This window comes from Rhinolophus ferrumequinum, chromosome 15 (assembly GCF_004115265.2).
Source record: "Rhinolophus ferrumequinum isolate MPI-CBG mRhiFer1 chromosome 15, mRhiFer1_v1.p, whole genome shotgun sequence".
In the NCBI taxonomy this organism is placed as follows: Eukaryota; Metazoa; Chordata; class Mammalia; order Chiroptera; family Rhinolophidae; genus Rhinolophus; species Rhinolophus ferrumequinum.
Window position 1 is genome coordinate 46,845,445 of NC_046298.1, and position 72,089 is coordinate 46,917,533.

General features: G+C 42.1%; 3 protein-coding genes and 1 pseudogene across 5 annotated transcripts; all 4 read right to left on the reverse strand.

Moving 5' to 3' along the window:
- Positions 1-2,357: 2,357 nt before the first annotated feature.
- Positions 2,358-5,195, reverse strand: LOC117035421 (putative protein ZNF720; annotated as a pseudogene).
- A 10,971-nt stretch (positions 5,196-16,166) lies between these two features.
- On the reverse strand, positions 16,167-29,926 carry LOC117034675 (zinc finger protein 98-like). The gene is made up of 5 exons (XM_033127915.1): positions 29,793-29,926; positions 26,706-26,949; positions 24,342-24,468; positions 23,885-23,980; positions 16,167-17,391 (listed from the first exon to the last, which is right to left on the reverse strand). The coding sequence occupies exons 2-5, from the start codon at positions 26,718-26,720 to the stop codon at positions 16,196-16,198; spliced, it is 1,434 nt and encodes a 477-aa protein (XP_032983806.1). The 5' UTR covers positions 26,721-26,949; positions 29,793-29,926; the 3' UTR covers positions 16,167-16,195.
- A 2,340-nt stretch (positions 29,927-32,266) lies between these two features.
- On the reverse strand, positions 32,267-48,882 carry LOC117034669 (zinc finger protein 726-like). Its single transcript, XM_033127891.1, is given in 7 exon segments — positions 32,267-32,301; positions 32,304-32,406; positions 37,815-39,267; positions 40,199-40,319; positions 45,741-45,836; positions 46,194-46,320; positions 48,557-48,882. Coding segments are annotated over 7 exon segments (1,950 nt in total). The 5' UTR covers positions 48,572-48,882.
- Positions 48,883-57,670: 8,788 nt separating this feature from the next.
- On the reverse strand, positions 57,671-69,798 carry LOC117034676 (zinc finger protein 675-like). Of its 3 annotated transcripts, none has more exons than XM_033127917.1 (5): positions 69,695-69,798; positions 68,125-68,254; positions 67,680-67,775; positions 60,257-60,330; positions 57,671-59,139 (listed from the first exon to the last, which is right to left on the reverse strand). In XM_033127917.1, exons 1-5 carry the CDS (start codon positions 69,785-69,787, stop codon positions 58,924-58,926), a joined length of 609 nt encoding a protein of 202 aa, XP_032983808.1. In that variant the 5' UTR covers positions 69,788-69,798; the 3' UTR covers positions 57,671-58,923. The 3 variants fall into 3 exon arrangements, with proteins under 3 accessions (XP_032983808.1, XP_032983807.1, XP_032983809.1); XM_033127916.1 differs by having other exon boundaries at positions 57,676-59,868; XM_033127918.1 differs by lacking the exons at positions 57,671-59,139; positions 60,257-60,330 and having other exon boundaries at positions 66,556-67,775.
- Between the last annotated feature and the right edge of the window lie 2,291 nt (positions 69,799-72,089).

The window sequence follows — 72,089 nt, forward strand, 5'->3', positions numbered from 1 at the left end:
ATAATGTATGATTCCAGCTATGACATTCTAGAAAAAGCAAAATGATGGAAACAGTAAATAAATCACTACCTGCCACGTTTTAGGGGAGGGAAGGTTAAACAGGCAGAGCACAGAGACTATTCAGGGCCATGACACTACACTGTACGACACATGTCATCATAAATGTGTCCACACACACAGAACAGACAGCCCCACAGTAAACCCAGGGTGGACTATGACTCGAGGACTATGAGACGTCAATGTAGCTTCATCTATGTAAAAATGTATCCCTCAGCAGACATGGGGAAGGGATGGCTGTGTATATGGGAGAGGCATGTGGGAATTCTCCGCAAACTTCTACTCAATTTAGCTGTGAAACTAAAACTGGGTTTAACATAACAGTCATCCTCAGACTTCTGCTTCTCCGAAATAACTGATTTCAGTTCCATGTCTTTCCAGAAGTTCGCTATGCTTATACGAGAACATGAATATTTGTATCCGCTATTTAAAATAAACACAACATCACCGCACATGAATTATGCTAACCACTATCAAAGAAACAGAAAATACAAGTGATGGCAAAAATGTGGAGGAACTGGACCCCTTTGGACGGATGGATGAAATAGCAATTGATGAAAATAGTATGAAAAACAATATGGAGGCTTCCCACAAAATAGAAACATACTATGATGCAGCCATCCCAGTTCTGGACATATTTCCAAGAGACTTCAAAGGAGGCTCTGCAAGAGCCGTGTGCACACACATGCACACTGTAGCATTGTTCACAAAAGCCTGTAATACATGCACGTAACCCATATGGCCATCGATAGATGAACGGGTGAAGAAAATGTAGGATATACATACAATGGAATATTATTCATCCTTCAAAAAGAAACAGATGCTCTCACCTGACACAACGCAGACAAACTTGAGGACATTTACATAAAGCTCATGAATCACAAAGACACAGATACTGTAAGAGTCCACTTTTGTGAGTCACCTAATACAGTCCTCTTCATAGAACAAAAAGAAGGGTAGTAGCCAGGGGTTTGGGGTGAAGGGAAATGACGAAGTGGTTGTATATAGGTACTCGGTCACTTTTGCAAGATGGAAATTTCCAGAGATCACTTGCACAACAATGTGAATATACTTAATATGACTGGACTATAGTTAAGAGGGTAGATTTTTAGTCACACATTTTCACCAAAATTGAAAATGAAAAATATCTATGAAACATACAGTTATAGAACATTTCAAATATTACCTTGAATTCAAAAAACCGGTTCTCTCACAAAGAGAATAAAATCAACAGTAAATACATGTGAAATTGAGACTATTATCACAACTACTTAATTATTCGGATAAAAAAAGCAATGACCAGGGCCGGCCCTGGTGGCTCAGGCGGTTACAGCTCCGTGCTCCTAACTGCGAAGGCTGCCAGTTCGATTACCACATGGGCCCGTGGGCTCTCAACCACAAGGTTGCCGGTTCAACTCCTCGAGTCCCGCAAGGGATGGTGGGTTCTGCCCCCTGCAAATAACATTGAACATGGCACCTTGAGGCTGAGATGCTGCTGAGCTCCTGGATGGCTCAGTTGGTTGGAGTGCGTGCTCTCAACCACTAAGGTTGCCAGTTCGATTCCTCGACTCCCGCAAGGGATGGTGGGCAGCGCCAAGCGCCCAGCGCCTCCTGCAACTAAAGATTGAATATGGCACCTTGAACTGAGCTGCCGCTGAGCTCCCAAATGGCTCAGTTGGTTGGAGCATGTCCTCTCAACCACAAGGTTGCAGGTTCGACTCCCACAAGGAATAGGTGGGCTGCGACCCCTGCAAACTAGAAACGGCAACTGGACCTGGGGCTGAGATGCACTCTCCACAACTAAGACTGAAAGGACAACAACTTGAAGCTGAACGGCACCCTCCACAACTAAGATACAAAGACAACAACGTGACTTAGAAAAAAAATCCTGGAAGTACACACTGTTCCCCAATAAAGTCCTGTTGCCCCTTCCCCAGTAAAATCTTTTAAAAAATAAATAAATAAATAAATGGCTTCAGGGAGAATTCCTCAGCAGAGAGCATAGATTTTCCCCGGCCCCTGAGGCAATGGAACAATAGCCACACCAGGGCGGCCCCACGGTCCAGGGGGAGGACCTCGGCCTTCACTGCAATGGGACCCAGATCACTGAAGCAGGAGGACAGTCCCTAGAGGATGTGGAACATGGGACGTGTTGGACAGGACTGTCCCTCTGTGACAGCAACAGAACGAAACCTGGGCTCCTCACATCCTTTCCACTGAAGTGGAGCTTTCCCAAACCACATCTTAAGGTCTGGCTCCTCCGGGACCTTGGGCCCTCTCACCTGTGTCATCTGCCTCCTTCATTCCCACCTACCTGGGTGGATGGACACTGCCTTTTTTCGCTGCACATCCCAGGCGTCCTTCATTCTCTCCAAAAAGATAACAAGGTCTGGTTTAGAGACAGCAAGACCTGTTTATTAGAAAAAGGAACATGAGTTTTGATGGAGATTCTCCAATTTACTATCCAGCACGTGCTCAGCTGAGAAGAAGGACATTGCAGAAAGGTAGAATATTCTAGAAAATGATTCCCCAAAACACTCTTTTGTGACAGCACCTTTACCAGACAACTTGGAATGTTTTCACATCTGTTTTCCACTCCAAGGGCATCATGAAGACTTCTTTTCTACACCACCAAACCCCTCGTTTATTCCTCAGAGCCGGGATCTGAACTCTACCACACAAAGCAGAAGCTCCCAGGAGACGCTGTACTGATGAAGGAAACACAACCCTGCGGTGGGGTAGGAGTTCTGGAAGGAAGTCACCCTCACCCAGGGAGCACAGGTTCCTGTAGTTCTCCAGCATCACGTCCGTGTACAGTTTCCGCTCAGCTGGGTGCAGACATTCCACTCCTCCTGAGAGAAATCTATGGCCACATCCCTGAATGTCAACCGTCCCTGAAACAAGACACATTTATCACGAGGCCGTGGGCAAGGTCATAACGTGACTCAAAATGAAAACAGAGTTAAGAGAACTGCTTTTGACATAGGAGAGTGTCCGGAATTAAACACTAAGGTAGGTCACTAACAGTAATATTCTGTAATATATTTTTTAACTCTGAGATAAGAGGATGACGTTATGATCCACAAACAACTGTACAGACTTTCCTTTTCTGGAACATAAATTTTCAGGCATCAACACAAGCATATGGATTTTTGAGTGTTGTATCATACAGGATACATTGGGTACATTTCTCGGCTGGAAATGTCATGGTGAGTTAGAAATGGAATGTACTTCTCAAATTTTCACGTGAACAACAAGGAACTAAGGAGTTCCGGGGTAGGGAGGCTGAGTTTTCACGTTTAACGAAATCACTTTTGACTAGTGACGCCAATGCTTCTGGTCCATGTGTCACACTGTTGAATAGCACAGAGGAAGGAAACAGAAAAATTCATATATGACTTTGCCCTGACAGAGTTTTATGGAATTTATACTTTTCACAGAAGTATAAGAACACAGTCTTTTTTGAAAGCTGTCTTAATAGAGAACATTTTTTTTACAGATTAATTCATAATGCACATAAGTAATCTGAGAACAATATTATTCTTTCTCTTCTATGAGAATATTTTGTGAAGCATCCAGTAAATGGGAGAGCTTGGGTTTTACTCCAAACTGTCTCTAAAATTTTTTAAAAACACAGAAACCAATATGAATAGACAACCATAATGAACATTCATAGTAGTTTCTATAACTCAGAAAAAGAGAAACATTTTAAGTAAGAAACAACGGCTCAAATAGTGTTAAGATTTTATGCACCCAGACGGACGGACAGACATACGGGAACTGTGTCCACATGAAAAGTGAGATAGAAGGAAATTGTCATGTCACTGAAGTCACAATTATTTTAATTCTGTAAAACTCAAAAATGTCTGTGGGTGATACTCTGCTTTTACAGACACAATAGAGAGAGGAACACACAATAACAGGTAAGTTTGAGCTGCTGTTTTTTGAAAAAAGTTTGCGTATCATTTGTGCTGAGCTATACATTACAAACTTCCCACACTTCAACACTTTAATAATATGATTCTTGCAAACTTTCTTGAGAACACAAAAAGGGATGAAGTAGAGAATGTCTGTGACATGAGTGTGGGATACAATGAAAATTTATAGGAACAAGGCCTGACTGAGGAAAGCCTCCACTCCAAAGGCAATTATCTCTAGTAAAGAAAGCTGAAGGCCTGCAATTTCCAAAGCAGAGAAACTAAGAAAAAAGGGAGTTCCAGATTGAAATGTGATGATTTGCACATCTCTCTATAAATCCTTCCAGACCCTTGTTAATGATAAAGAAAAAAATGTTAACTTTATAGTAAAGATAGGACCTCAACCAAGTGAAAATCAGGTGCACAAAATAGCCTGGAGAGTTGGAAAGAAGGAACAAATGGGTATCCTGGAAAGAAAGCCTGGAAAGAAGGAACAAATGGGTATCAGCTGACCGAGGCACAGGGAAGGACACACCATCACTGCTGTGATGTTACTGGCAAAAACAAACAATAAGGAAATCATAATGTGATACTGATCATAAAACTTTCGTTGTATGGAAATTTCAATGCACATATAGCTCCCCAGTTCTGTAACTCTAACAGTGCATTTAAACAGTAAGTCAATATTACGATCTAGCGAGCAAGTCTTTTACAATTACTCTTTGTATTTCAGAACTTTCCAGGCTCTTCTGTGCACTGAGGCATCCTGGGTGCTCATGCACATTCTTACCCCTGTTCTACAGCCCTGACGCTGCAGTCACAGGACATACACCTACACCTCCCTTCTTCAAGACACTGGGCATCTGACACCCGTCCAACAGGGACCTTGGACACAACACCTTCCCAGGTGGCTCTGTCATAAAGGGATGTTTTCAGTAGTTGAGGGTCAGTAATTCACGGTGAGAATTTCTTATGTCCTCAGGGAGCCTGGATGGACAGAAGGCAGACAAGGCTCTGGGAGAAACTCCATGTGTTCTACAGAGCTGACTTTGACTCTCATGAGAAGAAAAGTAAAAAGTCAGTAGTTGTAAAGAACATCGTTAGGTAGGAATATCAGAAGTAGAGAATTAACTGTGGCAGGTTCTAAACCCATGGATTTTAGCAGGAAAAGCGGACATAGCCTGTGACCCAGGACGGAACGCTTACCCGAGAAGCAGCCATTTCGTCCTCGTCCTCCTCCTGCTCTGGGTTGTTCCCTCAGGTGACGTTCTGGGAGGAATGACTCCTGCAGCTTGAGATTGTGCCTTCAAGGGTGTGGGCACAGGCCCTTCATCTGCTTCCTCCCAACTGACAGGCAGAAGGACCTTGAAATACTGAGATGGTCACCCTCTCCTGTCCTATGTCCCAGGACACAGTCAGGGACAAGGAGCTCCTGCGTGAAGACAGAACTGTGAGTTTTTGCTTTCCTGTCTTTCGGTGCCCTCTCCTCACACAGCCGTCTACAAATTCCAACAGCCGTGAGAACAGTGTGCACTCCTGTGCCCACAACCTCAACACATTACCCCGCTACCTCCCCGTGCTGTCAACTGTCAGAACTGTGTCCAGGAGCCCCCAGCTCATCCCTGGCCTTGCCTGAGAGTCACCTGGAACACCTCATCAAAGCAACCATGATGCTCCACCCAGACCTCTTATCCAATTCCCAAGGGGTGGGCACTGGTGATATCACTCCAAAATCCTCATGCAACCCAGGAGGAACCCAGATGGGAACTTTTAGCTTCAATGACCATGCAGGTCTGGGGAATCAGGGCCCATTCTAAGGAGTTATGGGGGGGACCTAGGAAACAGCATCTCTAAGTATCCCTGGGGGAGCTGACTTGCTACCCAGACCTCTTTGCAGTCACACTGGCCTACAGATTTCCGACTCCATAGGCCTGAGAGCTCTGGAAGTGTGAGGGCTTGGGGCGGGAACTTCTAGAACGGCTAGCTCCCGGGGCGGTTTTCCTTCCTCTTTTCCAGGAAATCACAGAGAATTAGTTAAAATCTATAATATAATGAACACACATTTTGGTGCTGAAAACTTGTAAAAAAAAAAAAAGGGTTACCAATGGAAATACGCTGATCAAATTACTTCACAGTGAATAGATGGGCTCCATGGAAACCAAGTTTCAGGTCTGTCCTGTTCATCACTCCACAATCAGAGAATGGACATGAGGGACTTAGGGGGACAGCTACTTAGTAGCTCCCAGCTCACTAATTTAACAAATCCCGTTAAGGGAAAACAAAAGCTGCTGAATATCAGACTAACTCACCAAACTAGGTTCTCACCGCAGACATCCTCACCAAATGCACACTGAAGCAGCCCAATATTATTAATAAGTACCAATGCATGTTTCAACATGATGAGAGTAGAAAGAATGCAGGGCTTCTCATCTAAACCAAGTGACAATGTTATTAGAAGGGAAATTGTTTTTGACTGTACTGACTTCCAGGGTCAAAGTTTAAAAAAAAACTGAGACTACCTCATATTTAGAAAAGAATGAGAGCTGGTAATAAGATGTCACCAAAACTCATTTCAGCATTCGTGACTATTTAGAAAAAACAGAAATTCAGTACATTAAGATTTAACTCAATATGCTTTTTATAAAGAACAATAAATTAAATGTAAGAGAAGTAAAAAAAAGAAAAAGTAAATTCCATGTAAAAGAGAAAAAGACACAATGCTTTTACTATTCCTTGAAAAAAATTACAGGGCAACAAACTCAGTCATTTCTAGTCCCAGGTCACGTCCCTCATGCCATCCCAGGAAATGAGAAGGGACCCATGACTGAGTGACATAGGTTTCCCTTCTCTGGCTGCATAAGAATTCCACGTGAAAGCACCCAATGATGAAATTAATTATAAAATTCACAAGCCTTAAAAACTGGAGATGTGTAATTCTTGTTTTCATCTGTGTGACTGAAAATGCAGCGCGTGTAAAATTGAATCGATTATAAAGCCACATGTCATATATCACGACTTGATCGCCCACATCCCACCTGCTCACGACTCAACCAGCTGGGGGCTCCCCTTCTTCCTCTGCTACTAGGTATCCTGCCTATGGTCTGTGTGTCCCTCTCGACCTGGATCTCTCCACTGCGGTCCTCTCCTGCCTCCTCTCTCCTCTCCTGATTTCTCCATTCTCTCTATTCCCTTCCCTGTACTTTTTCCGTGAAACTCTTGAAACCTATTTAACCTTCAGTTGCTCTTCTCCCCAATCTGTCTGATTGTTCCCCATCTCCGCGTATTTCTGCCTCTTTCTCTCCGACCATGTGCCCCTCCTCTTCCCCTGTGACACTGTCTGTCCTGTTACACCCCTGTGCGGGGACTCACTGACACCCCCAGCTTAGCTCTCAGTGAGGCTACTTGCTGTGCTGTCAACCCCCAACCCCTTTCTGTTCCTGCACTCGGCTCCCCTAACTCTTCTCCTAACCCCTCTCTCCTCTAAAGCGCCTTGTCCCTTGTTGCCCCCACTGCTGCTAACCGGGGGCCCCTCTCCCTTTAGGTTCCCCTTCATCTCTCTGCAGCTCCCCCTTCCCTCTGTATTGCTCCCTTTTCCTTGTCCTCTGGCTACTTCCCCGAGTCACTGGTTCTGTCTCACCGTCGCTTTACAACTCCCTCCCACGTGCTCTGTTCTGCCTCCTCTTTACCGACCCCGCACTGATCGTTCAGATCGTTCAGCCCTCTCGCCTGTGGACTCATCTCATTCTGCCTCCTTCTCGGGACCCCCTCACACCCTCGTTCTGCCGCTTTCCTGGCCGGCCTTCACAGTCACCGCTCACACAAAGCCCCTCCCGCGTGAGGGGGTGACCTGGTGACACCCCGCGGTGTTCCCTCCTAAATCCCATCCCCCTGAAGTGTCGTTTTCCTGGGATTCGGGCCTCTTATTAAACTGGGGTGAGGGGGGTTGTAGGCGGCGGAGAGGGTCTGCCGAACCCCAGCCCAGGGAGGAGGCGGGGCTCCAGGGGCCGCGTGGCGGGGCTGGGGGAGGGGCGCCAACGGCTGGACTCCATCTCCCGAGTCCATCTCGGGAGTTCACACCGCGCGTGGAGGGCCGCCCGGTGGAGGGTTTTAAGGAGGAAAACAACGCGGCAGGCGGGGTCTAAGGGCCCGAAGGCGGAGAGACCACAGGGGAACGGCCTCAGTTTACCCGGAAACCCCCGCGGAGCCTCCACCGGGCAGCGAAAAGGTCTGGGATCGGGACGTCTCCCCAGGACGCCGGACTCACCGCTGTGTGGGGCGCTGGTGCGGGGACTTCAACGTCCGTAGTGACCGCCAGGCGTCACGTGTGCGGGACCGTGGCCTGAGACGCTCAGGTTTAAACTACGAAAACTGAAAGTCACGGCGCCAACCCGACGTTCTCTCTGCTTTAGCCGCTTCCGGTTGTGCAACAAACTCTGCGGGGACGCGACGTGAAAACCTCGGCCGCAGGCGGGACCTGCGCTGAGCGCTAAGGTTATGGGCGGGGAGGGTATTGTATCCAGGAGTGGGCGAGGCCCGCGGGAGGGAGGGACCGGACCCAGGGGAAGGGGTGGGGCCACAGTTGGGGGGGCGGGGCTTTTCTGCACCTCGCTCATTGGTTACAGACTATTGTGTTCATTACCTTTATTTTAGGTAAGATCTTTTGCACCCTCATTATATATATATATATATATATTGTTGTTGTTGTTAAAGATTTTATTGGGGAAGGAGAATAGGACTTTATTGGGGAACAGTGTGTACTTCCAGGACTTTTGAAAAAAAGTGACCATGATGTAACAAGAAAAAATGTAATCCACACTTAATGCCCTCTCGCTCAACAATACATAGAACAATTAGAAAGAAAATCAGTACGTAGAAGACTTTAACAATGAAATTAATAAATCAATGAAGTTGACCAGGTGAAATTGCACCGCTAATGTATTTTTATTATAGCCTCGTAAATGTCAAGGGCCAGAGTGTGGAGAGAATAACTCAAGTGCAATTTATGAGTACATGACCCCTAAATTGTATGTTCCTTGATCGCACGATGGAAAGAAATTGTTATCAATTCCTTCAAACTTGAGCGCCTAATGGTGCACTGCTGGTTTGTTATGGAGTACCCTACGGAGGTGGGATAAAACAATGTCGGTACAAGTAACATGATTCATTCAAGGTTATGAAAAATGATTAACTTTATTCATTAAAACATGAGCCCTAAGATCCATTCCCAATACTCGGGCAAAAGGTAATGCCAGCATTTCAGTGTGAATCACACACACTGTTCTGGTTCTTTTGATTAAACTCCCCTGTCAGATAACTGTTCTCTATCATTTCCGAGAATAAGACACATTTTTCATTACTCTTGATATAGAGCCGTTATTGCCATTCAGTGGACAAACTCACCATTTCTTCTGCATTATTTCTACCACATAATCGCCCCATTAAACTATCACTCTCCTCCAACGAAAGCCCATCCCCATAAAGTCCGGCCTGCTGTTTCATGCTCAGGGGGTAGAGCATTCTTTCCTGTGACCTACAGGAGCCTGTCCAGAGATGGGCACCCTGAACCTAGTGAGTATGAAGCCCAATAACGTAGTTTTACATTACTCTCTGTCTTCCCTCATGCAAATTCCTACAATCATGAATCTGATATTCAGTGTCCTTGTTTTTCCAGGGGTCATGGATATATGCCCAATCAAGGAGGCACTTGCACTGCATTGATTGCTTCCCAGGGATCATCATGAAAGGCCTGTAAGAAATGCTTAACTTCAACAGACTTTTAACTTCACGTTAAAATTCATAAATAGTAATGCAGTCTTTTCCAGAAAACTCAAATAACTAAGTATTACAAACCCTAAAAATAATGGACTGTTTGTACACGCTCTTGTTCCTGTAATATACAGAATGTCCTGAGTTTTAAAACAGTTTGATTTGTAATTTTTCAGCAGTATGGAATGTCCCAGGTTATCCTCAGAGAACTAGACACTTAGTTATTTCTAGTATGGATTTTTGAGTGTGTAGTCAATTGTGAGACTTGTTTTAGAATTTTACTACATTCATTCATTACGTTTGTAAGAAGTTTCCTCACTATGAATCCTGAATGAATCCTGAGGATATGGTTTCTTAGAAGTATTTCCACGTTCAGAATATTAGTGCGGTTTCTTTCCTGCATGAACTCTGTTGTTACTCCAAAGGCAGACACACCTAGTGAAGAGCCTATGACAGTCACTACATTTGTAAGGTCGCTCTCCAGCATGAATCCTCTGATGTCCCACACTTTTGATCTTTGGGTAAAAGCATTAACACACACATCACTTTTGTGTGGCTCTCTCAGAGACATGCATTCTGATGTCTAGTTAATTTGAGACCTGGAAATAGGCTCTGCCACATGCATTTCCATAATTTCTCTATGGGGTCTCTGCTGTGATTAATACTTGAACTCAAAGTAATGCCTTTGCCACACTCATTGCACCTCTGAAAACCTTGCCACACATTATTAAGTTGTGCGGTTTCTCTCCAGAATGTATGTTCTTGTATCTACTAAAGAGTGAGCTCTAATTGAAACTTTTGCCATGTTCACTGCATTTGCAAGTATGAACTACTAGGTGATTCCTGAGTTTAAGTCCTTCCACCTAAGAGCCTTCCACATCCGGTACATTTGTAAGGTCTCTCACCAGTATGGAATATCCCATAAAATGTTAGGCTTGAAGTCACGCTAAAGCCTTTGCCACACTCGTTATATTTTTAAGGTTTCTCTCCACTGTGGATGGACTGATAGCTATTAGAAAAGAACCCACACTAAAGTCTTTGCCACACTCGTTACATTTCTGTGGTTTGTCTCCTGTATGAATTCTCTGATGACTTCTAAGATAGGAGTCTGAGCTGATGGTAAGTTAGGCCCGAACACACACTAAACACTTTGCCACACTCATTACATTTGTAAGAATTTTTCCTGCGTGTTTTCTGGTCATTTGTCAGTACTGAAGGATCCCTAAGGTTATCCCTATATATATTAGAAATGTGGGCTTGGACACTAGGAGGAACTCCTTCAAGTGGAGAAATGGAGGAAGTATTGTTGGTAGACTTCTCAGGTACATTACCTTCATAAAGGGAAACTTCGATTTAAAATATCTGCAATTTAGGCTGATGTGACTACAAGCTTCGTCTAAGTCTGGTTTCAATAGGCATGTTTCCTGCAGGCTTTCTACCGTGTTGATCTCTTCTATCAGTAAGACGTTTTTTATGAGTTATAGGCATTTCTTTGTCATTTCTTTTTCCACTCTCTGCTGACAAGCAAAGTCATGCATATTTTTCTGGATTTCTGTGAGGGAAAAATCTTCATTTACACGGCTTTCATGTCTTCCAAACATCACTGTTTGAAATACACAATGAGCCATCACCTTACACCAGTTAGAATGGCTATCATCAACAAGAGAAATAAGTGTTGAAGCAGCTGTGGAGAAAAAAGAACCCTCAGAAAGTGTTGGTGGGAATGCAGATTGGATAAAGAAGTTGTGGTACATATACACAATGAAAAACTATTCTGCCATCACATGAAATAGTGACATTGTGACAACATTGATGGATCTTGAGATTATTATGCTGAGCTAAATAAGTCAGGCAGAAAAAGTCGAGAACCTTATGATTTCACTGATATGTAGGATATAAAACTGAAAACCACAAAGGAACAAGAAAAATGAAGAAAGAAACAGAAACTCATAGACACAGACAATAGTTTGGTGGTTACCAAAGGGTAATGGGGGTGGTAGCTGAGGGTAAAGGGGATCAAATATATGGTGATGGAAGGAGAACTGAGAATGTGATATACAGATAATGTATTATACAATTGTATACCTGAAACCTACCTATATGACTTTACTAACCATCGTCGCCCCAATAACCTTTAATTAAAAAAAAAAATTTGGACATGCCCAATGACATAAACTCATGAAAACTATTATTTATGAGTGTGTACTTCAGTGAAAATAAAATTTTTTTACTGGGGAATATTGGGGAACAGTGTGTTTTTCCAGGATCCATCACTCGAACTCTAGTTGTTGTCCTTCAGTCTAGTTGTGGAGGCCGCAGCTCAGCTCCCAGTCCAGTCGCCATTTTTCTTTTTCCAATCTAGTTGCAGGGGGCTCGGCCCACCATCTCTTGCGAGAATCAAACCAGCAACCTTCTTGTTAAGAGCACGCGCTGTATCCAACTGAGGTAACCGCCGCCCAAAAATTTTTAAATTATTATTGTGCTGAGTTATAGCTTAGAATTTTAAGACAGGTGAACATTGATTCTATTGTCTACTGATACTACAATGACATCATGGAGAAGAGTATGTCTGACAGGACTTTAGAACAAAATGAAAATGTAATGGACTGAGGCCTGATTTAGAACCTCCAGTTGTAAAAACAGTATCTGTAATAAACAGTGGTCAGAGCCTTCATTTTCCAAAGCAAACACAAGCTCAGAATAAAGAAGTTTCCAGAGTCATTCTTTATACACAACACTCAGTAAATCCCCCGAAACTTATTAGTGAAAATAGGAAAACTGTTACCATTATAGAGGAAGAATGGGGCATACAGGACCTGAATCAAGTGGATGAAGGTAACATCAGCTGTGAGGGGACAAGCTCGTGTGGGCGCCTGATGCACATGGGTGAACCCATCTTCTATCCTGTTATCACTGGGGAAAAGGGAATCAGGATATGGATCTAATCACAAGGAAACACCTACTCGATACACATTTCAATCCACAGGTAGCTCCCATCTGCTAACCTTTAGTTTATTTTGAATAGAAAGTCTTTCTTTAGCATTCCAGACAGCACGACTTTCTTTCCATCCTACTTGTGAGTTTTCTGAAACCGGGACTCCAGCAGAGCTGAGGGAGCATCCAGATGGGACCTAAAAATGCACTGTCCCCCTTCACTGATATCCCAGGACCCAAGCCCAACGCCAATGCGAATCTTGGCTATCAGTACATTCCTATGTCGTCCTGTCACAAGGGGAACACTTTCAATAGTTGCAGGTCACTAGTGGAAGATGTAGGAAGTCAGGATGGGGAAGTGGACAGAAGCTCTGTGATACAGGAAACACGTAATCTAACGACTGACTTTGACTATCAGGAAAACAAAAGGAGGGGAAAAAAACTAGTTGAAAACGTATTGGTTACCTAGGAGTATCAGAAATAAAGGTTTGCAACTTCTAAAGACATGACAGTAATGGGAAAACATAAGAGCCCCAGAATTGAGATATGACACCCAACAACCTGCCATTTGTATCTCTTCTTCCTCATCATATAGTGACGTGAGGGGTCATGACTGTACCTTGTGAATATGTGTTGAAAGCACCAGCAGAGACCATTCATCTGCTACCATTACAACCACAGGCAGGACCCTGAAATATAGAGGCGCCCTTCCCTGTCCTGTCACAGGAGAGTCACAATGACCTTCTACATGGAGACCAAACTGAGAGTTCTCCTTTCCTGTTGTTAGGGGCCCTACTTCCCAATAAACACCCACAAATCCTGGTACAGATGGGGAATGTGGGGTGCACGGACATGCCCGCCTTGCAAGCCCACGTAGAGCAGACTGTTACCTCCTCTTGGACCAAAGTATGGCTTCTAATTATATTTCTTGTGACTTTGATAAATTAGCATTGTTAAGTAGAGCCCCCTTTGGTTGGATGCTGAGCCCGCAGTTCAACAAAATGACAGGGAATCTGAAACAGACAAGTTTCTTATCTTCACAGTCCTGCAGGAAGGACAAAGCACGCCTGGAAGGGCCACATGGGGAGGCAGAGGCAGGATGCACCAGACAGGGGCAGGACCCAGGGAACATGCCTTTATTAGGGTTCATGGGAGAAGTGATTTGGGGTTCTCCAGCTAGGTCTAGATTGGTCAATTGAAACGAAAAATAACAAGGTTTTGGTAAGCTCTGCAGGGATCTATCCAGGGGTATACAAGGTGAAGTCCCTCACAGGCAGGGGACACTTGCTCACAAGGGCTGCTGGAGAAGTAGTAACGGGAACTTACATTCACTTCTGAGTCTATGACCTGTTGTCTGCACAGTAGTGTATGCACTAGTGGGAGGGGCCAGTGTCACTTCACAGCAACTTGGCAACTGTGGTCACACAACAGCCTAGCCGTTTGTCTCCCTGCACCTTTCCTTAAGGAAAGAAGAGTCTGTGGGACTGTGCTTCTCTGAGACTGAGTTTGTTACACCTTGTGTCTCTCTGTTTGGTCTCCAAAAGAAGGGTTTGCAGTCAAAGACGATTCCCCACGGGGGGAACAACTCAAGCCAGACGGAACCCCGTTGAGACCACTGATGAGCTGCCTTGGAACATCTGGGAAGGAGCCTTGCCTCTACTTCCCCCCTGCTTGAGAAAAGCTGCTGCTGACTCTTGCTGCTCCCTCGCACCTAATTGTGAGAGAAGTCTTGAGAGCGATAAGATCAAGCTCTTTCTGCTCAGCTCTTGGCATTGTTTTACCTCGAGAGACTCTCCCACGTAGGAAGGTGCATACCACACCTTAGTCATCATGGGACTATATGCTTCGGCTGTTTTGGGGACAAATAATTTCGGTTTGAAGTCATTTTCTGACGTAGTGGTTGAGTTTCACAGACTGTGTCTTAAACAATGTAACTTCCTTGTGTGTAATCAATAAATACTGTCAGTTGGCCCGATTAGGGGCTCCAGTCTCTCGAGGCTGCGAGACCCTTGGCCCTCTGAGATTTAACTGCATTGAGTCTCTGCTTCTTTCTTATACCTTAACCCAAAGCCGCCTCTTCTCGCCTACCCCCAGCCTGTGTTGTGCTGGACGCGACATCTGGCAACACAACATGGATTCGGAGGCAGCAATACGGTAGTGTAGCTAAACTCTCTATAGCACTACTGTATCTTTATTTTAACCATCATAATTCTCCAGTAGTAGCAATCAGGAAAAGAGGATACAATATATAAGTTATGGGGAAAATAGCCTCACATTATTTGCGAATGAAGGCCACAGGGAAAAGGGATTACTAGTGCTGTCATTCTACTGCATCACCAAATAGTGCATTGATGATTACAACCATGACTAAGGTGGGAGAGGTTAACATTCGTGGCAGGATAACAAGTCATTCATTACACATCGTGTTAGTATATTAAAAGCATCTGCCTTTATTATAACAATATCAGTTCACACATAGTCTAAATAAAGCATGGCACACCACCTGTACGGTCCATGGATAAAATAGATAAAAGCAGTTAAGGAGCATTCTGGTTCTTCTTATAGAATGATCTTAGAGCTCTGTTTTCCATGGGTTTGCAGACTGAGGTTCACTGCTTAGGAAACATGGATGTACAATAATTAGGCACTTAGGGGCGAGTTCTCTGTACTTTCTCAGTTATCTCTGAAGACGTCGTTATTTCAACCACATTAAGTAATACTCAACTAAAAGACACATCAGAGTTTTAATGAACTGCCACCTATTTTGCTTAAAGAACAACTGGAAAAACTAGTTAAAATTCAGAATATTCCTGTCTTACATTAATGCAGAGAACGATGTCCTGACCACCTACCTCACAGTGACTTACATCAATGTTCTAAGTCAACCAAACAGCATCTCCATTTAGATTTCTTCATACATTGTGCATTACAGTGCCCTCAGTCTTCCAGGGAAAAGGAGATCTGAGTGAATCCCACCCAACATACAAGGGCTCTCACATCTTTGAGGCAGCAACAATCAACCCATGATTCACAAACACACTAGGTGTAAACATATAGTGTCAAGTGACTTCATGCTGGAATCACATTAACATTTCCTTTTGAAAATCTACCTCATGTAATTCCAATAAACAAAAATACACTGACGGCAATTATACCTGTCCAACATCCATCCCCTTGATAAGTTGAAACAGATTAAAAAGGAAGATTTCTAAGTTTTTTAACATTTGTTTATTTATTATAAGTACTCTTATTTACAGTAATCTGTCAAAAGTGTTCTTCACTTACTACATTCTGATATCAATTCTCTGATATTTCAGAGCTGATTTTTGATTAAGCACTTCCCCATATTTTTTTAACATCTTTAAAGTCACTTTGTAGCATGAATTCGGTGGGGTATTCTGAAGCACATATTTTGGATGAAGGTCTTTTATCATGTATTAGAAACGAAGAATTTCTCTCCAGTACGTATTCTCAGTTACTGAGGGAGGCTGTGGGTCCAGCAATAAGGTTTTCCAAATTCTTCAGTTTTCAAGTTTCCGTCCATTATGAATCCGCATGTGTCGCATAAGCTGTGAACAATGAACAAAGGATTTTCCACATTCTCTACATTTGTAACGCTTCTCTCCACTATGGATTATCTCATGTCTAATAAGATGTGAACGCTGATTAAAGGCTTTGCCACATTGCTCACATTTGTAAGGTTTCTCTCCAGTATGAATTCTCACGTGTCTGTTAAGTTCTGAACAGTGAATAAAGGCTTTTCCACATTCCTCACATTTGTAAGGCATCTGTCCCGTATGAATTTTCTGATGCTGAGTAAGACTTGAACTCTGAAAGAAGGTTTTACCACATTCTCTACATTTGTAAGGCTTCACTCCACTATGGATTATCTCATGTCCAGTAAGATGTGAACGCTGATTAAAGGCTTTACCACACTGTTTGCATTTGTAAGGCTTCTCTCCAGTATGTTTTCTCTCATGTACAGTAAGATGTGAATATTGAATAAAGGCTTTGCCACACTGTTCACATTTGTAAGGTTTCTCTCCAGTATGAATTCTCACGTGTCTAGTAAGTTCTGAACAGTGAATAAAGGCTTTTCCACATTCCTCACATTTGTAAGGCTTCTCTCCAGTATGATTTCTCTCATGTAGAGTAAGATGTGAACGGCGGTAAAAGGCTTTGCCACATTGTTCACATTTGTAAGGTTTCTCTCCGGTATGAATTCTCACGTGTCTAATAAGTTCTGAACACTTAATAAAGGCTTTTCCACATTCCTCACATTTGTAAGGCTTCTCACCCGTATGAATTCTCTGATGCTGAGTAAGACATGAACTCCGAAAGAAGGCTTTACCACATTCTCTACATTTGTAAGGCTTCTCTCCACTATGGATTATCTCATGTCTAGTAACATCTGAACGCCGATTAAAGGCTTTACCACACTGTTTGCATTTGTAAGGCTTCTCTTCTGTATGAATTCTCTCATGTACAGCAACACGTGAACGCCGACTAAAGGCTTTGCCATATTGCTCACATTTGTAAGGTTTCTCTGCAGTATGAGTTCTCTCATGCCTGGTAAGATTTGAACGCCAAATAAAGGCTTTGTCACATTCTCTACATTTGTAAGGCTTCTCTCCAGTATGATTTCTCTCATGTCGAGTAAGATTGGAACGGCGGTAAAAGGCTTTACCACACTGTTTGCATTTGTAAGGCTTCTCTCCTGTATGAATTCTCTCATGTTCAGTAAGATATGAACGCCAAATAAAGGCTTTGTCACATTCTCTACATCTGTAAGACTTCTCTTCAGGATGGATTTTCTTACGTCTCTTTAGACTGGGTAATGGAGTAAAGACTCTCCAACAAGGATTACATTCGTCAGGTTTCTCCAAAGTGTGAATATTCTCAAGTTCAGTGAGATTTAAAGATTGGTTCAAAGATTTGTCCCATTCACTACATTTGATTGTCTTCTCTACAATAGGACGACTCTGATGTGTAAGATTTGAGCTTTGATCTAAGACACTCCGACATTTACAATGGTACGCTGGAAAGTGAGTTCTCTGATGCTTATTAGGGTTTGACCCTTGTTTAAAGTTTTTCCAAGATTCATTGAATTGATTGCTTCTCTCTCCACGACATGTGCTCTGGTAATCATTGAAGACAGAAAGACCTTAGTGAGGGCTCCAATTTCATTAAACATGTAAAGGTGTTCCCAATTACTTCATGATACCTATGGAACCATGATGCTTGTACACAAACCCTCCCACATTCATGAAAATAATACAATTTGGAATAAGAAGGAATTTGTGTCTTGGTGAAAGAATAATGAATCCCTGGTTAAGGGACTGTCAGACGAAGGAGATTCAGAATTTCTATCTTCATTTTCAAATCTCTGGTTTTTAGAAATTTTGACTCACTGTTTAATCCAATCCTACATTTTAAATGACTCAAATGATTGTTCACACCAGGTGTTATGGGACTTGCCAGATATTCCACATTTTCTTACAGAGAATATATACCTTTACAAAACTCTTTTCTATCTTTCCATTTAGAAACACGATGTTCTGCAAATGTGACTGCCTTAAAGTGACGGTTTTCCCAAGATGTCTTATATATTTGATCGCTTTTAGCCACAGGGATTTTATTATGATGAACGGTGCCAGTTTCGTTATGTCCATCATAATATCCCTTCGGCCCCTGACACTCCTCTCACATTCCCACTTTTTCATTAAAGGTAGATACTCAAGGTCACACCTTCGATAACTTACCAGAAGCATTTTGTGAAATGAATCTTCTATGTCCAGTTTTGGCAACAAGCCCTGCGTGTCCGCAGAAGACATGGCTGAAAGGCACCAAACAAATGATCACTCTTTTGACAGGCAGGTAAATTCTACCATACGAATTTAATACTTATTATAGGACTTAGTAAGATGGCATAAGAGCCAGCACCAAAACTTCACTCCTCCATGGTTCAGTACTGATAATTTCACAAGGGAGTTCAGAGTTCAGAGATGCCCAGGAGAGTGTCACATCAAAAAGGAAAGAAAACTTGCTTACATTTGCTGATAATAACAGTTAATCCTCCCTGGCCCACCATGGCAATATTGTGAGAAACGCCAATTCCCAGTTTCTTCTTAGGAGGGAAACAGCTGAGTATACCGTGTGTCCAAAGGTGTCCTTTCATTGTAGCTGCCTGAGGGACTCATTTACCTTCTGCATGACACCAAGTGCTCAGGGAATGGCAGTGCAATGTGAATGCATTGTGGTGGCCACTAAGAAAAATGGTGAGTAATTGTACAAACACCACAAAGACAACAGTATTGAAGACAAACATCAAGGATAGGAAGGTACCACTGCCTCTAAAGAAGAAACGGAAAACATTTTACAGTGGAAAACTACACATAAAAAACACAGAGAACACACATCCCTAGAACAGGATTGATAGGCCTCACAATTTCAAGCATAGCTGCCTGTTATTTGTGTTCTCCTGTACAAAGCCAGTACAAAGCCTGGGATGGTGGCTGTTTCTGCTCCCAAAGCTCAACAGAAGATCACAAGACATATAAAGGAAAAGAAAAACACGGCCCAGTCACAGAAACAAATTGAATCTCCAGACACTGGCCCTAAATTAACAGAGCTATTAATTACCTGAACGGAACTCAAAATACATTCTCATCACTTTAAAATGTTTTAAGTTACGCCCAGGTAACCAAATAATAGGTATACCAGACCCACAAAGAGAAAAACATCAGAGACATATCACTGCCACAAAACAAAATAAAAAAGAAACAAAATGGAACAAAGTTATGAGGGGAACAGTGGGACAAGAAGCTCCAAAACGTGTAGAAAACAATTCTAAAATGGTTATAGTAGTATCTCCCTCTCAATAATTAGTTGAAGTAAAAACAGATAAAAGTTCCCCAATAAAAAGACATAAGTTGGCTGAATGGATTATAAAATAAAATCCAACACGTTTTGTCTACAAGAATTCATTTTAGATGTGAGGACAGAGGACATAAGTAAAAGTATGGGAAAAAATATGTCATAGAAACGGTTACCAATAAAACGTACGGGTGACCATACTAAATCAGAGAAATATACAGTACGTGTCAAAAACTGTTACAACACAAGAAAGGACACAACACAATGATAAAAGGGTGAATTCAACATGAAGCTACAACATTGCATTAACATAAAAAATGGTGCAGCCAAAACAGTAGAGAGCTTCCTCAAAAAATGACAAACACAGCTTTCACATGGCCCAGTAATTCTACTTCCAGGCATTAATATCACAAGGAATACCAAAACACAAATTTGAAAAGGTATATGCACCCCTATATACCTTTAGGGGTATACTGCAACATTATTTACAATAAACAAGATATGAAACCAATTTACTTGGGCATTGACAGATCAATGGATGAAGAAGATGTGATAAATGTCCACAACGGAATGTTTCTCGGCCAGGAGGAAGAGGAAATCCTGCCAGTGGCAACATCATAGATGGACCTAGAGGGTACTATGCTAAGTGAGATTAGTCAGACACAGAAAGACTACTACCACACAATTTTGCTCTTATATAGAATGTAAAAACTAAAAGAGAAAAGCAACAAAAATAATCAGAAAAAAATTCACAGATACAGACAATTTACTGATGCTTGCCAGCGACGACAGGGACAGGGAAATAAGGCAAAAATGTGAAGAAGATTGTGATATAAATGTCTTGTTATGAAATGAGTAAGGCACGGGATGTAATATACCATACGAAATACAGTCAACAAGATCGTGATACATTTCTTAGGTGAGAGATGGATCCTTGACTCAGCGTGATCACTTTGTAAGACATGTGAATGAAGAATCACCATGTCATACAACTGAAACTAATGTAATATTGTTATATCAACTATAATAACAGAAGTAAACAAATAAAATAGTTGATATTTGGGACCACAATGAAAACTCAAAATATCTTTATACTGTTTCAATTTTGATAGCAAGCATGTATTATTTTTATAATTCAATAAACACTGAAAGAGTGAAAAAAAAAGGAAAAAAATGGGTCATCTTTGATGGTGCTGTATAATTAGGAATGAATTAAAGATTTCATTAGAGGGGACACAATACTGCCAGAAAACTTATATGTAAATTCTTCTCCATCACCTGTAAAGGTCTACTATGCAAAACATACAAAGAAGACTTCAAACTGATCGATGAGAAAACTATTACTATCAATCCGATTGAATATTGGGCCAAAGCCCTAAAGAAACACCACACTAGACAAGATACACGAGGCAAACTGATATATAAAAAGATGCTCCACATCGTATGTCACCAGGGAAATGCACATTAAAACAACAATGAGAATTAAACACAGAGCAAACTAAACACCACTACACACCTATTAAGAGGGGCCAGAACCCAGAACACGGACAACACCAAGTGCTGGTGAGGACATGGAGCAGCAGGAACTCTCACTCACTGCGGGTGGGAACGCAAAATGCTGCAGTGTCTGGGGTACAGTTTGGTGGTTCGTACAAAGTTACACATCCTCTCACCATAAGATCAAGAAATTGTGCTCCTCAGTAGTTACCCAGAGTTGTAAACATTTATCCACCCAATAGCCCTCACGTGTGTGTGGCCACAGCATCTTTGTTCATAATTTCCAAAACTAGGAAGCAACCAAGATGTCTGTCAAGAGGTGAGTGGATTAAGTGGACTGTGGTGCATACAGACAATGGAATATTATTCATCACTATAAAGAAATAAGCTACCAAGCTATGACAGGACGTGGAAGAAATCTAGATACATGTTAAGTGAAAGAAGCCAACATGAAAAAGCCACATAATGTATGATTCCAGCTATGACATTCTAGAAAAGGCAAAATGATGGAAACAGTAAATAAATCACTACCTGCCACGTTTTAGGGGAGGGAAGGTTGAACAGGCAGAGCACAGAGACTATTCAGGGCCATGACACTACACTGTACGACACATGTCATCATAAATGTGTCCACACACACAGAACAGACAGCCCCACAGTAAACCTCAGGGTGGACTATGAACTCGAGGGGACAATGAGACGTCAATGTAGCTTCATCTATGTAACAAATGTATCCCTCAGCAGACATGGGGAAGGGATGGCTGTGTATATGGGAGAGGCATGTGGGAATTCTCCGCAAACTTCTACTCAATTTAGCTGTGAAACTAAAACTGGGTTTAACATAACAGTCATCCTCAGACTTCTGCTTCTCCGAAATAACTGATTTCAGTTCCATGTCTTTCCAGAAGTTCGCTATGCTTATACGAGAACATGAATATTTGTATCCGCTATTTAAAATAAACACAACATCACCGCACATGAATTATGCTAACCACTATCAAAGAAACAGAAAATACAAGTGATGGCAAAAATGTGGAGGAACTGGACCCCTTTGGACGGATGGATGAAATAGCAATTGATGAAAATAGTATGAAAAACAATATGGAGGCTTCCCACAAAATTAGAAACATACTATGATGCAGCCATCCCAGTTCTGGACATATTTCCAAGAGACTTCAAAGGAGGCTCTGCAAGAGCCGTGTGCACACACATGCACACTGTAGCATTGTTCACAAAAGCCTGTAATACATGCACGTAACCCATATGGCCATCGATAGATGAACGGGTGAAGAAAATGTAGGATATACATACAATGGAATATTATTCATCCTTCAAAAAGAAACAGATGCTCTCACCTGACACAACGCAGACAAACCTTGAGGACATTTACATAAAGCTCATGAATCACAAAGACACAGATACTGTAAGAGTCCACTTTTGTGAGTCACCTAATACAGTCCTCTTCATAGAACAAAAAGAAGGGTAGTAGCCAGGGGTTTGGGGTGAAGGGAAATGACGAAGTGGTTGTATTATAGGTACTCGGTCACTTTTGCAAGATGGAAATTTCCAGAGATCACTTGCACAACAATGTGAATATACTTAATATGACTGGACTATAGTTAAGAGGGTAGATTTTTAGTCACACATTTTCACCAAAATTGAAAATGAAAAATATCTATGAAACATACAGTTATAGAACATTTCAAATATTACCTTGAATTCAAAAAACCGGTTCTCTCACAAAGAGAATATAAAATCAACAGTAAATACATGTGAAATTGAGACTATTATCACAACTACTTAATTATTCAGGATAAAAAAAGCAATGACCAGGGCCGGCCCGGTGGCTCAGGCGGTTACAGCTCCGTGCTCCTAACTGCGAAGGCTGCCAGTTCGATTACCACATGGGCCCGTGGGCTCTCAACCACAAGGTTGCCGGTTCAACTCCTCGAGTCCCGCAAGGGATAGTGGGTTCTGCCCCCTGCAAATAACATTGAACATGGCACCTTGAGCTGAGATGCTGCTGAGCTCCTGGATGGCTCAGTTGGTTGGAGTGCGTGCTCTCAACCATAAGGTTGCCAGTTCGATTCCTCGACACCCGCAAGGGATGGTGGGCAGCGCCAAGCGCCCAGCGCCCCCTGCAACTAAAGATTGAATATGGCACCTTGAACTGAGCTGCCGCTGAGCTCCCAAATGGCTCAGTTGGTTGGAGCATGTCCTCTCAACCACAAGGTTGCCGGTTCGACTCCCACAAGGAATGGTGGGCTGCGACCCCTGCAACTAGAAACGGCAACTGGACCTGGGGCTGAGATGCACTCTCCACAACTAAGACTGAAAGGACAACAACTTGAAGCTGAACGGCACCCTCCACAACTAAGATACAAAGGACAACAACGTGACTTAGAAAAAAATCCTGGAAGTACACACTGTTCCCCAATAAAGTCCTGTTGCCCTTCCCCAGTAAAATCTTTTTAAAAATAAATAAATAAATAAATGGCTTCAGGGAGAATTCCTCAGCAGAGAGCATAGATTTTCCCCGGCCCCTGAGGCAATGGAACAATAGCCACACCAGGGCGGCCCCCACGGTCCAGGGGGAGGACCTCGGCCTTCACTGCAATGGGACCCAGATCACTGAACAGGAGCACAGTCCCTAGAGGATGTGGAACATGGGACGTGTTGGACAGGACTGTCCCTCTGTGACAGCAACAGAACGAAACCTGGGCTCCTCACATCCTTTCCACTGAAGTGGAGCTTCCCAAACCACATCTTAAGGTCTGGCTCCTCCGGGACCTTGGGCCCTCTCACCTGTGTCATCTGCCTCCTTCATTCCCACCTACCTGGGTGGATGGACACTGCCTTTTTTCGCTGCACATCCCAGGCGTCCTTCATTCTCTCCAAAAAGATAACAAGGTCTGGTTTAGAGACAGCAAGACCTGTTTATTAGAAAAAGGAACATGAGTTTTGATGGAGATTCTCCAATTTCCTATCCAGCACGTGCTCAGCTGAGAAGAAAGGACATTGCAGAAAGTTAGAATATTCTAGAAAATGATTCCCCAAAACACTCTTTTGTGACAGCACCTTTACCAGACAACTTGGAATGTTTTCACATCCTGTTTTCCACTCCAAGGGCATCATGAAGACTTCTTTTCTACACCACCAAACCCCTCGTTTGTTCCTCAGAGCCGGGATCTGAAACTCTACCACACAAAGCAGAAGCTCCCAGGAGACGCTGTACTGATGAAGGAAACACAACCCTGCGGTGGGGTAGGAGTTCTGGAAGGAAGTCACCCTCACCCAGGGAGCACAGGTTCCTGTAGTTCTCCAGCATCACGTCCGTGTACAGTTTCCGCTCAGCTGGGTGCAGACATTCCCACTCCTCCTGAGAGAAATCTATGGCCACATCCCTGAATGTCAACCGTCCCTGAAACAAGACACATTTATCACGAGGCCGTGGGCAAGGTCATAACGTGACTCAAAATGAAAACAGAGTTAAGAGAACTGCTTTTGACATAGGAGAGTGTCCGGAATTAAACAGTAAGGTAGGTCACTAACAGTAATATTCTGTAATATATTTTTTAACTCTGAGATAAGAGGATGACGTTATGATCCACAAACAACTGTACAGACTTTCCTTTTCTGGAACATAAATTTTCAGGCATCAACACAAGCATATGGATTTTTGAGTGTTGTATCATACAGGATACATTGGGTACATTTCTCGGCTGGAAATGTCATGGTGAGTTAGAAATGGAATGTACTTCTCAAATTTTCACGTGAACAACAAGGAACTAAGGAGTTCCGGGGTAGGGAGGCTGAGTTTTCACGTTTAACGAAATCACTTTTGACTAGTGACGCCAATGCTTCTGGTCCATGTGTCACACTGTTGAATAGCACAGAGGAAGGAAACAAGAAAAATTCATATATGACTTTGCCCTGACAGAGTTTTATGGAATTTATACTTTTCACAGAAGTATAAGAACACAGTCTTTTTTGAAAGCTGTCTTAATAGAGAACATTGTTTTTTACAGATTAATTCATAATGCACATAAGTAATCTGAGAACAATATTATTCTTTCTCTTCTATGAGAATATTTTGTGAAGCATCCAGTAAATGGGAGAGCTTGGGTTTTACTCCAAACTGTCTCTAAAATTTTTTAAAAACACAGAAACCAATATGAATAGACAACCATAATGAACATTCATAGTAGTTTCTATAACTCAGAAAAAGAGAAACATTTTAAGTAAGAAACAACGGCTCAAATAGTGTTAAGATTTTATGCACCCAGACGGACGGACAGACATACGGGAACTGTGTCCACATGAAAAGTGAGATAGAAGGAAATTGTCATGTCACTGAAGTCACAATTATTTTAATTCTGTAAAACTCAAAAATGTCTGTGGGTGATACTCTGCATTTTACAGACACAATAGAGAGAGGAACACACAATAACAGGTAAGTTTGAGCTGCTGTTTTTTGAAAAAAGTTTGCGTATCATTTGTGCTGAGCTATACATTACAAACTTCCCACACTTCAACACTTTAATAATATGATTCTTGCAAACTTTCTTGAGAACACAAAAAGGGATGAAGTAGAGAATGTCTGTGACATGAGTGTGGGATACAATGAAAATTTATAGGAACAAGGCCTGACTGAGGAAAGCCTCCACTCCAAAGGCAATTATCTCTAGTAAAGAAAGCTGAAGGCCTGCAATTTCCAAAGCAGAGAAACTAAGAAAAAAGGGAGTTTCCAGATGAAATGTGATGATTTGCACATCTCTCTATAAATCCTTCCAGACCCTTGTTAATGATAAAGAAAAAAATGTTAACTTTATAGTAAAGATAGGACCTCAACCAAGTGAAAATCAGGTGCACAAAATAGCCTGGAGAGTTGGAAAGAAGGAACAAATGGGTATCCTGGAAAGAAAGCCTGGAAAGAAGGAACAAATGGGTATCAGCTGACCGAGGCACAGGGAAGGACACACCATCACTGCTGTGATGTTACTGGCAAAAACGAACAAATAAGGAAATCATAATGTGATACTGATCATAAAAACTTTCGTTGTATGGAAATTTCAATGCACATATAACTCCCCAGTTCTGTAACTCTAATAGTGCATTTAAACAGTAAGTCAATATTACCGATCTAGCGAGCAAGTCTCTTACAAATACTCTTTGTATTTCAGAACTTTCCAGGCTCTTCTGTGCACTGAGGCATCCTGGGTGCTCATGCACATTCTTACCCCTGTTCTACAGCCCTGACGCTGCAGTCACAGGACATACACCTCCACCTCCCTTCTTCAAGACACTGGGCATCTGACACCCGTCCAACAGGGACCTTGGACACAACCACCTTCCCAGGTGGCTCTGTCATAAAGGGGATGTTTTCAGTAGTTGAGGGTCAGTAATTCACGGTGAGAATTTCTTATGTCCTCAGGGAGCCTGGATGGACAGAAGGCAGACAAGGCTCTGGGAGAAACTCCATGTGTTCTACAGAGCTGACTTTGACTCTCATGAGAAGAAAAGTAAAAAGTCAGTAGTTGTAAAGAACATCGTTAGGTAGGAATATCAGAAGTAGAGAATTAAATATGGCAGGTCCTAAACCCACGCATTTTAGCAGGAAAAGCTGACATAGCCTGTGACCCAGGACGGAACGCTTACCCGAGAAGCAGCCATTTCGTCCTCGTCCTCCTCCTGCTCTGGGTTGTTCCCTCAGGTGACGTTCTGGGGAGGAATGACTCCTGCAGCTTGAGATTGTGCCTTCAAGGGTGTGGGCACAGGCCCTTCATCTGCTTCCTCCCAACTGACAGGCAGAAGGACCTTGAAATACTGAGATCACCCTCTCCTGAGAGAGGTCACCCTCTCCTGTCCTATGTCCCAGGACACAGTCAGGGACAAGGAGCTCCTACGTGAAGACAGAACTGTGAGTTTTTGCTTTCCTGTCTTCCGGTGCCCTCTCCTCACACAGCCGTCTACAAATTCCAACAGCCGTGAGAACAGTGTGCACTCCTGTGCCCACAACCTCAACACATTACCCCGCTACCTCCCCGTGCTGTCAACTGTCAGAACTGTGTCCAGGAGCCCCCAGCTCATCCCTGGCCTTGCCTGAGAGTCACCTGGAACACCTCATCAAAGCAACCATGATGCTCCACCCAGACCTCTTATCCAACTCCCAAGGGGTGGGCACTGGTGATATCACTCCAAAATCCTCATGCAACCCAGGAGGAACCCAGATGGGAACTTTTAGCTTCAATGACCATGCAGGTCTGGGGAATCAGGGCCCATTCTAAGGAGTTATGGGGGGGACCTAGGAAACAGCATCTCTAAGTATCCCTGGGGGAGCTGACTTGCTACCCAGACCTCTTTGCAGTCACACTGGCCTACAGATTTCCGACTCCATAGGCCTGAGAGCTCTGGAAGTGTGAGGGCTTGGGGCGGGAACTTCTAGAACGGCTAGCTCCCGGGGCGGTTTTCCTTCCTCTTTTCCAGGAAATCACAGAGAATTAGTTAAAATCTATAATATAATGAACACACATTTTGGTGCTGAAAACTTGTAAAAAAAAAAAAAAAGGGTTACCAATGGAAATACGCTGATCAAATTACTTCACAGTGAATAGATGGGCTCCATGGAAACCAAGTTTCAGGTCTGTCCTGTTCATCACTCCACAATCAGAGAATGGACATGAGGGACTTAGGGGGACAGCTACTTAGTAGCTCCCAGCTCACTAATTTAACAAATCCCGTTAAGGGAAAACAAAAGCTGCTGAATATCAGACTAACTCACCAAACTAGGTTCTCACCGCAGACATCCTCACCAAATGCACACTGAAGCAGCCCAATATTATTAATAAGTACCAATGCATGTTTCAACATGATGAAGAGTAGAAAGAATGCAGGGCTTCTCATCTAAACCAGTGACAATGTTATTAGAAAGGAAATTGTTTTTGACTGTACTGACTTCCAGGGTCAAAGTTTAAAAAAAAAACTGAGACTACCTCATATTTAGAAAAGAATGAGAGCTGGTAATAAGATGTCACCAAAACTCATTTCAGCATTTCGTGACTATTTAGAAAAAAACAGAAATTCAGTACATTAAGATTTAACTCAATATGCTTTTTATAAAGAACAATAAATTAAATGTAAGAGAAGTAAAAAAAGAAAAAGTAAATTCCATGTAAAAGAGAAAAAGACACAATGCTTTTACTATTCCTTGAAAAATATTTACAGGGCAACAAACTCAGTCATTTCTAGTCCCAGGTCACGTCACTCATGCCATCCCAGGAAATGAGAAGGGACCCATGACTGACTGACACAGGTTTCCCTTCTCTGGCTGCATAAGGATTCCACGTGAAAGCCACCCAATGATGAAATTAATTATAAAATTCACAAGCCTTAAAAACTGGAGTTGTGTAATTCTTGTTTTCATCTGTGTGACTGAAAATGCAGCGCGTGTAAAATTGAATCGATTATAAAGCCACATGTCATATATCACGACTTGATCGCCCACATCCCACCTGCTCACGACTCAACCAGCTGGGGGCTCCCCTTCTTCCTCTGCTACTAGGTATTCCTGCCTATGGTCTGTGTGTCCCTCTCGACCTGGATCTCTCCACTGCTGTCCTCTCCTGCCTCCTCTCTCCTCTCCTGATTTCTCCATTCTCTCTATTCCCTTCCCTGTACTTTTTCCGTGAAACTCTTGAAACCTATTTAACCTTTAGTTGCTCTTTCTCCCCAATCTGTCTGATTGTTCCCCAATCTCCGCGTATTTCTGCCTTTCTCCCCGACCATGTGCCCCTCCTCTTCCCCTGTAACACTGTCTGTCCTGTTACACCCCTGTGCGGGGACTCACTGACACCCCCAGCTTAGCTCTCAGTGAGGCTACTTGCTGTGCTGTCAACCCCCAACCCCTTTCTGTTCCTGCACTCGGCTCCCCTAACTCTTCTCCTAACCCCTCTCTCCTCTAAAGCGCCTTGTCCCTTGTTGCCCCCACTGCTGCTAACCAGGGGCCCCTCTCCCTTTAGGTTCCCCTTCATCTCTCTGCAGCTCCCCCTTCCCTCTGTATTGCTCCCTTTTCCTTGTCCTCTGGCTACTTCCCCGAGTCACTCGTTCTGTCTCACCGTCGCTTTACAACTCCCTCCCACGTGCTCTGTTCTGCCTCCTTTACCGACCCCGCACTGATCCTTCAGATCGTTCAGCCCTCTCGCCTGTGGACTCATCTCATTCTGCCTCCTTCTCGGGACCCCCTCACACCCTCGTTCTGCCGCTTTCCTGGCCGGCCCTTCACAGTCACCGCTCACCCAAAGTCCCTCCCCGCGTGAGGGGGTGACCTGGTGACACCCCGCGGTGTTCCCTCCTAAATCCCACCCCCCTGAACAGTGTCCTTTTCCTGGGATTCGGGGCCTCTTATTAAACTGGGGTGAGGGGGGTTGTAGGCGGCGGAGAGGGTCTGCCGAACCCCAGCCCAGGGAGGAGGCGGGGCTCCAGGGGCCGCGTGGCGGGGCTGGGGGAGGGGCGCCAACGGCTGGACTCCATCTCCCGAGTCCATCTCGGGAGTTCACACCGCGCGTGGAGGGCCGCCCGGTGGAGGGTTTTAAGCAGGAAAACAACGCGGCAGGCGGGGTCTAAGGGCCCGAAGGCGGAGAGACCAGAGGGAGGACGGCCTCAGTTTACCCGGAAACCCCCGCGGAGCCTCCACCGGGCAGCGAAAAGGTCTGGGATCGGGACGTCTCCCCAGGACGCCGGACTCACCGCTGTGTGGGGCGCTGGTGCGGGGACTTCAACGTCCGTAGTGACCCCCAGGCGTCACGTGTGCGGGGCCGTGGACTGAGACGCTCAGGTTTAAACTACGAAAACTGAAAGTCACGGCGCCAACCCGACCTTCTCTCTGCTTTAGCCGCTTCCGGTTGTGCAACAAACTCTGCGGGGACGCGACGTGAAAACCTGGGCCGCAGGCGGGACCTGCGCTGAGCGCTAAGGTTATGGGCGGGGAGGGTATTGTATCCAGGAGTGGGCGAGGCCCGCGGGAGGGAGGGACCGGACCCAGGGGAAGGGGTGGGGCCACAGTTGGGTGGGGCGGGGCTTTTCTGCACCTCGCTCATTGGTTACAGACTATTGTGTTCATTACCTTTATTTTAGGTAAGATCTTTTGCACCCACATTATATATATATATTTTGTTGTTGTTGTTAAAGATTTTATTGGGGAAGGAGAATAGGACTTCATTGGGGAACAGTGTGTACTTCCAGGACTTTTGAAAAAAAGTGACCATGATGTAACAAGAAAAAATGTAATCCACACTTAATGCCCTCTCGCTCAACAATACATAGAACAATTAGAAAGAAAATGAGTACGTAGAAGACTTTAACAATGAAATTAATAAATCAATGAAGTTGACCAGCTGAAATTGCACCGCTAATGTATTTTTATTATAGCCTCGTAAATGTCAAGGGCCAGAGTGTGGAGAGAATAACTCAAGTGCAATTTATGAGTACATGACCCCTAAATTGTATGTTCCTTGATCGCACGATGGAAAGAAATTGTTATCAATTCCTTCAAACTTGAGCGCCTAATGGTGCACTGCTGGTTTGTTATGGAGTACCCTACGGAGGTGGGATAAAACAATGTCGGTACAAGTAACATGATTCATTCAAGGTTATGAAAAATGATTAACTTTATTCATTAAAACATGAGCCCTAAGATCCATTCCCAATACTCGGGCAAAAGGTAATGCCAGCATTTCAGTGTGAATCACACACACTGTTCTGGTTCTTTTGATTAAGTTCCCCTGTCAGATAACTGTTCTCTATCATTTCCGAGAATAAGACACATTTTTCATTACTCTTGATATAGAGCCGTTATTGCCATTCAATGGACAAACTCACCATTTCTTCTGCATTATTTCTACCACATAATCGCCCCCATTAAACTATCACTCTCCTCCAACGAAAGCCCATCCCCATAAAGTCCGGCCTGCTGTTTCATGCTCAGGGGGTAGAGCATTCTTTCCTGTGACCTACAGGAGCCTGTCCAGAGATGGGCACCCTGAACCTAGTGAGTATGAAGCCCAATAACGTAGTTTTACATTACTCTCTGCCTTCCCTCATGCAAATTCCTACAATCATGAATCTGATATTCAGTGTCCTTGTTTTTCCAGGGGTCATGGATATATGCCCAATCAAGGAGGCTCTTGCACTGTATTGATTGCTTCCCAGGGATCATCATGAAAGGCCTGTAAGAAATGCTTAACTTCAACAGACTTTTAACTTCACGTTAAAATTCATAAATAGTAATGCAGTCTTTTCCAGAAAACTCAAATAACTAAGTATTACAAACCCTAAAAATAATGGACTGTTTGTACACGCCCTTGTTCCTGTAATATACAGAATGTCCTGAGTTTTAAAACAGTTTGATTTGTAATTTTTCAGCAGTATGGAATGTCCCAGGTTATCCTCAGAGAACTAGACACTTAGTTATTTCTAGTATGGATTTTTGAGTGTGTAGTCAATTGTGAGACTTGTTTTAGAATTTTACTACATTCATTCATTACGTTTGTAAGAATTTTCCTCACTATGAAATCCTGAATGAATCCTGTAGATATGGTTTCTTAGAAGTATTTCCATGTTCAGAATATTAGTGCGGTTTCTTTCCTGCATGAACTCTGTTGTTACTCCAAAGGCAGACACACCTAGTGAAGAGCCTATGACATTCACTACATTTGTAAGGTCGCTCTCCAGCATGAATCCTCTGATGTCCCACACTTTTGATCTTTGGGTAAAAGCATTAACACACACATCACTTTTGTGTGGCTCTCTCAAAGACATGCATTCTGATGTCTAGTTAATTTGAGACCTGGAAATAGGCTCTGCCACATGCATTTCCATAATTTCTCTATGGGGTCTCTGCTGTGATTAATACTTGAACTCAAAGTAATGCCTTTGCCACACTCATTGCACCTCTGAAAACCTTGCCACACATTATTAAGTTGTGCGGTTTCTCTCCAGAATGTATGTTCTTCTATCTACTAAAGAGTGAGCTCTAATTGAAACTTTTGCCATATTCACTGCATTTGCAAGTATGAACTACTAGGTGAATCCTGAGTTTAAGTCCTTCCACCTAAGAGCCTTCCACATCCGGTACATTTGTAAGGTCTCTCACCAGTATGGAATATCCCATAAAATGTTAGGCTTGAAGTCACGCTAGAGCCTTTGCCACACTCGTTATATTTTTAAGGTTTCTCTCCACTGTGGATGGACTGATAGCTATTAGAAAAGAACCCACACTAAAGTCTTTGCCACACTCGTTACATTTCTGTGGTTTGTCTCCTGTATGAATTCTCTGATGACTTCTAAGATAGAGGAGTCTGAGCTGATGGTAAGTTAGGCCCGAACACACACTAAACACTTTGCCACACTCATTACATTTGTAAGAATTTTTCCTGCGTGTTTTCTGGTCATTTGTCAGTACTGAAGGATCCCTAAGGTTATCCCTACATATATATTAGAAATGTGGGCTTGGACACTAGGAGGAACTCCTTCAAGTGGAGAAATGGAGGAAGTATTGTTGGTAGACTTCTCAGGTACATTACCTTCATAAAGGGAAACTTCGATTTAAAATATCTGCAATTTAGGCTGATGTGACTACAAGCTTCGTCTAAGTCTGGTTTCAATAGGCATGTTTCCTGCAGGCTTTCTACCGTGTTGATCTCTTCTATCAGTAAGACGTTTTTTATGAGTTCTAGGCATTTCTTTGTCATTTCTTTTTCCTCTCTCTGCTGACAAGCAAAGTCATGCATATTTTTCTGGATTTCTGTGAGGGAAAAATCTTCATTTACACGGCTTTCATGTCTTCCAAACATCACTGTTTGAAATACACAATGAGACATCACCTTACACCAGTTAGAATGGCTATCATCAACAAGAGAAATAAGTGTTGAAGCAGCTGTGGAGAAAAAAGAACCCTCAGAAAGTGTTGGTGGGAATGCAGATTGGATAAAGAAGTTGTGGTACATATACACAATGAAAAACTATTCTGCCATCAGATGAAATAGTGACATTGTGACAACATTGATGGATCTTGAGATTATTATGCTGAGCTAAATAAGTCAGACAGAAAAAGTCGAGAACCATAAGATTTCACTGATATGTAGGATATAATACTGAAAACCACAAAGGAACAAGACAAATGAAGAAAGAAACAAAAACTCATAGACACAGACAATAGTTTAGTGGTTACCAAAGGGTAATGGGGGATGGAGGTGGTAGCTGAGGGTAAAGGGGATCAAATATATGGTGATGGAAGGAGAACTGAGAATGTGATATATAGATAATGTATTATACAATTGTATACCTGAAACCTACCTATATAACTTTACTAACCATCGTCGCCCCAATAACCTTTAATTAAAAAAAATACTATGGACATACCCAATGACATAAACTCATGAAAACTATTATTTATGAGTGTGTACTTCAGCGAAAATAAAATTTTTTCACTGGTGAATATTGGGGAACAGTGTGTTTTTCCAGGATCCATCAGCTCGAACTCCAATTTTTGTCCTTCAGTCTAGTTGTGGAGGCCACAGCTCAGCTCCGAGTCCAGTCACCGTTTTTCTTTTTCCAATCTAGTTGCAGGGGGCTCGGCCCACCATCTCTTGCGAGAATCAAACCAGCAACCTTCTTGTTAAGAGCACGCGCTGTATCCAACTGAGGTAACCGCCGCCCAAAAATTTTTAAATTATTGTGCTGAGTTATAGCTTAGAATTTTAAGACATGTGAACATTGATTCTATTGTCTACTGATACTACAAGGACATCATGGAGAAGAGTATGTCAGACAGGACTTTAGAACAAAATGAAAATGTAATGGACTGAGGCCTGATTTAGAACCTCCAGTTGTAAAAACAGTATCTGTAATAAACAGTGGTCAGAGCCTTCATTTTCCAAAGCAAACACAAACTCAGAATAAAGAAGTTTCCAGAGTCATTCTTTATACACAACACTCAGTAAATCCCCCGAAACTTATTAGTGAAAATAGGAAAACTGTTACCATTATAGAGGAAGAATGGGGCATACAGGACCTGCATCAAGTGGATGAAGGTAACACCAGCTGTGAGGGGACAAGCTCGTGTGGGCGCCTGATGCACATGGGTGAACCCTTCATCTATCCTGTTATCACTGGGGAAAAGGGAATCAGGATATGGATCTAATCACAAGGAAACACCTACTCGATACACATTTCAATAGGTAGCTCCCATCTGCTAACCTTTAGTTTATTTTGAATAGAAAGTCTTTCTTTAGCATTCCAGACAGCAAGACTTTCTTTCCATCCTACTTGTGAGTTTTCTGAAACCGGGTCTCCAGCAGAGCTGAGGGAGCATCCAGATGGGACCTAAAAATGCACTGTCCCCCTTCACTGATATCCCAGGACCCAAGCCCAACGCCAATGCGAATCTTGGCTATCAGTACATTCCTATGTCGTCCTGTCACAAGGGGAACACTTTCAATAGTTGCAGGTCACTAGTGGAAGATGTAGGAAGTCAGGATGGAGAAGTGGACCGAAGCTCTGTGATACAGGAAACACGTAATCTAACGACTGACTTTGACTATCAGGAAAACAAAAGGAGGGGAAAAAAACTAGTTGAAAACGTATTGGTTATCTAGGAGTATCAGAAAAAAAGGTTTGCAACTTCTAAAGACATGACAGTAATGGGAAAACATAAGAGCCCCTGAATTGAGATATGACACCCGACAACGTGCCATTTGTATCTCTTCTTCCTCATCATATAGTGACGTGAGGGGTCATGACTGTACCTTGTGAATATGTGTTGAAAGCACCAGCAGAGACCATTCATCTGCTACCATTACAACCACAGGCAGGACCCTGAAATATAGAGGCGCCCTTCCCTGTCCTGTCACAGGAGAGTCACAATGACCTCCTACATGGAGACCAAACTGAGAGTTCTCCTTTCCTGTTGTTAGGGGCCCTTCTTCCCAATAAACACCCACAAATCCTGGTACACATGGGGAATGTTGGGTGCATGGACATGCCCGCCTTGCAAGCCCATGTAGAGCAGACTGTTACCTCCTCCTGGACCAAAGTACGGCTTCTAATTATATTTCTTGTGACTTTGATAAATTAGCATTTGTTAAGTAGAGCCCCCTTTGGTTGGATGCTGAGCCCGCAGTTCAACAAAATGACAGGGAATCTGAAACAGACAAGTTTCTTATCTTCACAGTCCTGCAGGAAGGACAAAGCACGCCTGGAAGGGCCACATGGGGAGGCAGAGGCAGGATGCACCAGACAGGGGCAGGACCCAGGGCACATGCCTTTATTAGGGTTCATGGGAGAAGTGATTTGGGGTTCTCCAGCTAGGTCTAAATTGGTCAATTGAAACGAAAAATAACAAGGTTTTGGTAAGCTCTGCAGGGATCTATCCAGGGGTATACAAGGTGAAGTCCCTCACAGGCAGGGGACATGCTCACAAGGGCTGCTGGAGAAGTAGTAACGGGAACTTACATTCACTTCTGAGTCTGTGACCTGTTGTCTGCACAGTAGTGTATGCACTAGTGGGAGGGGCCAGTGTCACTTCACAGCAACTTGGCAACTGTGGTCACACAACAGCCTAGCCGTTTGTCTCCCTGCACCTTTCCTTAAGGAAAGAAGAGTCTGTGGGACTGTGCTTCTCTGAGACTGAGTTTGTTACACCTTGTGTCTCTCTGTTTGGTCTCCAAAAGAAGGGTTTGCAGTCAAAGACGATTCCCCACGGGGGGAACAACTCAAGCCAGACGGAACCCCGTTGAGACCCCTGATGAGCTGCCTTGGAACATCTGGGAAGGAGCCTTGCCTCTACTTCCCCCCTGCTTGAGAAAAGCTGCTGCTGACTCTTGCTGCTCCCTCGCACCTAATTGTGAGAGAAGTCTTTAGAGCGATAAGATCAAGCTCTTTCTGCTCAGCTCTTGGCATTGTTTTACCTCGAGAGACTCTCCCACGTAGGAAGGTGCATACCACACCTTAGTCATCATGGGACTATATGCTTCGGCTGTTTTGGGGACAAATAATTTCGGTTTGAAGTCATTTTCTGACGTAGTGGTTGAGTTTCACAGACTGTGTCTTAAACAATGTAACTTCCTTGTGTGTAATCAATAAATACTGTCAGTTGGCCCGATTAGGGGCTCCAGTCTCTCGAGGCTGCGAGACCCTTGGCCCTCTGAGATTTAACTGCATTGAGTCTCTGCTTCTTTCTTATACCTTAACCCAAAGCCGCCTCTTCTCGCCTACCCCCAGCCTGTGTTGTGCTGGACGCGACATCTGGCAACACAACATGGATTCGGAGGCAGCAATACGGTAGTGTAGCTAAACTCTCTATAGCACTACTGTATCTTTATTTTAACCATCATAATTCTCCAGTAGTAGCAATCAGGAAAAGAGGATACAATATATAAGTTATGGGGAAAATAGCCTCACATTATTTGCGAATGAAGGCCACAGGGAAAAGGGATTACTAGTGCTGTCATTCTACTGCATCACCAAATAGTGCATTGATGATTACAACCATGACTAAGGTGGGAGAGGTTAACATTCGTGGCAGGATAACAAGTCATTCATTACACATCGTGTTAGTATATTAAAAAGCATCTGCCTTTATTATAACAATATCAGTTCACACATAGTCTAAATAAAGCATGGCACACCACCTGTACGGTCCATGGATAAAATAGATAAAAGCAGTTAAGGAGCATTCTGGTTCTTCTTATAGAATGATCTTAGAGCTCTGTTTTCCATGGGTTTGCAGACTGAGGTTCACTGCTTAGGAAACATGGATGTACAATAATTAGGCACTTAGGGGCGAGTTGTCTGTACTTTCTCAGTTATCTCTGAAGACGTCGTTATTTCAACCACATTAAGTAATACTCAACTAAAAGACACATCAGAGTTTTAATGAACTGCCACCTATTTTGCTTAAAGAACAACTGGAAAAACTAGTTAAAATTCAGAATATTCCTGTCTTACATTAATGCAGAGAACGATGTCCTGACCACCTACCTCACAGTGACTTACATCAATGTTCTAAGTCAACCAAACAGCATCTCCATTTAGATTTCTTCATACATTGTGTATTACAGTGCCCTCAGTCTTCCAGGGAAAAGGAGATCTGAGTGAATCCCACCCAACATACAAGGGCTCTCACATCTTTGAGGCAGCAACAATCAACCCATGATTCACACACACACTAGGTGTAAAAATATAGTGTCAAGTGACTTCATGCTGGAATCACATTAACATTTCCTTTTGAAAATCTACCTCATGTAATTCCAATAAACAAAAATACACTGACGGCAATTATACCTGTCCAACATCCATCCCCTTGATAAGTTGAAACAGATTAAAAAGGAAGACTTCTAAGTTTTTTAACATTTGCTTATTTATTATAAGTACTCTTATTTACAGTAATCTGTCAAAAGTGTTCTTCACTTACTACATTCTGATATCAATTCTCTGATATTTCAGAGCTGAGTTTTGATTAAGCACTTCCCCATATTTTTTTAACATCTTTAAAGTCACTTTGTAGCATGAATTCGGTGGGGTATTCTGAAGCACATATTTTGGATGAAGGTCTTTTATCATGTATTAGAAACGGAGAATTTCTCTCCAGTACGTATTCTCAGTTACTGAGGGAGGCTGTAGGTCCAGCAATAAGGTTTTCCAAATTCTTCACTTTTCAAGTTTCCGTCCATTATGAATCCGCATGTGTCGCGTAAGCTGTGAACAATGAACAAAGGATTTTCCACATTCTCTACATTTGTAACGCTTCTCTCTACTATGGATTATCTCATGTCTAGTAAGATGTGAACGCCGATTAAAGGCTTTGCCACACTGTTCACATTTGTAAGGTTTCTCTCCAGTATGACTTCTCAAGTGTCTGTTAAGTTCTGAACACTGAATAAAGGCTTTTCCACATTCCTCACATTTGTAAGGCATCTGTCCCGTATGAATTTTCTGATGCTGAGTAAGACTTGAACTCCGAAAGAAGGCTTTACCACATTCTCCACATTTGTAAGGCTTCTCTCTAGTATGAATTCTCTGATGCTGAGTAAAACATGAACTCTGAAAGAAGGCTTTACCACATTCTCTACATTTGTAAAGCTTCACTCCACTATGGATTATCTCATGTCCAGTAAGATGTGAACGCTGATTAAAGGCTTTACCACACTGTTTGCATTTGTAAGGCTTCTCTCCTGTATGAATTCTCTCATGTACAGTAAGATGTGAACGTTGAGTAAAGGCTTTGCCACACTGTTCACATTTGTAAGGTTTCTCTCCAGTATGACTTCTCAAGTGTCTGTTAAGTTCTGAACAGTGAATAAAGGCTTTTCCACATTCCTCACATTTGTAAGGCTTCTCACCCGTATGAATTCTCTGATGCTGAGTAAGACTTGAACTCCAAAAGAAGGCTTTACTACATTCTCTACATTTGTAAGGCTTCTCACCCGTATGAATTCTCTGATGGTGAGTAAGACATGAACTCCAAAAGAAGGCTTTACCACATTCTCTACATTTGTAAGGCTTCTCTCCAGTATGATTTCTCTCATGTAGAGTAAGATGTGAACCGCGGGAAAAGGCTTTGCCACACTGTTCACATTTGTAAGGTTTCTCTCCGGTATGAATTCTCACGTGTCTAATAAGTTTTGAACACTGAATAAAGGCTTTTCCACATTCCTCACATTTGTAAGGCTTCTCACCCGTATGAATTCTCTGATGCTGAGTAAGACATGAACTCTGACAGAAGGCTTTACCACATTCTCTACTTTTGTAAGGCTTCACTCCACTATGGATTATCTCATGTCTAGTAACATCTGAATGCCGATTAAAGGCTTTACCACACTGTTTGCATTTGTAAGGCTTCTCTTCTGTATGAATTCTCTCATGTACAGCAAGACGTGAACGCCGACTAAAGGCTTTGCCATATTGCTCACATTTGTAAGGTTTCTCTGCAGTATGAGTTCTCTCATGCCTGGTAAGATTTGAACGCCAAATAAAGGCTTTGTCACATTCTCTACATTTGTAAGGCTTCTCTCCAGTATGATTTCTCTCATGTCGAGTAAGATTGGAACGGCGGTAAAAGGCTTTACCACACTGTTTGCATTTGTAAGGCTTCTCTCCTGTATGAATTCTCTCATGTTCAGTAAGATATGAACGCCAAATAAAGGCTTTGTCACATTCTCTACATCTGTAAGACTTCTCTCCAGGATGGATTTTCTTACGTCTCTTTAGACTGGGTAATGGAGTAAAGACTCTCCAACAAGGATTACATTCGTAAGGTTTCTCCAAAGTGTGAATATTCTCAAGTTCAGTGAGATTTAAAGATTGGTTCAAAGATTTGTCCCATTCACTCCATTTGATTGTCTTCTCTACAATAGGACGACTCTGATGTGTAAGATTTGAGCTTTGATCTAAGACACTCCGACATTTACAATGGTTCTCTGGAAAGTGAGTTCTCTGATGCTTATTAGGGTTTGACCCTTGTTTAAAGTTTTTCCAAGATTCATTGAATTGATTGCTTCTCTCTCCACGACATGTACTCTGGTAATCATTGAAGACAGAAAGACCTCTAGTGAGGGCTCCAATTTCATTAAACATGTAAAGGTGTTCCCAATTACTTCATGATACCTATGGAACCATGATGCTTGTATACAAACCCTCCCACATTCATGAAAATAATAGAATTTGGAATAAGAAGGAATTTGTGTCTTGGTGAAAGAATAATGAATCCCTGGTTAAGGGACTGTCAGACGAAGGAGATTCAGAATTTCTATCTTCATTTTCAAATCTCTGGTTTTTAGAAATTTTGACTCACTGTTTAATCCAATCCTACATTTTAAATGACACAAATGATTGTTCACACCAGGTGTTATGGGACTTGCCAGATATTCCACATTTTCTTACAGAGAATATATACCTTTACAAAACTCTTTTCTATCTTTCCATTTAGAAACACGATGTTCTGCAAATGTGACTGCCTTAAAGTGACGGTTTTCCCAAGATGTCTTATATATTTGATCGCTTTTAGCCACAGGGATTTTATTATGATGAACGGTGCCAGTTTCGTTATGTCCATCATAATATCCCTTCGGCCCCTGACACTCCTCTCACATTCCCACTTTTTCATTAAAGGTAGATACTCAAGGTCACACCTTCGATATCTTACCAGAAGCATTTTGTGAAATGAATCTTCTATGTCCAGTTTTGGCAACAAGCCCTGGGAGTCCGCAGAAGACATAGCTGAAAGGCACCAAACAAATGATCACTCTTTTGACAGGCAGATAAATTCTACCATACGAATTTAATACTTATTATAGGACTTAGGAAGATGGCATAAGAGCCAGCACCAAAACTTCACTCCTCCATGGTTCAGTACTGATAATTTCACAAGGGAGTTCAGAGTTCAGAGATGCCCAGGAGAGTGTCACATCAAAAAGGAAAGAAAACTTGCTTACATTTGCTGATAATAACAGTTAATCCTCCCTGGCCCACCATGGCAATATTGTGAGAAACGCCAATTCCCAGTTTCTTCTTAGGAGGGAAACAGCTGAGTATACCGTGTGTCCAAAGGTGTCCTTTCATTGTAGCTGCCTGAGGGACTCATTTATCTTCTGCATGACACCAAGTGCTCAGGGAATGGCAGTGCAACGTGAATGCATTGTGGTGGCCACTAAGAAAAATGGTGAGTAGTTGTACAAACACCACAAAGACAACAGTATTGAAGACAAACATCAAGGATAGGAAGATACCACTGCCTCTAAAGAAGAAACGGAAAACATTTTACAGTGGAAAACTACACATAAAAAACACAGAGAACACACATCCCTAGAACAGGATTGATAGGCCTCACAATTTCAAGCATAGCTGCCTGTTATTTGTGTTCTCCTATACAAAGCAAGTACAAAGCCTGGGATGGTGGCTGTTTCTGCTCCAAAAGCTCAACAGAAGATCACAAGACATATAAAGGAAAAGAAAAACACGGCCCAGTCACAGAAACAAACTGAATCTCCAGACACTGGCCCTAAATTAACAGAGCTATTAATTACCTGAACGGAACTCAAAATACATTCTCATCACTTTAAAATGTTTTAAGTTACGCCCAGGTAACCAAATAATAGGTATACCAGACACACAAAGAGAAAAACATCAGAGACATATCACTGCCACAAAACAAAATAAAAAAGAAACAAAATAGAACAAAGTTATGAGGGGAACAGTGGGACAAGAAGCTCCAAAACGTGTAGAAAACAATTCTAAAATGGTTATAGTAGTATCTCCCTCTCAATAATCAGTTGAAGTAAAAACAGATAAAAGTTCCCCAATAAAAAGACATAAGTTGGCTGAATGGATTATAAAATAAAATCCAACACGTTTTGTCTACAAGAATTCATTTTAGATGTGAGGACAGAGGACATAAGTAAAAGTATGGGAAAAAATATGTCATAGAAACGGTTACCAATAAAACGTACGGGTGACCATACTAAATCAGAGAAATATACAGTACGTGTCAAAAACTGTTACAACACAAGAAAGGACACAACACAATGATAAAAGGGTGAATTCAACATGAAGCTACAACATTGCATTAACATAAAAAATGGTGCAGCCAAAACAGTAGAGAGCTTCCTCAAAAAATGACAAACACAGCTTTCACATGGCCCAGTAATTCTATTTCCAGGCATTAATATCACAAGGAATACCAAAACACAAATTTGAAAAGGTATATGCACCCCTATATACCTTTAGGAGTATACTGCAACATTATTTACAATAAACAAGATATGAAACCAATTTACTTGGCCATTGACAGATCAATGGATGAAGAAGATGTGATAAATGTCCACAACGGAATGTTTCTCGGCCAGGAGGAAGAGGAAATCCTGCCAGTGGCAACATCATAGAAGGACCTAGAGGGTACTATGCTAAGTGAGATTAGTCAGACACAGAAAGACTACTACCACACAATTTTGCTCTCATATAGAATGTAAAAACTAAAAGAGAAAAACAACAAAAATAATCAGAAAAAAATTCACAGATACAGACAATTTACTGATGTTTGCCAGCAACGACAGGGACAGGGAAATAAGGCAAAAATGGTGAAGAAGATTGAGATATAAATGTCTTGTTATGAAATGAGTAAGGCACAGGATGTAATATACCATACGAAATACAGTCAACAATATCGTGATACATTTCTTAGGTGAGAGATGGGTCCTTGACTCAGCGTGATCACTTTGTAAGACATGTGAATGAAGAATCACCATGTCATACAACTGAAACTAATGTAATATTGTTATATCAACTATAATAACAGAAGTAAACAAATAAAATAGTTGATATTTGGGACCACAATGAAAACTTAAAATATCTTTATACTGTTTCAATTTTGATAACAAGCATGTATTATTTTTATAATTCAATAAACACTAAAAGAGTGAAAAAAAAAGGAAAACAATGGGTCATCTTTGATGGTGCTGTATAATTAGGAATGAATTAAAAGATTTCATTAGAGGGGACACAATACTGCCAGAAAACTTATATGTAAATTCTTCTCCATCACCTGTAAAGGTCTACTATGCAAAACATACAAAGAAGACTTCAAACTGATCGATGAGAAAACTATTACTATCAATCCGATTGAATATTGGGCCAAAGCCCTAAAGAAACACCACACTAGACAAGATACACGAGGCAAACTGATACATAAAAAGATGCTCCACATCGTATGTCACCAGGGAAATGCACATTAAAACAACAATGAGAATTAAACACACAGCAAACTAAACACCACTACACACCTATTAAGAGGGGCCAGAACCCAGAACACGGACAACACCAAGTGCTGGTGAGGACATGGAGCAGCAGGAACTCTCACTCACTGCGGGTGGGAACGCAAAATGCTGCAGTGTCTGGGGTACAGTTTGGTGGTTCGTACAAAGTTACACATCCTCTCACCATAAGATCAAGAAATTGTGCTCCTCAGTAGTTACCCACAGAGTTGAAAACATTTATCCACCCAATAGCCCTCACGTGTGTGTGTCCACAGCATCTTTGTTCATAATTTCCAAAACTAGGAAGCAACCAAGATGTCTGTCTAGAGGTGAATGGATTAAGTGGACTGTGGTGCATACAGACAATGGAATATTGTTCATCACTATAAAGAAATAAGCTATCAAGCTATGACAGGACGTGGAAGAAATCTAGATACATATTAAGTGAAAGAAGCCAACATGAAAAAGCCACATAATGTATGATTCCAGCTATGACATTCTAGAAAAAGCAAAATGATGGAAACAGTAAATAAATCACTGCTTGCCACGTTTTAGAGGCGGGAAGGTTAAACAGGCAGAGCACAGAGACTATTCAGGGCCATGACACTACACTGTACGACACATGTCATCATAAATGTGTCCACACACACAGAACAGACAGCCCCACAGTAAACCCCAGGGTGGACTATGACCTCGAGCTGACTATGAGATGTCAATGTAGCTTCACCTATGTAAAAAATGTATCCCTCAGCAGACATGGGGAAGGGATGGCTGTGTATACGGGAGAGGCATGTGGGAATTCTCCGCAAACTTCTACTCAATTTAGCTGTGAAACTAAAACTGGGTTTAACATAACAGTCATCCTCAGACTTCTGCTTCTCCGAAATAACTGATTTCAGTTCCATGTCTTTCCAGAAGTTCGTTATGCTTATACGAGAACATGAATATTTGTATCCGCTATTTAAAATAAACACAACATCACCACACATGAATTATGCTAACCACTATCAAAGAAACAGAAAATACAAGTGATGGCAAAAATGTGGAGGAACTGGACCCCTTTGGACGGATGGATGAAATAGCAATTGATGAAAATAGTATGAAAAACAATATGGAGGCTTCCCACAAAATTAGAAACATACTATGATGCAGCCATCCCAGTTCTGGACACATTTCCAAGAGACTTCAAAGGAGGCTCTGCAAGAGCCGTGTGCACACACATGCACACTGTAGCATTGTTCACAAAAGCCTGTAATACATGCACGTAACCCATCTCGCCATCGATAGATGAACGGGTGAAGAAAATGTAGCATATACATACAATGGAATATTATTCACCCTTCAAAAAGAAACAGATGCTCTCACCTGACACAACGCAGACAAACGTTGAGGACATTTACATAAATCTCATGAATCACAAAGACACAGATACTGTAAGAGTCCACTTTTGTGAGTCACCTAATACAGTCCTCTTCATAGAACAAAAAAAGGGTAGTAGCCAGGGGTTTGGGGTGAAGGGAAATGACGAAGTGGTTGTATAATAGGTACTCGGTCAGTTTTGCAAGATGGAAATTTCCAGAGATCACTTGCACAACAATGTGAATATACTTAATATGACTGGACTATAGTTAAGAGGGTAGATTTTTAGTATACTTAATATGACTGGACTATAGTTAAGAGGGTAGATTTTTAGTCACACATTTTCACCAAAATTGAAAATGAAAAATATCTATGAAACATACAGTTATAGAACATTTCAAATATTACCTTGAATTAAAAAAACCGGTTCTCTCACAAAGAGAATGTAAAATCAACAATAAATACATGTGAAATTGAAACTATTATCACAACTACTTAATTATTCTGGATAAAAAAAGCAATGACCAGGGCCGGCCTGGTGGCTCAGGCGGTTACAGCTCCGTGCTCCTAACTGCGAAGGCTGCCAGTTCGATTACCACATGGGCCCGTGGGCTCTCAACCACAAGGTTGCCGGTTCAACTCCTCGAGTCCCGCAAGGGATGGTGGGTTCTGCCCCCTGCAAATAACATTGAACATGGCACCTTGAGGTGAGCTGCTGCTGAGCTCCTGGATGGCTCAGTTGGTTGGAGTGCGTGCTCTCAACCACAAGGTTGCCAGTTCGATTCCTCGACTCCCACAAGGGATGGTGGGCAGCGCCAAGCGCCCAGCGCCTCCTGCAACTCAAGATTGAATATGGCACCTTGAACTGAGCTGCCGCTGAGCTCCCAAATGGCTCAGTTGGTTGGAGCATGTCCTCTCAACCACAAGGTTGCAGGTTCGACTCCCACAAGGAATAGTGGGCTGCGACCCCTGCAACTAGCAACGGCAACTGGACCTGGGCTGAGATGCACTCTCCACAACTAAGACTGAAAGGACAACAACTTGAAGCTGAACGGCACCCTCCACAACTAAGATACAAAGGACAACAACGTGACTTAGAAAAAAATCCTGGAAGTACACACTGTTCCCCAATAAAGTCCTGTTCCCCTTCCCCAGTAAAATCTTTAAAAAAAAAATAAATAAATAAATGGCTTCAGGGAGAATTCCTCAGCAGAGAGCATAGATTTTCCCCGGCCCCTGAGGCAATGGAACAATAGCCACACCAGGGCGGCCCCCACGGTCCAGGGGGAGGACCTCGGCCTTCACTGCAATTGGACCCAGATCACTGAGCAGGAGGACAGTCCCTAGAGGATGTGGAACATGGGACGTGTTGGACAGGACTGTCCCTCTGTGACAGCAACAGAACGAAACCTGGGCTTCCTCACATCCTTTCCACTGAAGTGGAGCTTCCCAAACCACATCTTAAGGTCTGGCTCCTCCGGGACCTTGGGCCCTCTCACCTGTGTCATCTGCCTCCTTCATTCCCACCTACCTGGGTGGATGGACACTGTCTTTTTTCGCTGCACATCCCAGGCGTCCTTCATTCTCTCCAAAAAGATAACAAGGTCTGGTTTAGAGACAGCAAGACCTGTTTATTAGAAAAAGGAACATGAGTTTTGATGGAGATTCTCCAATTTACTATCCAGCACGTGCTCAGCTGAGAAGGACATTGCAGAAAGTTAGAATATTCTAGAAAATGATTCCCCAAAACACTCTTTTGTGACAGCACCTTTACCAGACAACTTGGAATGTTTTCACATCCTGTTTTCCACTCCAAGGGCATCATGAAGACTTCTTTTCTACACCACCAAACCCCTCGTTTATTCCTCAGAGCCGGGATCTGAAACTCTACCACACAAAGCAGAAGCTCCCAGGAGACGCTGTACTGATGAAGGAAACACAACCCTGCGGTGGGGTAGGAGTTCTGGAAGGAAGTCACCCTCACCCAGGGAGCACAGGTTCCTGTAGTTCTCCAGCATCACGTCCGTGTACAGTTTCCGCTCAGCTGGGTGCAGACATTCCCACTCCTCCTGAGAGAAATCTATGGCCACATCCCTGAATGTCAACCGTCCCTGAAACAAGACACATTTATCACGAGGCCGTGGGCAAGGTCATAACGTGACTCAAAATGAAAACAGAGTTAAGAGAACTGCTTTTGACATAGGAGAGTGTCCGGAATTAAACACTAAGGTAGGTCACTAACAGTAATATTCTGTAATATATTTTTTAACTCTGAGATAAGAGGATGACGTTATGATCCACAAACAACTGTACAGACTTTCCTTTTCTGGAACATAAATTTTCAGGCATCAACACAAGCATATGGATTTTTGAGTGTTGTATCATACAGGATACACTGGGTACATTTCTCGGCTGGAAATGTCATGGTGAGTTAGAAATGGAATGTACTTCTCAAATTTTCACGTGAACAACAAGGAACTAAGGAGTTCCGGGGTAGGGAGGCTGAGTTTTCACGTTTAACGAAATCACTTTTGACTAGTGACGCCAATGCTTCTGGTCCATGTGTCACACTGTTGAATAGCACAGAGGAAGGAAACAGGAAAAATTCATATACGACTTTGCCCTGACAGAGTTTTATGGAATTTATACTTTTCACAGAAGTATAAGAACACAGTCTTTTTTGAAAGCTGTCTTAATAGAGAACATTGTTTTTTACAGATTAATTCATAATGCACATAAGTAATCTGAGAACAATATTATTCTTTCTCTTCTATGAGAATATTTTGTGAAGCATCCAGTAAATGGGAGAGCTTGGGTTTTACTCCAAACTGTCTCTAAAATTTTTTAAAAACACAGAAACCAATATGAATAGACAACCATAATGAACATTCATAGTAGTTTCTATAACTCAGAAAAAGAGAAACATTTTAAGTAAGAAACAACGGCTCAAATAGTGTTAAGATTTTATGTACCCAGACAGACGGACAGACATACGGGAACTGTGTCCACATGAAAAGTGAGATAGAAGGAAATTGTCATGTCACTGAAGTCACAATTATTTTAATTCTGTAAAACTCAAAAATGTCTGTGGGTGATACTCTGCCTTTTACAGACACAATAGAGAGAGGAACACACAATAACAGGTAAGTTTGAGCTGCTGTTTTTTGAAAAAAGTTTGCGTATCATTTGTGCTGAGCTATACATTACAAACTTCCCACACTTCAACACTTTAATAATATGATTCTTGCAAACTTTCTTGAGAACACAAAAAGGGATGAAGTAGAGAATGTCTGTGACATGAGTGTGGGATACAATGAAAATTTATAGGAACAAGGCCTGACTGATGAAAGCCTCCACTCCAAAGTCAATTATCTCTAGTAAAGAAAGCTGAAGGCCTGCAATTTCCAAAGCAGAGAAACTAAGAAAAAAGGGAGTTTCCAGATGAAATGTGATGATTTGCACATCTCTCTATAAATCCTTCCAGACCCTTGTTAATGATAAAGAAAAAAATGTTAACTTTATAGTAAAGATAGGACCTCAACCAAGTGAAAATCAGCTGCACAAAATAGCCTGGAGAGTTGGAAAGAAGGAACAAATGGGTATCCTGGAAAGAAAGCATGGAAAGAAGGAACAAATGGGTATCAGCTGACCGAGGCACAGGGAAGGACACACCATCACTGCTGTGATGTTACTGGCAAAAACAAACAAATAAGGAAATCATAATGTGATACTGATCATAAAAACTTTCGTTGTATGGAAATTTCAATGCACATATAGCTCCCCAGTTCTGTAACTCTAACAGTGCATTTAAACAGTAAGTCAATATTACCGATCTAGCGAGCAAGTCTTTTACAATTACTCTTTGTATTTCAGAACTTTCCAGGCTCTTCTGTGCACTGAGGCATCCTGGGTGCTCATGCACATTCTTACCCCTGTTCTACAGCCCTGACGCTGCAGTCACAGGACATACACCTACACCTCCCTTCTTCAAGACACTGGGCATCTGACACCCGTCCAACAGGGACCTTGGACACAACCACCTTCCCAGGTGGCTCTGTCATAAAGGGGATGTTTTCAGTAGTTGAGGGTCAGTAATTCACGGTGAGAATTTCTTATGTCCTCAGGGAGCCTGGATGGACAGAAGGCAGACAAGGCTCTGGGAGAAAGTCCATGTGTTCTACAGAGCTGACTTTGACTCTCATGAGAAGAAAAGTAAAAAGTCAGTAGTTGTAAAGAACATCGTTAGGTAGGAATATCAGAAGTAGAGAATTAACTGTGGCAGGTTCTAAACCCACGGATTTAGCAGGAAAAGCGGACATAGCCTGTGACCCAGGACGGAACGCTTACCCGAGAAGCAGCCATTTCGTCCTCGTCCTCCTCCTGCTCTGGGTTGTTCCCTCAGGTGACGTTCTGGGGAGGAATGACTCCTGCAGCTTGAGATTGTGCCTTCAAGGGTGTGGGCACAGGCCCTTCATCTGCTTCCTCCCAACTGACAGGCAGAAGGACCTTGAAATACTGAGATGGTCACCCTCTCCTGTCCTATGTCCCAGGACACAGTCAGGGACAAGGAGCTCCTGCGTGAAGACAGAACTGTGAGTTTTTGCTTTCCTGTCTTTCGGTGCCCTCTCCTCACACAGCCGTCTACAAATTCCAACAGCCGTGAGAACAGTGTGCACTCCTGTGCCCACAACCTCAACACATTACCCCGCTACCTCCCCGTGCTGTCAACTGTCAGAACTGTGTCCAGGAGCCCCCAGCTTATCCCTGGCCTTGCCTGAGAGTCACCTGGAACACCTCATCAAAGCAACCATGATGCTCCACCCAGACCTCTTATCCAACTCCCAAGGGGTGGGCACTGGTGATATCACTCCAAAATCCTCATGCAACCCAGGAGGAACCCAGATGGGAACTTTTAGCTTCAATGACCATGCAGGTCTGGGGAATCAGGGCCCATTCTAAGGAGTTATGGGGGGGGACCTAGGAAACAGCATCTCTAAGTATCCCTGGGGGAGCTGACTTGCTACCCAGACCTCTTTGCAGTCACACTGGCCTACAGATTTCCGACTCCATAGGCCTGAGAGCTCTGGAAGTGTGAGGGCTTGGGGCGGGAACTTCTAGAACGGCTAGCTCCCGGGGCGGTTTTCCTTCCTCTTTTCCAGGAAATCACAGAGAATTAGTTAAAATCTATAATATAATGAACACACATTTTGGTGCTGAAAACTTGTAAAAAAAAAAAAAAAAGGGTTACCTATGGAAATACGCTGATCAAATTACTTCACAGTGAATAGATGGGCTCCATGGAAACCAAGTTTCAGGTCTGTCCTGTTCATCACTCCACAATCAGACAATGGACATGAGGGACTTAGGGGGACAGCTACTTAGTAGCTCCCAGCTCACTAATTTAACAAATCCCGTTAAGGGAAAACAAAAGCTGCTGAATATCAGACTAACTCACCAAACTAGGTTCTCACCGCAGACATCCTCACCAAATGCACACTGAAGCAGCCCAATATTATTAATAAGTACCAATGCATGTTTCAACATGATGAAGAGCAGAAAGAATGCAGGGCTTCTCATCTAAACCAGTGACAATGTTATTAGAAGGGAAATTGTTTTTGACTGTACTGACTTCCAGGGTCAAAGTTTAAAAAAAAAACTGAGACTACCTCATATTTAGAAAAGAATGAGAGCTGGTAATAAGATGTCACCAAAACTCATTTCAGCATTTCGTGACTATTTAGAAAAAAACAGAAATTCAGTACATTAAGATTTAACTCAATATGCTTTTTATAAAGAACAATAAATTAAATGTAAGAGAAGTAAAAAAAGAAAAAGTAAATTCCATGTAAAAGAGAAAAAGACACAATGCTTTTACTATTCCTTGAAAAAAATTTACAGGGCAACAAACTCAGTCATTTCTCGTCCCAGGTCACGTCCCTCATGCCATCCCAGGAAATGAGAAGGGACCCATGACTGACTGACACAGGTTTCCCTTCTCTGGCTGCATAAGGATTCCACGTGAAAGCCACCCAATGATGAAATTAATTATCAAATTCACAAGCCTTAAAAACTGGAGTTGTGTAATTCTTGTTTTCATCTGTGTGACTGAAAATGCAGCGCGTGTAAAATTGAATCGATTATAAAGCCACATGTCATATATCACGACTTGATCGCCCACATCCCACCTGCTCACGACTCAACCAGCTGGGGGCTCCCCTTCTTCCTCTGCTACTAGGTATTCCTGCCTATGGTCTGTGTGTCCCTCTCGACCTGGATCTCTCCACTGCGGTCCTCTCCTGCCTCCTCTCTCCTCTCCTGATTTCTCCATTCTCTCTATTCCCTTCCCTGTACTTTTTCCGTGAAACTCTTGAAACCTATTTAACCTTCAGTTGCTCTTTCTCCCCAATCTGTCTGATTGTTCCCCATCTCCGCGTATTTCTGCCTCTTTCTCTCCGACCATGTGCCCCTCCTCTTCCCCTGTGACACTGTCTGTCCTGTTACACCCCTGTGCGGGGACTCACTGACACCCCCAGCTTAGCTCTCAGTGAGGCTACTTGCTGTGCTGTCAACCCCCAACCCCTTTCTATTCCTACTCTCGGCTCCCCTATCTCTTCTCCTAACCCCTCTCTCCTCTAAAGTGCCTTGTCCCTTGTTGCCCCCACTGCTGCTAACCGGGGGCCCCTCTCCCTTTAGGTTCCCCTTCATCTCTCTGGAGCTCCCCCTTCCCTCTGTATTGCTCCATTTTCTTTTTTCTCTGGCTACTTCCCCGAGTCACTCGTTCTGTCTCACCGTCGCTTTACAAGTCCCTCCCACGTGCTCTGTTCTGCCTCCTCTTTACCGACCCCGCACTGATCGTTCAGATCGTTCAGCCCTCTCGCCTGTGGACTCATCTCATTCTGCCTCCTTCTCGGGACCCCCTCACACCCTCGTTCTGCCGCTTTCCTGGCCGGCCCTTCACAGTCACCGCTCACACAAAGCCCCTCCCCGCGTGAGGGGGTGACCTGGTGACACCCCGCGGTGTTCCCTCCTAAATCCCATCCCCTTGAAGTGTCCTTTTCCTGGGATTCGGGGCCTCTTATTAAACTGGGGTGAGGGGGGTTGTAGGCAGCGGAGAGGGTCTGCAGAACCCCAGCCCAGGGAGGAGGCGGGGCTCCAGGGGCCGCGTGGCGCGGTTGGGGGAGGGGCGCCAATGGCTGGACTCCATCTCCCGAGTCCATCACCGGAGTTCACACCGCGCGTGGAGGGCCGCCCGGTGGAGGGTTTTAAGCAGGAAAACAACGCGGCAGGCGGGGTCTAAGGGCCCGAAGGCGGAGAGACCAGAGGGAGGACGGCCTCAGTTTACCCGGAAACCCCCGCGGAGCCTCCACCGGGCAGCGAAAAGGTCTGGGATCGGGACGTCTCCCCAGGACGCCGGACTCACCGCTGTGTGGGGCGCTGGTGCGGGGACTTCAACGTCCGTAGTGACCCCCAGGCGTCACGTGTGCGGGGCCGTGGCCTGAGACGCTCAGGTTTAAACTACGAAAACTGAAAGTCACGGCGCCAACCCGACCTTCTCTCTGCTTTAGCCGCTTCCGGTTGTGCAACAAACTCTGAGGGGACCCGACGTGAAAACCTGGGCCGCAGGCGGGACCTGCGCTGAGCGCTAAGGTTATGGGCGGGGAGGGTATTGTATCCAGGAGTGGGCGAGGCCCGCGGGAGGGAGGGACCGGACCCAGGGGAAGGGGTGGGGCCACAGTTGGGGGGGCGGGGCTTTTCTGCACCTCGCTCATTGGTTACAGACTATTGTGTTCATTACCTTTATTTTAGGTAAGATCTTTTGCACCCTCATTATATATATATATATATATATATATATATATATATATATATATATTTTGTTGTTGATGTTAAAGATTTTATTGGGGAAGGAGAATAGGACTTTATTGGGGAACAGTGTGTACTTCCAGGACTTTTGAAAAAAAGTGACCATGATGTAACAAGAAAAAATGTAATCCACACTTAATGCCCTCTCGCTCAACAATACATAGAACAATTAGAAAGAAAATGAGTACGTAGAAGACTTTAACAATGAAATTAATAAATCAATGAAGTTGACCAGGTGAAATTGCACCGCTAATGTATTTTTATTATAGCCTCGTAAATGTCAAGGGCCAGAGTGTGGAGAGAATAACTCAACTGCAATTTATGAGTACATGACCCCTAAATTGTATGTTCCTTGATCGCACGATGGAAAGAAATTGTTATCAATTCCTTCAAAGTTGAGCGCCTAATGGTGCACTGCTGGTTTGTTATGGAGTACCCTACGGAGGTGGGATAAAACAATGTCGGTACAAGTAACATGATTCATTCAAGGTTATGAAAAATGATTAACTTTATTCATTAAAACATGAGCCCTAAGATCCATTCCCAATACTCGGGCAAAAGGTAATGCCAGCATTTCAGTGTGAATCACACACACTGTTCTTGTTCTTTTGATTAAACTCCCCTGTCAGATAACTGTTCTCTATCATTTCTGAGAATAAGACACATTTTTCATTACTCTTGATATAGAGCCGTTATTGCCATTCAATGGACAAACTCACCATTTCTTCTGCATTATTTCTACCACATAATCGCCCCATTAAACTATCACTCTCCTCCAACGAAAGCCCATCCCCATAAAGTCCCGCCTGCTGTTTCATGCTCAGTGGGTAGAGCATTCTTTCCTGTGACCTACAGGAGCCTGTCCAGAGATGGGTACCCTGAACCTAGTGAGTATGAAGCCCAATAACGTAGTTTTACATTACTCTCTGCCTTCCCTCATGCAAATTCCTACAATCATGAATCTGATATTCAGTGTCCTTGTTTTTCCAGGGGTCATGGATATATGCCTAATCAAGGAGGCACTTGCACTGCATTGATTGCTTCCCAGGGATCATCATGAAAGGCCTGTAAGAAATGCTTAACTTCAACAGACTTTTAACTTCACGTTAAAATTCATAAATAGTAATGCAGTCTTTTCCAGAAAACTCAAATAACTATTACAAACCCTAAAAATAATGGACTGTTTGTACACACCCTTGTTCCTGCAATATACAGAATGACCTGAGTTTTAAAACAGTTTCATTTGTAATTTTTCAGCAGTATGGAATGTCCCAGGTTATCCTCAGAGAACTAGAGATTTAGTTATTTCTAGTATGGATTTTTGAGCGTGTAGTCAATTGTGAAACTTGTTTTAGAATTGTACTACATTCATTCATTATGTTTGTAAGAATTTTCCTCACTATGAAATCCTGAATGAATCCTGAGGATATGGTTACTTAGAAGTATTTCCACGTTCAGAATATTAGTGCAGTTTCTTTCCTGCATGAACTCTGTTGTTACTCCAAAGGCAGACACACCTAGTGAAGAGCCTATGACATTCACTACATTTGTAAGGTCGCTCTCCAGCATGAATCCTCTGATGTCCCACACTTTTGATCTTTGGGTAAAAGCATTAACACACACATCAATTTTGTGTGGCTCTCTCAAAGACATGCATTCTGATGTCTAGTTAATTTGAGACCTGGAAATAGGCTCTGCCACATGCATTTCCATAATTTCTCTATGGGGTCTCTGCTGTGATTAATACTTGAACTCAAAGTAATGCCTTTGCCACACTCATTGCACCTCTGAAAAACTTGCCACACATTAAGTTGTGCGGTTTCTCTCCAGAATGTATGTTCTTGTATCTACTAAAGAGTGAGCTCTAATTGAAACTTTTGCCATATTCACTGCATTTGCAAGTATGAACTACTAGGTGAATCCTGACTTTAAGTCCTTCCACCTAAGAGCCTTCCACATCCGGTACATTTCTAAGGTCTCTCACCAGTATGGAATATCCCATAAAATGTTAGGCTTGAAGTCACGCTAGAGCCTTTGCCACACTCGTTATATTTTTAAGGTTTCTCTCCACTGTGGATGGACTGATAGCTATTAGAAAAGAACCCACACTAAAGTCTTTGCCACACTCGTTACATTTCTGTGGTTTGTCTCCTGTATGAATTCTCTGATGACTTCTAAGATAGAGGAGTCTGAACTGATGGTAAGTTAGGCCCGAACACACACTAAACACTTTGCCACACTCATTACATTTGTAAGAATTTTTCCTGCGTGTTTTCTGGTCATTTGTCAGTACTGAAGGATCCCTAAGGTTATCCCTATATATATTAGAAATGTGGGCTTGGACACTAGGAGGAACTCCTTCAAGTGGAGAAATGGAGGAAGTATTGTTGGTAGACTTCTCAGGTACATTACCTTCATAAAGGGAAACTTCGATTTAAAATATCTGCAATTTAGGCTGATGTGACTACAAGCTTCGTCTAAGTCTGGTTTCAATAGGCATGTTTCCTGCAGGCTTTCTACCGTGTTGAGTCTTCTATCAGTAAGACGTTTTTTATGAGTTATAGACATTTCTTTGTCATTTCTTTTTCCTCTCTCTGCTGACAAGCAAAGTCATGCTTATTTTTCTGGATTTCTGTGAGGGAAAAATCTTCATTTACACGGCTTTCATGTCTTCCAAACATCACTGTTTGAAATACACAATGAGACATCACCTTACACCAGTTAGAATGGCTATCATCAACAAGAGAAATAAGTGTTGAAGCAGCTGTGGAGAAAAAAGAACCCTCAGAAAGTGTTGGTGGGAATGCAGATTGGATAAAGAAGTTGTGGTACATATACACAATGAAAAACTATTCTGCCATCAGATGAAATAGTGACATTGTGACAACATTGATGGATCTTGAGATTATTATGCTGAGCTAAATAAGTCAGACAGAAAAAGTCGAGAACCTTATGATTTCGCTGATATGTAGGATATAAAACTGAAAACCACAAAGGAACAAGACAAATGAAGAAAGAAACAAGAACTCATAGACACAGACAATAGTTTAGTGGTTACCAAAGGGTAATGGGGGATGGAGGTGGTAGCTGAGGGTAAAGGGGATCAAATATATGGTGATGGAAGGAGAACTGACAATGTGATATATAGATAATGTATTATACAATTGTATACCTGAAACCTACCTATATAACTTTACTAACCATCGTCGCCCCAATAACCTCTAATTAAAAAAAATACTATGGACATGCCCAATGACATAAACTCATGAAAACTATTATTTATGAGTGTGTACTTCAGTGAAAATAAAATTTTTTTACTAGTGAATATTGGGGAACAGTGTGTTTTTCCAGCATCCATCGGCTCGAACTCAAATTGTTGTCCTTCAGTCTAGTTGTGGAGGCCGCAGCTCAGCTCCAAGTCCAGTCGCCGTTTTTCTTTTCCCAATCTAGTTGCAGGGGGCTCGGCCCACCATCTCTTGCGAGAATCAAACCAGCAACCTTCTTGTTAAGAGCACGCGCTGTTTCCAACTGAGGTAACCGCCGCCCAAAAATTTTTAAATTATTATTGTGCTGAGTTATAGCTTAGAATTTTAAGACAGGTGAACATTGATTCTATTGTATACTGATACTATAAGGACATCATGGAGAAGAGTATGTCTGACAGGACTTTAGAACAAAATGAAAATGTAATGGACTGAGGCCTGATTTAAAACCTCCAGTTGTAAAAACAGTATCTGTAATAAACAATGGTCAGAGCCTTCATTTTCCAAAGCAAACACAAGCTCAGAATAAAGAAGTTTCCAGAGTCATTCTTTATACACAACACTCAGTAAATCCCCCGAAACTTATTAGTGAAAATAGGAAAACTGTTACCATTATAGAGGAAGAATGGGGCATACAGGACCTGAATCAAGTGGATGAAGGTAACACCAGCTATGAGGGGACAAGCTCGTGTGGGCTGCCTGATGCACATGGGTGAACCCATCTTCTATCCTGTTATCACTGGGGAAAAGGGAATTAGGATATGGATCTAATCACAAGGAAACACCTACTCGATACACATTTCAATCCACAGGTAGCTCCCATCTGCTAACCTTTAGTTTATTTTGAATAGAAAGTCTTTCTTTAGCATTCCAGACAGCAAGACTTTCTTTCCATCCTACTTGTGAGTTTTCTGAAACCGGGTCTCCAGCAGAGCTGAGGGAGCATCCAGATGGGACCTAAAAATGCACTGTCCCCCTTCACTGATATCCCAGGACCCAAGCCCAACGCCAATGCGAATCTTGGCTATCAATACATTCCTATGTTGGCCTGTCACAAGGGGAACACTTTTAATAGTTGCAGGTCAGTAGTGGAAGATGTTGGAAGTCAGGATGGAGAAGTGGACCGAAGTTCTGTGATACAGGAAACACGTAATCTAACAACTGACTTTGACTATCAGGAAAACAAAAGGAGGGGAAAAAATCTAGTTGAAAACGTATTGGTTACCTAGGAGTATCAGAAATAAAGGTTTGCAACTTCTAAAGACATGACAGTAATGGGAAAACATAAGAGCCCCTGAATTGAGATATGACACCCAACAACGTGCCATTTGTATCTCTTCTTCCTCATCATATAGTGACGTGAGGGGTCATGACTGTACCTTGTGAATATGTGTTGAAAGCACCAGCAGAGACCATTCATCTGCTACCATTACAACCACAGGCAGGACCCTGAAATATAGAGGCGCCTTCCCTGTCCTGTCACAGGAGAGTCACAATGACCTCCTACATGGAGACCAAACTGAGAGTTCTCCTTTCCTGTTGTTAGGGGCCCTTCTTTCCAACAAACACCCACAAATCCTGGTACAGATGGGGAATGTGAGGTACACGGACATGCCCGCCTTGCAAACCCAGGTAGAGCAGACTGTTACCTCCTCCTGGACCAAAGTACGGCTTCTAATTGTATTTCCTGTGACTGATAAATTAGCATTTGTTAAGCAGAGCTCCTTCATTGGATGCTGAATGTACAGTTCAACAAAAATGACAGGCAAACTAAAATAGACCAATTTCTTATCCTCACAGGTCCTGAAGGAAGGACAAAGCACGCCTGGAAGGGCCACATGGGGAGGCAGAGGCAGGATGCACCAGACAGGGGCAGGACCCAGGGCACATGCCTTTATTAGGGTTCATGGGAGAAATGATTTGGGGTTCTCAAGTTAAGCCCAGATTGGTCAATTTAAACAAAAGACAGCAAGGTTTTTGTAAGCTCTGCAGGGATCTATCCAGGGGTATACAAGCTGAAGTCCCTCACAGGCAGGGGATACTTGCTCACAAGGGCTGCTGGAGAAGTAATAACAGGAACTTACATTCACTTCTGAGTCTGTCACCTGTTGTCCGCACAGTAGTGTATGCACTAGTGGGAGGGGCCAGTGTCACTTCAAGGCAACTTGGCTACACAACATGGATTCTGAGGCAGCAATATGGTAGTTTAATTAAACTCTCTACAGCACTACTGTATCACCTTTATTGTAACCATCAGAATTCTCTAGTAGTTACAATCAGGAGAAGAGAGTACAATATATAAATTATGGGGAAAATAACCTCACATTATTTGCAGATTATGAACACAAAGAAAAGGGATTCCTAATGCTCTCATTCCACAGCATCACCAAATAGCAATTGTTGATTACCACTGTGACTAAGGTGGGAAAGGTTAACGTAGGTGGCAGGATAACAAGTCATTGACTACACATCAGTGTTAGTACATTAAAAATCATTCGCATTTTTATTAAAAATAAAAGTTCGCACATAGTCTAAATAAAGCATGGTAAACATCCTATAAGATCTATGGACAAAATACAGATACAAGCATTTAAGAAGCATTCTGGTTGTTCTGATATAGTAACCTTAGAGCTCTGTTTTCCATGGGTTTGAAGACTGAGGCTCATTGTTTAGGAAACATGAATGTACAATAATTATGCACTTAGGTATGAGTTTCTGTACTTTTCTCAGGTACCTCTGAGGACTTCTTTATTTCAACCACATCATATAATACTCAACGACGCCTATCTTTCGCTACTACAAAAATACATTATGGTTTTAATGAACTGCCACCTATTTTCCTTAAAGAACAACAGGTAAAACTAGTTAAAATTCAGAATGTTCCCGTGTTACATTAATGCAGAGAACGATGCTCTGAACACCAACTTCACGGTGACTTACATCAATGTTCTAAGTCAACCAAACAGCATCTCCATTTAGATTTCTTCATATATTGTGTATTACAGTGCTGTCAGCATTCCAGAGAAAAGGAGATCTGAGTGAATCGCATCCAACATACAAGGGCTCTCAGCTCTTTGAGGGAGCCACAATCAAGCCATTATTCACCACACACTAGGTGTAAAAATACAGTGTCAAGTGACTTTAGAGAGGATTTACATTAATATTTCCTTTTGAAAAACAAAATCGTTGAGTAATGTCAATATATAAAAATACATTGAAAGTAATAATACCTGTCCAACATTCCTCCGTTTCTTAAATTGAAACATACTAAGAAAGTTTTCTAAGTTTTTTAACTTTTGCTTATTTACTATAAGTATTCTGATTTAAGGTAAGCTGTGAAGAGTGTTCTTGACTTACTACTCTCTAATGTCAATTCTGATATTCCACATTTGATTTTTGATGAACACTTCCCCACATTTTTTTACATCTTTAAAGTCACTTTATTGCAAAAATTCTTTGGGTTTTCTGAAGTGTATATTTTTGACACAGGTCTTTCATCACCTATTAGAAATGGAGAATTTCCCTCCAGTATGTATTCTCTGATATTGAAGGAGGCTCTAGGTCCTACAATAGTGTTTTCCAAATTCTTCACTTACAAAATTTCTGTCCATTATGAATTCGCACATGTCGAGTAAGCTGTAAACGGTGAATAAAGGCTTTTCCACATTCTGTACATTTGTAACGCTTCTCTCCAGTATGAATTCTCTTATGTAGACTAAGATGTGAACACCGGTTAAAGGCTTTGCCACATTGCTCACATTTGTAAGGTCTCTCTCCAGTATGAATTCTCACGTGTGTAGTAAGCTGTGAACGGTAAATAAAAGCTTTTCCACATTCTCCACATTTGTAAGGCTTCTCTCCTGTATGAATTCTCTGATGTTGAGTAAGACTTGAACTCCGAAAGAAGGCTTTACCACATTCTCTACATTGGTAAGGCTTCTCTCCAGTATGGATTATCTTATGTGTAGTAAGATGTGAACGCCCATTAAAGGCTTTGCCACACTGTTCACATTTGTAAGGCTTCTCTCCTGTATGGATTCTCCCATGTACAGTAAGATGTGCACGCTGAGTAAAAGCTCTGCCACATTGTTCACATTTGTAAGGTTTCTCTGTAGTATGAATTCTCTCATGTCTAGTAAGATGTGAACGCCGAATAAAGGCTTTGCCACATTCTCTACACTTGTAAGCCTTCTCTTCAGTATGGATTTTCTTACATCTGTTTAGACTGGGTAATCGAATAAAGACTCTCCCACAGTGCTTACATTTGTAAGATTCCTCCCAAGTATGAATATTCTCATGTTCAGTAAGATTTAAAGATCGGTTCAAAGATTTGTCACTTTCACTATATTTCTTTGTCTTCTCTATAATATGACGATTCTGATATATAAGATTTGAGCTTTGATCAAAGACATTCCCATATGTACAATGTTTCTCTGGATACTGAGTTGTCTGATACTTATTAGGATTTGACCCTTCTCTAAAGTTTTTGCAAGAGTCATTGAATTGATAACTCCTCTCTCCATTACACGTACTCTGGTAATCATTGAAGACAGAAAGGAATTTAGTAAGGGCTCTAATTTCATTAAACATGTAAAGTTGTTCCCAATAACACCGTGATACCTATGGAACCATGACGCTTATATACATTACCCTCCCATTATTTTCTATAATGAAAATTAGAGAATTTGGAACAAGGACTTTTTCTTCAGTGAAACAGATTATTCTGCAAAAGTAACTGCCTTAAAGTGACGGTTTTCCCAAGACGTCTTATATCTTTGATTTCTTTGGCAAATTTTACTATGAGTAATGGTCCCAGTTTGGTTATGTCCATCATAATATCCCTCGGCCCTTCACAACCCCTCTCACATTCCCACTTTTTCAATAAGGGTAGATACTCAAGGCCACACCTTCCAGATCTTACCAGAAGCATTCTGTGGAATGAATCTTCCATGTCCGGTGCTGGCAACAAGCCCTGGGTGTCTTCCGAAGGCATAACTGCAAGGCACCAAATAAATTATTACTCTTCCTACAGTCGGGTAAATTCTACTGCATGAATGTAATACTTATTATAAGACTGAGGAAGATGGCGTAAGAGTTAGCACAAAAATTTTGCTCCTCCATGGAGAGTACTAATCATTTCAGAAGGGAGTTCAGAGTTAACAGCATGCCCAGGAAAGAGACATCTAAAGGGAAAGAAAAGTTGCTTATGTTGGCCGATAATAGTCACTGACCCTCCCTGGCACACCATGGCAATATTGCAAGAAAACACCAATTCCCAGTTTCTTCTCAGGAGGGAAACAGCTGAGTATACTGGGTGTCCAATGGTGTCCTTTCATTGCAGCTGCCTGAGGGACTCATTTTATCTTCTGCATGACACCAAGTGCTAAGGGAATGGCAGTGCAATGTGAATGCATTGTGGTGGCCACTAAGAAAAATGGTGAGTAATTGTTCAAACACCACAAAGACTGCAGTACTGAAGACAAACATCAAGAATAGGAAGGTACCACTCCTCTAAAGAAGAAATAGAAAACATTTTGGACTGGAAAATAACACACAAAAAACACAGAGAACACACTTCCCCAGAATTAGTTTGACAGCCCTCAGAATTTCAAGCACAGCTTCCTGTTATCTGTGTTCTCCTGTACAAAGCAAGTCTACAAAGCCTGCGATGGTGGCTGTTTCTTCTCACAAATCTCAACAAAAGATCACAAGGCACATAAAGAACAGAAAAATATGGTCCAATCAGAGGAACAAACTAAATCCCCACATACTGGCCCTAAATTAACAGAGCTATTAACAGCCTGGCCAAGAATTCAAAATACACTCTCAAAACTTTAAAATGTTTCAAGTTACCCCCATGATAACAATAAAATAGCTATACTAGACACACAAAAACAAGTGAGAAAAAGATCAGAAGCATGTCACTGTCAAAAAACAAAAAATCATAGAAACAAAATGGAACACAGTAGAGAGGGAAAAAGTGGGACAAAGGGGCTACAAAAAGTGCAGAAAACAATTCTAAAATGGTTATAGTAGTCCCACCCTGTAATATATTAGTTTAAATGAAAGCAGATGAAATTCCCCCAATTAAAAGACATAAGTTGGCTGAATGGATTAAAAAATCAAAATCCAACACCTTCTGTCTACAAGAGACTTATTTTAAATGTGAAGACATAAGACGGCAGAGTTAAGTTAGCGATCTCATCCTAGAAAAAGTGCTACATACTTCATTACTGAATATCACTATGGTCACCTTCGAAGTCCTCCCCTTGGGAAGCTATGCACTGATGCCAGTGCCTAGTCTACCCTTCAAAGCAATTTTGGAACTGTTTTTCTGGAATGGCCATCAGAGCTGTCGTCGTGTTACCCTTGATGTCTTGAATGTCATCAAAATGTCTCCCTTTCAGTATTTCCTTTATCTTCGGGTAAAGAAAGAAGTCACTGGGGGGCCAGATCAGGTGAGTAGGGAGGGTGTTCCAATAGTTATTTGTTTACTGGCTAAAAACTCCCTCAGAAAACAGGGCTGTGTCAGCTGCTGCATTGTTGTGATACAGAACTATGAATTGTTGGTGAAAAGTTCAGGTCATCTAACTTTTTCATGCATTTCCAAATAGTAAACTTGGTTAACTGTTTGTCCAGTTGGTACAAATTAGTCATGAATAATCCCTCTGACATCAAAAAGGGTTAGCAACAAGTTCACAAACTTAATTGTCAGACCTCGTAACTAAAAGGATGGAAAAAAGAATTCCACACAGACAGTTACTGAAAAAAACATAAGTGGCCATACTAGTATCAGAGAAATACACAGTGTCAAAAAGTGTCACAACATAAAGAATATTATGCAATAATAATAGGGTGAATTCACCGAGAAGCTGTAACAATTATATTTATGTAAGAATTGTGCAGCAAAAACAGTATGGTGGTTCATGAAAACATTATAAACACAACTACCATATGACCCAGCAATTCCAATTCTGGACATTTATGCAAGAAATATAAAAAAAATAATTTGAAAAGATATATGCACCCCTACATCCACTGCAACATTATTTAAAATAGACAAGAAGTGGCAGCAATCTATGTATCCATCAATAGAGCAGTGGATAAAGATGTGATAGATATACACAATGAAATGATATTCAGCCAAATCAAAGATGGAAATGCGGGCAGTGGCAACATCATGGAAGAACCCAGAGGTTACTATGCTGAGTGAGATAAATCAGACACAGAAAGACCAATACCATACAATTTCACTGACATGTGGAATCCAAAAACTAAAAGCGAACAAACAAAACAAATCAGAAAAAGATTCACAGATACAATTTACTGATAGTTACCAGAAGGGAGGGCCACAAGGAAAGGTGAAAAAGGGGTTGAGAGGTATGAACGTCTAGTTATGAAATGAGTAAAACATGAGATGTAATGTAGCATAGGGAATATAGTCAATGTTATATCGTGGTACCTTTGTCAGGTGGCATATGGGTACTTGACGCAGCATAGTGATCACTTCGTAAGATATGTAAATGAAGAATCACCACGTTATAAACTGAAACTAATATTGCATATCAACTATACTTTAATAATAGAAATAAATAAAATGGTTGATCACATTTTGAATCACAATGAAAATTTTAGTATCTTTCTACTGTTTCAATTTTTGTAACAATCACATATTATCTTTATAATATAAAAAAACACCAAAATAACAGAAAAATTTTTTTTAAAAAGGCCATATTTGAGAGTGCTGTACAATTAGGAATGAATTAAAAGATTTCATTAGAGTTGACGTAATATTGTCAGAAAATTTGTATGTAAAATCTTCCCCATAAACATGTGACTCATTGTGTTTATTCAAGGAATGAACCCATATCTGGAACTGTAATGCAAATGTTATTAAATACAAAGTAAACTTAATTTCATATACTTCAGAGTTTTTTTCAAGGCAAATTCTTAACCAAGTTTTTGTAATCTGTAATATAAAGTTCTGAACTCCCATGTTTGAAACCAAATACTACACAGCAAAAATGAACTAGTCATCCTCATCAAGAGTACAAGATGAGAAGCCACAGACTAGGAAAGAATATTTGCAAAGACATACCTGTAAAGGTCTACTATGCAAAACACACAAAGAAGACTTCAAACTGATCGATGAGAAAACTACAAACCTGATTTAAAAATGGGCCAAAGATCTAAACAGACAGCACACTAGACAAGATACACAGAAGGCAAAATGATATATAAAGAGATGCTCCACATCATATGTCACAGGGAAATGCACATGAAAACAACAATGAGAATTAAACACACAGCAAACTAAACACCACTACACACCTATTAGGAGGGGCCAGAACCCAGAACACGGACAACACCAAGTGCTGGTGAGGACGTGGAGCAGCAGGAAGTCTCACTCACTGCGGGTGGGAACGCAAAATGCTGCAGTCTCTTGGGTACACAGTTTGGTGGTTCGTACAAAGTTACGCATCCTCACACCATAAGATCAAGAAATTGTGCTCCTCAGTACTTACCAAATAGCTGAAAACGTTTATCCACCCAATAGCCCACACGTGTGTCCACCCAATAGCCCACACGTGTGTTCACAGCAGCTTTATTTATAATTTCCAAAACTAGGAAGCAACCAAGATATCTGCCAAGAGGTGAAGGAAGGAGTGGACTGTGGCACACATAGAAAATGGAATATTATTCAGTGCTATAAAGAAAAAAGCTTTCTATCCACAAAAAGACATGGAGGAAACCTAGATATACATTAAGTGAAAAAAAGCCAATCTGAAAAGGCCACATAATGTATGATTCCAGCTATGACATTCTAGAAAAGGCAAAATGATGGAGACAGTAAACAGATCACTGGTTGTCAGGGTTTAGGGGAGGGATAGATGAACAGGCAGAGCACAGAGAATATTCAGGGCCATGACACTACACTGTACGACACGTCATCATAAATGTGTCCACACCCACAGAATGCACCGCCCCACTGTAAACCCTAAGGTGGACTATGAACTCTGAGTGACAATGACATGTGAGTTTTGCTTCATCTATGTAACAAATGTACCACTTGGGGGGGGACAGAAGGGGAAAGCTGTGCACGTGGGAATTCTCTGTAACTTCTACTCAATTTTGCTGTGACCTAAAACTGCTATGAACATAAAAATCATCCTCAGACTTCAGCTTCTTTGAAATATCTGATCTCAGGTCCATGTATCTTTCCAGTAGTTCGTTGTGTTCACACAAGAATATACATGTTTGTATCCACTACTTAAAAAAACCCAGTATCACTGCACACCAATTAGGATGACCACGGTAAGATGACAACACAATTAGGATGATCAAAGAAACACAAAATATCAAGTGTTGGCAAAAATGTGGAGAAACTGGAACCCTTATGCACTCTTAGATGAAATAGTAATTGGTGGAAACAATATGAAGGTCTTCCAAAACACTAAAAATAGAATCCCGCTATTATGCAGCCTTCCCATTTCTGAGTACATTTCCAAGAGACTTCAAAGGAGGCTCTGCAAGAGCCATGTGCACACCCATGCATACTATAGCATTATTCACAAAACCGGTAATAGGTGGAAGCAACCCAAATGGCCACTGAAAGGGTGAAGAAAATGTAGCATATACATACAACAAAATATTATTCTGCTTTGAAATAGAAACAGATGCTCTCACCTGATACAACGCAGACAAACCTTGAGGACATTTACATAAAGCTCATGAATCACAAAGACACAGATACTGTAAGAGTTCACTTCTGTGAGTCACCTAATGCAGTCCTCCTCACAGAACAAAAGGAAGGCCTGGGGTGAAGGGAAATGAGGAAGTGGTTCTTTAATGGGTCCTCAGCCAGTTTTGCAAGATGGAAATTTCCAGAGATCAGTTGCACAACAATGTGAATATACTTAACACAACGGGACTATAGTTACAGGTGGGAGATTTTTTAGTGATATTTTTGACGAAAATTGAAAATGAAAAATAATATCTAAAAGAGATACAGTTATAAAACATTTAAAAAATTATCTGGAATTCAAAAAAGTGATTCTCTCACAAAGAGAACATAAAATCACCAGTAAATAGATGTGAAATGAAGACTATTACCACAACTACTTAACTACGCAGGGTAAGAAAAGTACTGACCACTAAGTAAGGAAAGAAAGAAATAAGTCATGCACAAAGGATAAAATGATGAGACAGGTTAGTTAGTATGATTGCTAACTAGGTAGACAGAGGGGTGGGGGGTGGGGGTCCCTGATGGAATAAACAAAAAGCAGCCATATCCTGAAACTCCATGTTCTGGAATGTCTCCTTCACTGCAGGAAAAAGATACGAGAATATGCCTTGAGGTTAATAATTATCTCTAATCCCTTCTGGCTGGACAAAGGAGCAGATCTGATAGGTAGGAATGGGTTGGTTCCTTAATCCCTTCAGGAAAGGCAAACAGGACAAACCTGATAGACAAATTCCATTAAAAGGCTTCAGTCCCCTTAGTAGGAGCTTTTGCCTCAGTCACTGGGCTTCCCAGTTTCGGGTACCCTCTCCCGCTCGGGAGCTGCAACCTCTTCTCCTGCCTCTAATAAACTATCTTCCTTTACAACTCTTTGCCTCTCCCTGGTCTGTGTGTTCATTCTTCGGCTTCATGAGATAGGATCCCAGCCCACACCCAGAAACTGCCGGCAGATCCAACATTATTATATCAATGATACACACAAACATGCACCTAATTTTAATGACAACAGACATATGCCCGATTCCTTGAGAATCAAACCTCACATTGTCTTAAGTGTACTGAGCTGAAAACTGTCATTAGCATTCATAATACATGAGGAACAACCAAAAAGGGAAGTAACAAAATTTGAGGAAACTACCATAAAATAGGAAACTCACTGTTATGGAATTGCAAAATAACAATACGAGAAAATGTATCTCCAGAATTCTGAACACTACACAGATGTACTATTGAAGAGAATCCTTCTGTAGAACTCAGCTTCCACCGTGAGTGTGGCCCCATGAACAGCAAGCATTCTGAATCAACGGAGTATGTGTTGTAGGGCAGGAAAACTTCACAGACCATGCATTAGAATCACTCATAAACACTTCTAAAGAAAAATTTTAATAAATAAGCATGGAAATGACATTGGAGGAATTATTAGGTTATTAATATATTGCTACTATTCTTACAGTAAATATGTAGGCTGTACTGCGTCATATAGAGAACAAAAACCCCTTCGTTTCTAAATAGAGGGAACAAAAAAATTGTCAAATATCAGAGAATGAGTGATCTATAAAATCAATATTTGAGATTAAAGTACACCATTACTGAGAGACATGCTGATGACAAGATGACAAACCTCATTACTTTTTGCCTGAAGTAAACTGAAATTGAGGAAGTAAATATATTCTGAAATATGGGAACCTAAGAATTCTAAGCCTCACTTCTTACCAAAGGAGTTCACTCGAGCACATGTATCAGCACTTCTCCATCTAATCAGAAAGTGAAAACATACAAGACACAGGCCCAGGCAGCTTTGGACTGAACAAGACAGAATCATAACAGGACAGTCATTAAGAAATCAGGGAACAATGGAGACCTTCCTATTATGATGGACAATGTTCTAAGCTCCCCTAAGGCATAAATTCATTTAAGAATCCTGTGAGGTAAACAGATACGTTAAACTATTCTAACATGGAGAATTGGGGAGTACAGACTCGAAATTTCTCATGTTAGTTTATACAATACAAAAGGACATTTTGAAGTGAAAACAAGTTTATGGTTTCTCACTTTAGGGAGATGACTGGTGCTGACATGAAATTACTGAGTCTGAACTTTGCAGGGTCATGTTTGAAGCCTCCTTAGGATTAGAAATTATAAAGCAGAAAACATGTGACATCTGTCACCAGTGTCTCTGAGATTTCTGACCCTAATTCCAGGACCTCCACCACTTCCTTCACAAACTCCTTACATGAGACAAGAACAGAACTTTAAAAATGGCTTCCGGGAGAATTCCTCAGCAGAGAGCACAGATTTTCCCCGGCCCCTGAGGCAATGGAACAATAGCCACACCAGGGCGGCCCCCACGGTCCAGGGGGAGGACGTCAGCCCTCACTGCAATGGGACCCAGATCACTGAGCAGGAGGACCGTCCCTAGAGGATGTAGGAGCACGGGACGTGTTGGACAGGACTGTCCCTCTGTGACAGCAACAGAAAGTAACCTGGGCTCCTCACATCCTTTCCACTGAAGCAGAGCTTCCCAAACCACATCTTAAGGTCTGGCTCCTCCGGGACCTTGGGCCTGTCACCAGTGTCATCTGCCTCCTTCATTCCCACCTACCTGGGTGGATGGACACTGTCTTTTCTTGCTTCACATCCGAGGCTTTCTTCATTCTCTCCAAAAAGGAGATTAGGTCTGGCTTAGAGATAGCAAGACCTGTTTATTAGAAAAAGAAACATGGATTTTGATGGAGATTCTTCAATTTCTAATCCAGTACATGCTCAGTTGGGAAGAAAGGACATTGCAGAAAATTAGAATATTCTAGAAAAGGATGCCCCCAAAACACTTTTCTGACAGCACCTTTACTAGACAACATGGAACCTGAGTTCCATTTCAAGGGCATCATGAAGACTTCTTTTCTACACCGGCAAACCTCCAGTTTGTTCCTCAGAGCCGGGATCTCAAACTCTACCACACAAAGCAGAAGCTCCCAGAAGACACTGCACTGATGAAGGAAACACAACCCTGTGGTGGGGTAGGAGTTCTGGAAGGAAGTCACCCTCACCCAGGGAGCACAGGTTCCTGTAGTTCTCCAGCATCACGTCCGTGTACAGTTTCCGCTCAGCTGGGTTCAGCAGACATTCCCACTCCTCCTGAGAGAAATCTATGGCCACATCCCTGAATGTCAACCGTCCCTGAAACAAAAGACATATTTACCACATGGATTGGAACCACATGGCCACAGGTAAGGTCATAAAATGACTCCATATAAAAACAGAGTTAAGAGAACTGGTTTTTGACCTAGAAGAGTGTCTGGAATTAAACAGTAAGTTCACTGACAGTAATAATCTTTAGTATATTTTCTGAGAAAGGAGGATAACATACTCGTATGATCCACAAACAAATGTACAGACTTTCCTTTTCTGGAAGATACATGTTTAGGCATCAACACAGGCATATGGATTTTTGTGTATTATATTTGTATCATATAGGATACATTGTGTACATTTCTTGGCTGGAAATGACATGGCGAGTTAGAAATGCAAAAGTACTTCTCAAATTTTCACGTTGACACCAAGGAACTGGACTGTTGGAAAAATGCAGATTCTGACTGAGGAGTCCTGGGGTGGGGCCTGAGTTTCCACATTTAACAAATTCATTTTTGATTAGTGACACCAATGTCTCTGTTCCATATGTCACACTGTTCAATAGCACAGAGGAAGGAAACGGAAAAATTAATACATGACTTCGACAGTTTTATGGAATTTACACTTCTCTTAGAACCATAGCAACACAATTCTTTTTGAAAACTTACTGTATAATAGAGAACATTCTAACTGTATTTTATATATTGATTCATAAAGAACATAAGTAATCTAATAAAAAATTTTAATCTTCCTCCTGTATGGGAATATTTTGTGAAGCATTTGGTAGAATGGTAGAGCTTGGGTTTTATTCCAAACTGTGTCTAGAATTTATCAAAAAGGTCCAGAGCAATATGTATAGACAACCTTCATGAACATTCATTGCAGTTTCTGTAACTGAGAAGAAAAGAAACAACTTAAACAAGTAAGAAGAAAGAATAGCTCAAACCATGTTAAGACACACAGACATACGCGAACTGTGTACACATTAAAAGTGACATAGAAATTTTCACGTCACTGAAATCACAATTATTTTCAATTCTGTAAATCTCATAAATGCTTTTGTGGATGATACTCTTTGTATTTTATAAACACAATAGGGAGAAGAACACACAATAACATAAGTTATAGGGGCTTTTTCTTTGAAAAAAATTGCATGTCATTTGTGCTGAGCTATACATGACAAACTTCCCACACTTCAACACCTTAATAATATGATTCTTGCAAACTTTCTTGAGAACACAAAAAGGGATGAAGTAGAGAATGTCTGTGACATGAGTGTGGGATACAATGAAAATTTACAGGAACAAGGCCTGACTGATGAAAGCCTCCACTCCAAAGGCAATTATCTCTAGTAAAGAAAGCTGAGGGCCTGCAATTTCCAAAGCAGAGAAACTAAGAAAAGGGAGTTTCAAGAAATGTGATGGTTTTTGCACATCTCTCTATAAATCCCTCCAGACCTTTATTAATGATAAAGATAAAAATATTAACTTTATAGTGAAGACAGGACCTCAACCAAGTGAAAATCAGGTGGCAGGAACAAATGGGTATCAGCTGGCTGAGGCACACGGAAGGACACACCATCACCGCTGTGATGTTACCGGCACAAATGAACAAATAAGGAAATCATAATGTGAATCTGATCATAAAAACATTAGTTTTTTACAAATGTCAATGCATTTATATAGCTCCCACGTTCTGTAACTCTAATAGTGCATTTAAACAGTCTCTCTTACCAATCTAGTGAGCAAGTCTCTTCCAATTACTCATTGTTCACCCCAGAACTTTCTGCCCTATTCTGAGCACTGAGGCATCCTGGGTCCTTGTGCACATTCTTACCCCCATTCTACAGCCCTGACACTGCAGTCACAGGACATATGAGGAATGACAATTAATTTTGCGACCTTGTTGCAATGCTGTTGCTAAGCTTTTTTTGATATGAGACGGATTATTCATTATGAATTTGTACCAACTGGACAAACAGTTAACCAAGTTTACTATTTGGAAGTGCTGAAAAGGGGCATGAAAAACTTAGTTAGGTGACCTGAACTTTTTGCCAACAATTCATGGCTCTTGCATCACGACAATGCACCAGCTCACACAGCACTGTCAGTGAGGGAGTTTTTAGCCAGTAAACAAATGACTGTATTGGAACACCCTCCATACTCACCTGATCTGGCCCCCAATGACTTCCTTCTTTACCTAAAGATAAAGGAAATATTGAAAGGAAGCCATTTTGATGACATTCAGGACATCGAAGGTAATACGATGACAGCTCTAATGGCCACTCCAGAAAGAGTTCCAAAATAGCTTTGAAGGGTGGACTAGGCACTGGCGTCGGTGCATAGCTTCCCAAGGGGAGTACTTCGAATGTGACCATAGTGATATTCAGCCATGAGGTATGTAGCACTTGTTCTAGGATGAGTTCGCAAACTTAATTGTCCGACCATACACCTATACCACCTTTCTTCAGGACTGAGCATCTGAGCACCTAACTGAGCATCTGACCCCACCTAACAGGGACCTTGGACACAACCACCCTGACAGGTGGATTTGTCACAAACGGGATGTTTTCAGTAGTTGAGGGTCAGTAATTCACAGTAAGAATTCCTCATCTCCTCAGGGAGCCTAATGGACAGAAGGCAGACAAGGCTCTGGGAGAAAGGGCAGAGTGTTCTACAGAGCTGACCTTGACTCTCATGAGAGGAAAAGGAAAAAGTAAGTAGTTGAAAAGAGCCTCACTAGGCAGAACTTCAGGAGGAGAGAACTAAAGGTGGCAGGTTCTAAATCCACGAATTTTAGGAGGAAAAGCGGACACAACTGGTGACTCAGGACGGAACGCTTACCTGAAAAGCAGCCATTTTGTCCTCCTCCTGCTCTGGTGTTTCCTCAGGTGATGTTCGGGGAGGAATCACGTGGACATCTTGCGAATGTGCCTTCAAGGCCGTGGGCACAGGCCCTTCATCTGCTTCCTCCCAACTGACAGGCAGGACCTTGAAATGCTGACAAGGTCGTCCTCTCTTGTCCTTTGTCACAGTACAGTCAGGGACAAGGAGCTCCTAAGTGAAGACAGAACTGCGTTTTTTTTTCCTTCCTGTCTTCACGTGTCCTCCCCTCACACAGGCGCCCACCCATTCCCATACCAATGAGAACGTGGGCTGCTCTCCTGGCCCCCAAAACCCAACACAGCACCCCATTACCTCCCCTGTCCAAAGCCTGCTCTCAACTCTCAGAACTGTGTCCAGGAGCCCCCAGCTAATCCCTGGCCTCCCCTTAGAGTCGCATGAACACCTCACTAATACAACGATGCTCCACCCAGACCATGTGTCCAACTCCCAGGGGGATGGCGCAGGTCACATCACTCCTTAAAATTCCCATGTGACACAGGAGGAACCAGAACGAGAAGTTTCAGCTTCAATGACCGTGCAGGTCCCTGGGGGATCAGGGCCCACTCTAAGGAGTTATGGTTCTGAGGTCTGCAGGGGGTCAATGAAATGGCATCTCTAAGTCTCCCTGGGGTGCCGACTTGCCACCCAGACCTGTTTCCTGTCACACTGGGCTACAGATCCCAGACTGCACAAATGGAGCTCTGGGGAGTGTGAGGGACTGCGGCAGGAACTTCTAGGATTGGCTCCCCAGGTGGATTTTCTTCCTCTTTTCCATGAAATCACAGAGAATCACCTAAGAGCTATAAAATGATGAACATGCATTTGGTGCTGAAAACTTGTAAAAGAGGGTTAGCTGTGGAAATACATAGATCACATGACTTCACCATGCATAGATGAGCTCTGTGGGAACCAAGTTTCGGTCCATCTGGTCCATCTGGTCCATCCTTCTACATTTTCAGAGAATGGACAAGAAGGACTTGAGGGGACAGCTCACTAAT

Excerpts from the sequence above, each read along its gene's own strand:
- LOC117034675 (XM_033127915.1), bottom strand. Across the intron at positions 23,981-24,341 it reads CAGGAACCTGTGCTCCCTGG|GTCTTGCTGTCTCTAAACCA; the intron begins GTGAGGGTGACT and ends TCTAATAAACAG. Across the intron at positions 17,392-23,884 it reads GGCAGTGTCCATCCACCCAG|GAGAGAAGCCTTACAAATGC; the intron begins GTAGGTGGGAAT and ends GAATTCATACAG.
- LOC117034676 (XM_033127916.1), bottom strand. The coding sequence starts at position 69,787 with ATGGTGTGTCCTTCCGTGTGCCTCAGCCAGCTGATACCCATTTGTTCC. Across the intron at positions 68,255-69,694 it reads GGTCCTGTCTTCACTATAAA|GGACGGTTGACATTCAGGGA; the intron begins GTTAATATTTTT and ends CTTTTGTTTCAG. Across the intron at positions 60,331-67,679 it reads GACAGTGTCCATCCACCCAG|TTATGCCTTCGGAAGACACC; the intron begins GTAGGTGGGAAT and ends GGTGCCTTGCAG.